Raw genomic sequence first — 69,019 nt, 5'->3', positions numbered from 1 at the left:
TTTTTTAAAACCATACATCTATGTCACTCATACTCCTGAGTGTATGATACACTGCACAATAAAAGAAAAGTAAAGAAATATATAAAAACAAACCATAGTATCAGTTTCACAGAGTTATGGGGATCTGATGAGTTAAAGGACACAACAAGTACTAGCTGTGATCACTAAGTGCTCATTGATGCCTGGCCTCATTAACAACTCCCAAATCGCAGATGTTCAAAACTAAGGCTCAGAGAATGCACAGATGGTTCAGTGGTAGAATGCTCACTTTCCATGTGGGAGACCTGGGTTTGATTCCCAGAACATGCACCCCCCCCACCAAAAAACAAAAAGCAAAAAACTAACGCTCAGAGAAGTAGAGGTACCTGCCTAAAGTCATACAGCCAGTTGATGGCCAAGTGGGGATTTAACCCCCTTGCCTCCCAGACTCTAAGATTTGAGATTTTAACCACCTCTCTCTGTGACTTTTTCTTTAGTACCCAATTCACAGAGCACAGTGACAGAGCCAGATTAGAAACATAGCAAAGCCTGAGCACTATCATAGTCTTTCAGCTTTTTAAAATCACATGAACATATTCATATAAATATTATACATATATAAAAGGGGCAGAGTGAAAAACTAGTCTTTCTCCCACTCTTAATTTCAGACTCTCAAATCCCTCCCTCCTTAGGCAACTGTATATCCTTGCAGGGTTATTTTATGAATAGAAATGCACCTATATTGTCTCCTTTATTTATTTTTTTTTCAGCTTTTTTCCCTCCCATTATGGATCAAATAGAGATCTGAAATAGCAATGCATTACAAAATTCTCATGCCCTGCAACAGCCAGTCACAACTTGGAGCATGGCTATTTTTGCCATATACCAGATGTGAAAAAATCTGATAGCTTTTTCCAAAGTGAATTTTGACACATGCATTCATTGACACACTAGCACAGAGTCCACATTGAAGAGAAAGTCTCATTGATGGGATGCTTCCTTAAGCACAATTGCAAGGGTAAATGATTAGTGTGTGTGTGTGGGGGGATGGATGACAATTCCCAACAGAATTAAATCACCGCAAACTATGGGTCTACTTATGACAGCATATAACCCTGTCAAAGCAGAATCAACACAAACCCCGGGTCACATAATGCTCAGCAATTTTGGATATGGAATTTAAATGTATACATACATTTTTTCACATATATATTTAATTTTTAAAATGTGTAACAACATATGTTACTGAAGTTTCAAGGATTCTCATCTTCAGCTTTCACCTGGAAAGCAGCTGGCTGTCAATGGCTGGTTGTGGCAGTGACGAAAGCAACTAGAAGCAGGTTTTAGTAAAAGTACTCAAAGGGCAAATGCAAAAAATAAGGGTGCAGAGACCATTCAAGGCAGGGGCGGGGAGGGACAGAACACTGAAAGAGTTGAGAATTTTTTTCTTTATTCTAGGCTTTTTCAGAGCCAAGACAGGTTCTTGAGAATATATCTCAAATACTGTAGTCCTTTCTTATCTGTGGCCAAAACAAAACAAGCAATCAAATATTTCCCCTTCTTTTTTTTTCCTTTTTTTGCATGGGTAGGCACCGGGAATTGAACCTGGGTCTCCGGCATGGCAGGAGAGAATTCTACCTGCTGAGCCGCCATGGCCCTCCCCTCCCTTTTTGTACTCTCAATAAGCTGCATACTAAAGCCAGAAGATACGGTGAGAAATTAAAATTGGGACGTGAAGTGAGGCCGTGTACTGTCAAGCCGCTGGGTTAGGATTTCACATCCAGTGTCCGTGGGAGCAGATCACTTCCCATCTCTCATCGCTGCAGTCCAGCCGTCTGGCCACGTTTCATCCTGCCATCCGCCTTCACAAGTCATTTGCTCAATTGTAAATACATGTCCTGCCTTCATCATTTGAACAGCTTTATTTTTGGCAGAGTGGGGTACATTAGGGGATTATGAAAAAGTTTGTAGCTTCGAACAACTGAAAACCCATTTGCTTGGACATGCTTCTGAATAATACTGTTTCCCAATTCTCTGTATCGAACACCAGGTTTCACTGCATCAATGCCTTGCATCAAGCACTCATATGTGGTCTGGACTAGGGCATGATAACCACTGCAATAAAGAGTGATGTCCACTTTAATAATATCACCTTCTTGCAGAGGCCGTCTGTCTGGAATTCCATGACAGATCATTTTATCCACTGAGGCACAAGACTTTGGGAATTTATAATAATTCAGTGGAGAGGAATAAAAATTTCTAACAATGTATGCTACATGCACAGCCTAATCTTTTTTCTTCAGTAGTGACACCTAGTTTAATTATTCCAGCAGCAATATCCAATACTTCTCTAGCAAGCCTACATACGAGTCACATTCTTTCTATATCTTCAGTTGAAAGTAATTTAATTTGAGAAGTACTTTTAAGAGCCTGTTCAGATTCAGACACTTCTAAAGGATGATTCACACAATCCAGTCTCTAAATATAACTTGGCACTGGCCTGGTTGGTATGGGTGGATAATGCGGACTGAGTTTACCAGTATATCAATAACCTGCCCATGGGTCAGTGTTAATATCACCTTCTACGGGCCAGGAACATACTTCTTGCTTCACCTTTTCATCTTTTGTTTTCTTATGTAGTAACTTGTGAGTAGCCCAACTTCCTTTAAAACATTCCTGTGAGCAGAAGTACGAGCCCTGGATGCCCAGGCTTGATGCAGGTGGGACACTGGAGCTTGGCCTCGCTCCTGCAGCCAGCTGTCTTGCACACATGCATGTCCACAGCTGCCATGCTGCCTGCTGTCTCCTGTGCATTCTTTACATAGATGAGAAAATCCTTGCACTGTTTTGCACATTGTTTTTTTTTTTTTTAACTTAACTATGTATTTCGAAGGATCATTCCCATCTCAGAGGAAATGACTGTCTCAAATTTAAAAGATTTCATGTTATTTCTTCCTTGAATAATAGAATGCACTAGTGAAACCATCTCACCTGGAGTTTTCTTTGTGAGAAGGTTCTTGATTATGAATTCCATTTTCTTAACAAATATAGTGCTGTTCATATTTTCTATTTCATCTTGTCATCAGCCTTCATAAATTGTGTTTTTCAAAGGACTGTCATTTCATCTAAATTGTCAAATCTGTTGGCACAAAGTGATTCAGAATATTCTCTTACTATCTTTCAAACACCTATAGATTCTGTAATGATACCCTCTCTTTCATTCTTGATATTGGTAATTTTTTTCCTTCATTCTTTTTTCTTCATCAGTCTAGCTAGGGATTTTATTAATTTTGTTAGATCTTTTCAAACCACCAACATTCTGCTTTGTTCATTCCCTTTGTACTTTGCTGATCTGACTCATATTTTGTTGTTGCTGCAAAAAGCTTTATTGTTTAGACTTGGTTCACAGCTTGTCAGAGGGGTGCGTGCAGGTAGTTTCTTAAAAAGATACCTCCTAGATCGGGTTGGGGTTAAGGTAATTCAGAACACAGGGTAAGGAAGACATTGCCGCTATTTTAGATCTTTACCTACTCTTTGAGACCAAAAGAAGAGTTTTATTAAGTCCAGAACTTATTTTTCTGTAGCACATACTCCAATCAACCTGTCCAGATAAATCATTTAAACAATGCAAACACAGGGAGCCCCAAATAAGAATGAGAGCTTTTAATCCTGTACAGCTTAATATAATGCCTGGATACATCCCAGAGTATATTAAGCAGATAATTGCAAAGGATTGGCAAAGTCCCTTGAGGGATGGGAGAAAAATTATAGAACTATTAAACTTTATCACTGGACAAACCCCAGATACTGGGCCAAACATTAGGGACACCCAAATCAATAAGCCAAGCCCTTGATCTTGAGGCTTGCTCTTGTGAAGCTTATGTATATAGTGGAGAAGCTTAGCTTACTATAGGTATGCCTAAGAGTTATTTCTGGAGGACCTCATTTGTTGCACAGATGTGGCCACTCTTTCTCTAAGCCCAACTCAGCAAGTGAAACCATTGCCCTCCCTGCTATGTGGGACATGACACCCACGGATGAAAGCCTCCCTAGCAGTGTGGGAGATGACTCCCAGGGATGAACCTGGACCCTGGCACTGCGGGATCAACAATGCCATACTGACCAAAAAGGGGAAAAGAAATGTAACAAATAAGGAATCAGTGGTTAAGAAAGTTCAGAGTTGACAGGCTACATTGGAGGTCACTCTTAAGCATGCTTATGTTAGACATAGCTACCTATCATAATTCGCCAACCCCCAACCGAGACCATTCCTGCCAATCCTAAAGAATTCCTAGGGCATTATATAAGATTCTACAAAGGTTCAATGCACTTGGGTAACTTTCCAAAACCAGATGGATCCCTGGACCAGATAAGTCCCGATACACAGAGGGGCCAGCCTTTCCAGAACATCAACTACTTCCATTCCTCTATCTCATATTGTTGACAGCCCCTTCCAACATGAAAACGTTAGAATGGGCATAGCCCAAATAGCACTTAAAAGTGGGAGAAAGATCAAAGGTGATGGTGGAGTTATACAGAGAAGGTTCAGTTTAACAAATGAGTATGAGCGCTAATATTTCTTTTAGCCTCCAGTACTTTAGAGCAGTTAGAAATAAAAACCTAAAATTGTGGAATTGTAACACATATCAAACTCTGAATCTGTTCTACAACTAATTGCTGCAATGCACTTTGAAATTTATTGCTTTTATGTATATATGTTATTTAAAGAGAAAGGGGATTATAACAGAGAAGATCAGATTTGACAAATGAGTATGACTGCTAAATCATTATATTGATATTTCTGTCAGTCTCCAGTGTCTTAGAGCAGCTAGAAGGAAAAAAAAAGGAAAATGGTGAAACTATAACCTATATCAAACTTTAAATCTGTTTTATAACTACTTGTCAAAATGTGCTTGGAAATATATTAATTTTTTGTATATATATTATATTTCACAATAAAAAAATGTTAAAAAAACCTCCTAGTTGGACAGAAGGGATCAGGAGAAGCCTGGATGCCAGGAGAAAACAGACCATCCTCCCCAAAAAGACCTCTGAGCTCTTCAGGCTTCTGGTCATTCTCAAGGGTGAGTCAGATATTCACCCAGCCTGGGCTGTGAGCCAGCCAGCCTGCGCAGGTTGGTGAGATGGTCACCCATCTTCTTGATGAGTTTCACCTGCTTCTCTAGGAAATGGTTCTCCAGGAAGTCACAGAGATAAGGGTCTGTGAGGGCAGAACCCAGGACATGTAGATCCAAAAGGGCTTGATTCAGGTTCTCCACCGGGGTCATGACATGGCATCCAGGGTTCTATTGCACTCATCTTAGAATGGTTTCTGCATACCCTGCATGGCCACAATGCTTATTTTGCATCTTCAAGAGACACTCAGAGCCCTTATGCTCCTCCTTCACCAACTCATGGAGGAAGTGGTCCACTCCCTCCAAGGCCATATCTTCATGGTCAAAACAGAAGCCCAAAGAGAGGTAGGTGTAGGAAGCCCACAGATGCAGGTTGACTAGGCAATTGACAGAGGCCAGGTCAGCCAAATAATTCTAACAGTTCTGGAAGCTCATGGCTAGTTGACAAGGAGGAGCTAACCACTTTTTTTTTTTTAAAGGCCTTAGCTGATCCTGGAAGCAGGGTGTTCTACTTTGCTAGCTGCCAGAATGCAATGTACAAGAAACAGAATGGCTTTTAAAAAGCAGAATTATTAAGTTGCAAGTTTATAGTTCTAAGGCCATGAGAATGTCCAAATTAAAGCAAGTCTATACAAATATCCAAATTAAGGCAGCAATAAGAGGTTACCTTCACTCAAGAAAGGCCGATGAAGTTCAGAGTTTCTCTCTCAATTGAGAAGGCACATGATGAACATGGTGACTTCTGCTAGCTTCCTCTCCAGGCCTCTTGCTTCATGAAACTCCCCACGGACATTCTCCTTTTTCATTTCCAAAGGTCGCTGGCTGGTGGACTCTATGTCTCTCTTCAAAATACTTTCTCTTTTAAAGGATTCCAGTAAACTAATCAAGTCCCACCTGGAATGGGTGGAGTCACATCTCCCTCTATTGAAAGGCTAATACCCACAATTGGGTGAGTCACTTCTCTGTGGAGGTAATCTAATCAAGTTCCCAACAAACAGTGCTGAATAGGGTTTAAAACAAACGGCTGCCTCCACCAGGTTGGATTAGGATTAAGGTGTGTCTTTTCTATGGTGCATAAATACTTTTAAACTGGCACATGGGGGATGGAGGAAAAGATGGTTCTGGAGGTTGCCAGCAGAGAGGAAGTTGAAGGATGGTCTGAAGCTGAAGGGGGGAGTGTGTTGACTTGGAGTTAGTTACCCCAGAAAAACATGTTTTTAATCTCAATCCATTCCTGTTGTGGCAATTGTTATTTATCTCTGTGTCTTATAGAGTGGAGCATGGACTTGTTGCTCCAGGGATTCTTATTGAATGAAGAGGATAGGCATCCCAGGAGGAAAGCACAGATAAATCAAAGAAAGGAGTTAGAAACAAATAGGGCTCATAGAGTAGAAAGTGTTCCCTGACCTAGCGGAGGCCACTGAACTTGGATTGGGAGAAAGTGACATTGAATATGAGAGGAGGGGAGGAGAAAGACCAGTGCTTGGCAGAACAGGAGGGAAAAAAAAAGAAAGGAAGAAAAAAGAAAAAGGGCTGCTCAACAGTGGCCATGGAAGGATTTTGAATAAAGTTCCCAGATGGTCCTTCTGTGGGTGATGACCCACCTGGTGGCAAGAGGGAAAGGACATTTAACAACGAGAGGCCCATCCTGGCAGCCCCCAGTAGGGTGGCCACATCCAACACTCAAATCTTACCCAGAACAGGAACAGGGCATCTCTGGTTCCCAAGAGGAGACTGCACTGTCCCTGCGAGAAAGACGGATGGACACTGTATGAGAAAAGGAACCATGCGAGAAAGACGGATGGACACTGTATGAGAAAAGGAACCATGCGAGAAAGACGGATGGACACTGTATGAGAAAAGCAACCAGATACTTGGGTGATTCTGATGGTTCCAGGAGATAATACATACAAAGCACTGAGAATAGGGACCAGCATGTGGAAACACCTCACAAATGTTGCCCTTAGTTATTAACGTTCTGATTATTCAATGGCTTCCCACTACCCACAGGATATTGTACGGACACTGTGAAGTGACCCTCCTGATTTAATCTGGCCCACTCGCTAGCCTCAATTCCTATCATTCCTTGCTTTGACTGCTATACTCCTGCAATATGTTAGGAAAACTCGCTTCCCACACTGTGCTCCTGTGGCCACTTCTGCTTCAATGCCTTGCACAGCTACTTAGTTTTTAATATTGGGACTCAGAGGACCCTTCTCCACACCCACTCCCACCACAGTTTTTATTTCCCCTGCGGACCTCTCGCCTGAGCTCTTGACCCCCATTCACAAAAAGGCTTATGTGAAATCTTTGGCTAAATTGGTTCTTCTCAAACCGGGCAGTACCGCCCCCTGGCGGAAGCTTTGGAAATTTGCGCAAACATTTTTGGTGAGCTGGTTCATTGGAGGGCGCTGCTGGGAATGCTGGCCATATAGCAATACGTCCCGTAGAAAATGTCCTGAAAGACATTTATATGGGTGAAAGCAAAGCTTATAATTAACCGAAATTATTAATATAATACATGGACATAACACAGACATTTTGGTATGGTTTAAAATATTCTGACGTTTTCTGAAATGAAACCGTGATGCCAACAGTGTGAAGAGTGTATTTTTTTTAAATATACTTTTATTAATAAGACAACATAAAACATACAAACATTCTTAACATACAAACAGTCCATACATAGTATACAATCAATGGGTAAAATATCATCACTTAGTTGGGTATTCATAACCATGATCATTTTTTTTGAACATTTGCATCACTCCAGAAAAAGAAATAAAAAACTCATACACTACAAATTCAGTGCATTCTAATGTATATCCATTTTGTTGAGAACTGACTGTATGGGAGTATGGTGTTCTCCCACTTACACAGTCATGTACTTTATATAACTTTATGTAACTGAATACTAAAGAAACAAAAGGCATGTACATGAAGGAATATGTACTTTAATGACACACAAAATGAACAGAGGCACACTTCAGCATCTGTCCACTGCAGGTGGTAACCCCGTGTATGCAGATGGAAAAATTCTTGGTTTTTATTATTGTTATAATTTTCCCTGATATGTCAAAAAATGGTATGGTGTGATTTTCATGACTGAGAATAAAGAAGCACATTCAGCCTTCTCAATACTTTGAAACCAAGTGAAATTCCATTAACCCTAACATTTATTTAGGTGAACTTCTGGTACTAATTAGATTATTACCTTTAAACTTTCTAATCTTTGTACTTATTGAAACTGATTTTTTTTTCATCTTTGTTTGACGGGAGATTATTTTTAATATTGATTATATTTCTACATAATTAAATACAATAACTTAAAAAAAAACTCATACATACCATACCCCTTACCCCTCCCTCTCATTGACCGCTAATATTTCCATCACCCAATTTATTTTAAAACCTTTGTTTCCCCCTTATTTATCGTTTATCCATATTTTTTACACATCTGTCCATACCCTAATTAAAAAGAGCATCAGACACAAGGTTTTCACAATCACATAGTCATATTGTAAACGCTATGTCATTATACAATCATCTTCAAGTAACAAGGCTACTGGACAGGTCAGGTACTTCCCTCCAGCCACTCCAATACACCACAAACTAAAAAGGGGATATCTATACAATGCATAAGAATAACCTCCAGGATAGCCTCTCAACTCTGTTTGAAATCTCTCAGTCACTGACACTTTACTTTGTCTCATTTCTCTCTTTTCCCTTTTGGTGAAGGTTTTCTCAATCCCTTGATGGCACGTCCCATCTCATCCCAGGATATCAGTCCCATTTTGCCAGGCAGGTTTACACCCCTGGGAGTCATGTCCCATGTAGAGGGGGAGGGCAGTGAGTTCACTTGCTGTGTCAGTTAGAGAGAGAGGCCACATCCGAGCAACAAAAGAGGTTCTCTGGGGGTGAGTCTTGGTCTTAATTTTAAGTAGGCTTAGCCTATCCTTTCAGGAATAAGTTTCATAGGAACAACCCCTAAGATCGAGGGCTCAGCCTATTGATTGGGTTGTTCCCACTGCTTGCGAGAATATCAGAAATTCTCCAAATGGGGAAGTTGAATATTTCCCACTTTCTTCCCATCCCCCCAAGGGAACTTTACAAAAACTCCTTTATTGACTGTCCAAATCTGTCTGGGACTTATCGGGACATCACATTAGCCTGGACAAACCAACAAAATCTAATGCCCTATTCAAGATTCCTTGCATTTATGGTGTTAACTAAACTGACCATACAAGTTAAATTAGGAAATGCACTACCCAAAATACTAATTTTGCACCAAATAAACATCTCTTCCTTTAGTCTCACATGGAAGCTGAAGTTTTAAAACATGGATGATATCATCCTTTACCCAGTCTTCTGCTATACCTTAGTCTTATCCAGGTCAGCTTCATTCATGTCTCTACTCAATGACTAAATACTTTTTCAACTTTTTAAACAGCTTCTGTATGGGATACTGCTGACTTTCATAGCTCCAGAACTCCAACTCTGAGTCTCAGATGTCACATAAATACCCGAAGTTTCGAATGTAGTTTTTTTTTTTTTTGGTTCAGAACATCACCAGAGCATGTTCACCGTATCAGAGAAATCACAACTACAACCACAAGGCTACCTATAAGATATAATGCAAGCTCTTAATGAAGTAAAGAAAAGTGCCCATATCATAAATATTCACTATGATAAAGTTTCAGAAAACTTTATCTAGTTACACCGTGTAACTAGCACCCAGCTCAAGAAACAATAATCAGTGCAAAAAGCCCTCCTCATGCTGCGCTCCAGTCACTAACCCCTCTCCTGCAAAGGTAACCACTCTTTTGACTTCTAATGATACAGATTAGTTTTGACTGTTTTTCATTTTAAGCAAATGAAATCATGCTGCATGTTCTCTCTTGGGTCTGGCATCTTTAATATCATGTTTATGAAATGCTTCCATGTAATGTGTCTGAGTAATTCATTCAATCTCATTGCCATTGTATACCGCTGGAGGACTATACCACAATTTAGTCATTCATTGTCTTTTTATGAGCACTTGGGTTGTTTCCAGTTTGGAGCATTTATGAACTTTCTAGTTCATACTTTTTGTTCATATATGTAAGCATTCTATTGGGTATATTCTTAGGAGCGTATTTATAGGGTCATAGAGTATGCATATGTTCAGATTCAGTAGACACAGCCAAACAGTTCTGCAAAATGGTTGTATCAGTTTACATCCCAACCCTCACCACCCCTCACCACCCCACTCCAGCACATGTTGGTGCTTGAGCAAAATTTGCTTTGTTTTGGTTTTCTTTTTTCTTCTGGACTTCAGAACCAGAATGAATTAACCATTATCCTTGGCTCATGATGCACTCTCATCCATGCAGAGTCTACTTTTAGGTGTTTTGTTAATATATATAATGTGACGTGCACCTGCAAAATTACCACTCAAAACTGAAGCTGAACTCTGACAGTGACCTATATCGAACCATATGGTCTCCCCATCCACCCACCAGAAGGATGCATCATCCTGAATCGTGTGCTCACTATTGACTTACATTCCTTTTGATATATTCTTAAGAGGATATATTTTATTTTAGATAATTTAATTTGATGAAAAGGGTAGCCTGGTGTACGGAACTTTTTTTCTGAAATTGTCTTTGTTTCTCTTTCATTTTTTTGTGTGTGCATATTTTTATTTTATTTACTTATCTACCCATGCACTGGATAATGAGGGTGTCAGTCACAAGGTTTTTACAATCACACGGTTACATGATAAAAGCTATATATTCATATGATCGTTATCAAAGAATAAGGCTATTGGATTACAATTCAACAATTTCAGGTATTTACTTTTTGTTATTTTAATACTTTAGAAACTAAAAAGAAATACCTATATAATGGGTCAGCAGTCATAATTATTTGTTAAATCCTGTTTCCTCAATTATACCTCCTCCCTTTCATTTGGTCATTCTCTTAATTTTCAAGGATATCTGGGCAATGACCATTTTAACTTCTTTATGCTGGAAAGGGGTATCAACCTCAGGCATAGAGGAATGAAACTGATTGTTCTTCTTGGAAAAACTGGTACAAGGCTTATCTGGATTTCAGGACTTATCGGGCATAAGAACAGCCTGGAGGCCTTAAGTTTCTAAAAAAATAAACTTGCTAACTCAAACTTTTATAGAGTCTTAGAGCTCTAGGGTTTTCAGGAATACTTTTGGTGGGGTTTTGGCATACTGCGGCAATTTGCAAAATTTGCATGAAGATTGCACAAAAGTAACCTCCAGAATGACCTCTCGACTCTATTTGAAATCTATTAGCCACTACAACTTTAGTTTGTTTCATTTATTTTTGCCCTTTTGGTCAAGAAGGCATTCTCAATTCAATGATGCCAGGGCCAGGCTCATCTCTGGGAGTCATGTCCCATTGCCGGGGAGACTTACATCCCTGGGAGTCATGTCCCATTGTGGTAGTTAGATTCAGTTGTCAACTTGGCCAGGTGAAGGTACCTAGTTCTGTTGCTGTGGACATGAGCCAATGGTACATGAACCTCACCTGTTGCTCATTACATCTGCAGTCGGCTAAGAGGCATGCCTGCTGCAATGAATGATGTTTGATTTAATTGGCTGGTGTTTAAATGAGAGAGTTCAACATAGCACAGCCCAAGCAGCTCAGCATACCTCATCTCAGCACTCGCAGCTCAGCCCAGGCCTTTGGAGATGCAGAAAGAAATCATCCCGAGGAAAGTTGTTGGAACCCAGAGGCCTGGAGAGAAGACCAGCAGAGATCACCCTGTGCCTTCCCACATGAGAAAGAACCTCAGTTGAAGGTTGGCTGACTTTCCTCTGAAGAACTAACGAAATAAATATTTTATTAAAAGCCAATCCATCTCTGGTGTGTCACATTCCAGCAGCTAGCGAACTATAAATATATATTATATATAGGAGGTATATATAACTCTTAGGTACTTGTTCACTCAATATCATATAGCTAGGATTCTTTTGGTTTATTCTTTTTGACTGCCTTGTGACTATAGCACAACATATCCATTCACTCTCCTGCTAATGAGCAAATGGTTTTTCAAAGTTTTTACTATTGTGAGCAGGGCTGCTATGAATATGTATAGGCATTTCTTAGACACAAACAAAAGTGGAATGTTGGATCACAGAATATATGAACTTTAGAAGAAAGTGTGAAATGGGCTTTCAAACCATTTGTACCACACTGATGTTTATGGTGGCAGTGTTCGTGATTTGCAATGGTTGGAGGTAGCCTAAGGGTACATTGACTTAAGAATAAAAGGGGAAACTGTGGTGTATCCATACAATGGACTGCTGACCAGCTGCAAGAAGGAATGAAGTTGTGAGGCATACAGTTAGGTGAATGAACCTTGAGGACATTATGTTGAATGAAATGTCAGAAACAAGAAGACAAATATCATGCCTCACTCATATGGACTAACTATAACACACAGAGTTGGAGAACTGAAGTCAAGAGTATGGCTTATCCGACTGGGGCCTATTGCAAAGGGTCCTAGATAGTAAGCTCTTACAGCAGTCACATCTTTTGGAATAGTAACTGTTATTTCTAAATTCTGAGATGCTGAGCTATTTGTGCACAACCTGGTCATTATCTGAAACTTTGGGTATTGGTGTGACACCTGAGACTCAGAGTTAGGACTATGAAACTATGAAAGTCAGCATTACCTCATTAAATAACTGCTAAAGTTGAAAAAGTGATCAGACTTCAACTAGAGATATGAATAGTTGATCTGGATAGAATTAAGGTAAATCAGAATACAGGGTAAAGGATGATATAATGTATATTTTAAAGCTTCAACTTCTGTGTGAGACTAAAGGAAGAGTGCTTATTTAGTGCAAAATTTTAATTTTTGGTTGCACATTAATTTAACTGATATGGTCAATTTATTTGAACATCATAATTTCATGGAATCTTGAATAGTGAATATAGGTTAGAGTGATGCCCTGATACATCCTAGGGTAATTTGGGCCAAGAATAAAAAAGTATTTGCAAAGTTCCCTTGAGGGACTTAGGAGAAAGGAGGAAATATAAAAAGAAGTCCCCATATGGGGAATTCCTGATAGTCTTGCAAGCAGTGAGGACAACCAATTCAATAGGCCAAGTCCTCAATCTTGGGGCTCACTTCTTTGAAACTTATTCCCGCACAGGAGAAGCTGAGCCTATTTATAATTATGCCTAAGAGTCACCCTCAGCGAACCTCTTTTGTTGCTCAGATGTGGCCTCTCTCTTTAAGCCAGCTTGGCAGGTAAACTTACTGCCCTCTCCCCTATGTGGGACATGACTCCCAGGGGTGTAAAAAAAGTAAATCTCTCTGGCAACATGAGACATGACTTCCAGGGATGAGCTGGGACCTGGCATCACAGGATTGAGGAAACCTTCAAAGTTTCTATGTACTTATTTATAAACAGTGTGATTTCATACTTTCCTAGTTTATTTAATGGGGGGAGTTGAATCCATTATTATCACTATTTATTTTGAGACTTAAATCGTCCCTGGAATAAAAGTCCAGTGGAAGCCTTTTAAGGGGAACTCTCTGTCCTTTTGATTTGCCTTCATCCTTCTTTGGAGTACTCTTCACTTTCTGGCATAAAAGATGTTCCATGCTCAACTTGTACTTTCCCTGCCCAAGCCCTGGAATCAGTCATTTCTCTGAAGAGTCCTGGTTTCTTATAGAGGTGAATCGTAGTTAATACCCAAGACCTTTGTCTTAGGGGCGCTCGTTGTTATTAAAATGTCACTGCTCCCAGGCCCTCTGGGTGGAAAAAAAACAAAAGCCCATATGTATGTAGATATATTCACATATACAATTATTTGCACATACATATTTTAAAACTACATTTATTTCATTATCTATTCATTTTGAAACTATGAGTTTGCACTGATAGCACCAATTCAAATCCATCACCAGCAGGTTTGTTATAATTTTTCCTTCCCAGATTTGTAACTCCCTTCTCTGATAGAAAACTAATTCACCATATCTTTAATATATTTATGTCTTTGATCATTCATTGGTATGTAACCAATCTACCTTTGTTGCTGCTACCCCTATCCCTAGAACCGGACTTCTCACCACACTAGGGCTTGAACAGCCAGCACCTGGCAGCCCACTGGGAACAATTCCCACTCTGCTGGAACTCTCATTCCTTGCATGGCAGTGGCTCTTCCTCACCCCTCTGGCTCTGAAAGCCCAGCGCCCATCGCTCCCCCCTACACATTCATGCAATTGCTGAGCTTACTCTAGCTTTGCAAAATACCTCTAGAACCGAAAGCTCTTACTTTTTAAAAAATGTATTGTAGTTACAGATATACAAACATAAAATTTCCCATTTCAGCCATTTCCAAGTATACAATTCAGTGGCATTAATTACATTTAAAATGTTGTGCTAGCATCACCACCATCCATTACCTAAACTTTTCCATCCCCCCGGACAGAAACGCTGTACTCATTAAGCATTTAACTTCCCATTCCCCTCTTCCACGTTACTCCTGGAAGCCTAAAATCTACTTTCTCTCTCTATAAGTTCTAATTCTAATTATTTCATATAAGCAAAATCATACAATATCTGTTCTTTTGTATCTGAATTATTTCACTTAGCATGTTTTCAAGGTTCATTCATGATGTAGCATGTGTCAGATCTTCATTCCATTTCATTGCTGAATAATATCCCATTGTACGGATATGTCATATTTTATTTATCCATCATCAGTTGATGAACATTGGGCTGCTTCCACATTTCGGTTATTCTGAATAATGTTGCCCTGAACATTCATGTACAAACATCTGTTTGAGTCCCTGTTTTCAGTTCTATAGCGTATATATCTATGTGGTAGATTAGAGCTAGATACCCCAGAAAAACATGTTCTTAACCTTAATCCATTCCTGTGGGTGTGATCCCATCATAAATAGGATTAACTTTTGATGAAGGTACTTCAGTTAAGATGTGGCTCATCTGAATCAGGATGGTCTTAATCCTATCATTGGAAACCTTATACAGAGGGCCACAGAGAGAAGCCACAAGGAGCTGCTAGAAGCCGGAAGTCAACGGAACCAGAAAGAGAAAAATGCACCATATGCTTTGCCAAATGACATAACAACAAATGGTGCTGCAATAACAGGATACTCAGATAGAAAAAGAATGAAATATGACCCCGTCATACAGCATACAAAAAAAAAGTTTACAAGACAAAGAAAGAAACAGAAAATGATGGCCTGCCAAAAGGAACAAGATAAAAATCCAGATGCCATCAATGAAGAACACAGTACTTGGGACGAACAAGACAAAGACTTAAAAACATGGTCTTCAAAATGCACAAAGAGATGTAGGGAACCACGAAGAACTAAAGGATATCAGGAAAATGATTTATTAATAATATGAGAATCTTGATGAAGAGATAAAAATTTTTAAAGGGGACCAAGCAGAAATACTAGAGTTGACTACCACAATAACCAAAATTAAAAATTCCCTAGCATGTTTCAACAGATGAGAGCTGGCAGATAAAGAATCCATGAACTTGAAGATAAGACAATTGAAATGATTCCTGTTGAAGAACAGGAGAAAAAAAGAAGGAAAAAAAAAGTGAACAGAGCCTCAGAGACCTGTGGGACACCACCAAGCATACCAAATATACTTATTACAGAAGCTCCAGAAGGAGAAAAGATAGAAAGGGACTGAAGGAATAGTCAAAGAAATAATGGTAGAAAACTTCCCAATTTTAATGAAAGACATGAATATGAACATTCAAGAAGCTCAACGAACCCCAAAGGTTGCTGGCCAACCAAAAGATTGCAACCCTGGGAGAAAGCAAACTTTCTAGCCTCTGAAACCATGAGTTAATAAATTCCTCTGTTAAGTCAACCCGCTGTATGGGTATTAGTTTTAGCAGCTAGGAAACTAAAACAACATAGAAGTGGGATTGCCAAATCATAACAGTAATTCTATACTAAACTTTCTGAGGAACTACCAAATTGTTTTCCAGAATGGCTGCAGCATTTCATATTCCACCAACTATGTATGAGGATTCCTATTTATCTGCGTCCCTTATCAACACTTATTATTCTCCACTATTTTAATAATAGCAATGCTAGTGAGTGTGGAGTGTCTTATTTTATTTTAGTCCCTACTTTTTGTAGTTATCTCATTGTTTTCATTCATAATTTTGATGACTTGTGTCTTTCTGTGTGGGCTAAGTTTGTTTATTTTGTAGTTTTTTCCAAGAACGTAGTGCTGACTTTTAAAAAAATTTCTCTTGTAAATTTTTCCTTCATTATTCACTTATTGCTCTCATTTTTCTTTTCTTCTACTTTTTTGGGTTTACTATATGGTTATTTCTGAATGATTTTGGTGATTTCCTTATTTTCTAATTTAAGGCTTTAACTTTCCCTTGAAATATGGCTTTTGATACATTCCATAAGTTTTTCCAGGTAATATTTTCATTTTCTTCCTGTTCTAAGTATTCTTAAGTTCTACTATGATTTATTTTTCTTAATCCATGAGCTATTTAGCCCAGCCTGGGACTGACCTTATTTCGTCCGCCTGAAATTTGGAATAGGGGCACTAAAGTCCAGAGTCAGGCGGCTATGAAGTGCTGGGCATCAAGGAACTAAAGAGTTAGGGTAGCCAATCCCTGAACAAGGAATAATTATGGACCAGAAGGTAAGTTAAGTATCTACAAAGAGTGAATGGAAGAAATCTGCTAAGGGATGTAGACAAAAGACCACATGACCAATGAAAGATAAAAGGAGCTAGATAGATTCTACAACCCATGAAACCCAGCTGCACTTCCTATTCTTAGCTTCTATTGCATTCCCACACACTTTTACAAAAAATGTTTTTTTCTTTCATTTCAACTTTTTTTTTTACATAATTTCAGACTTACATAAAAATTGTAAGCATGATACAAAGAATTCCAATATACATATCTTCATTCACATTCTCCAAGTATCAATATTTTACTCCATTTTTTCATCCTTTTTTCTCTCTCTGCATATATACATGTTTATTTTTTTCTCAGCTGTTTGAGAATAAAGACACAATATCCCTCTACCCTAAATATTTAAGTGCATGCTTCCTAGAATAAGGTATTCCTTACGTAACCATCATATAATGAATTTAACATTGATATGACACTATTCTCTAATCTACAAGTTTTATTCAGATTCAGCCAATATCTCCCTAATGTCCTTATAGAAATTATATGTATTGTACTCATTGTCGCGTCTTTAATCTCCTTTAATTTGAAACAGTTCCTCCACCTTCTTTTGTGTTGAATGACCTTGATATGTAAAGATTACAGGCCGGTTGTTTTGTAGAATATCCCTCAATTTGGATGTTTTCCTTGTGGTTAGAATCAGGTTGTGCGTTTCTGCCTCAAGACTATACCCTCCACTCCTTCCTGAGTTTCCAGCCAGAGGAATCTGGACTCAAGACTTCAACATCACCGTTACCAAATTCCCAACGTCTGGCCCATCTTACGGAATTTGGACTTACAGTCCACACAATCTGTAATCCTTATAATAAACATAACAGGCCAAAGTGATTGGTTCAATGATGGGCACAAGATTCAAACTGGGCTGATTAGAAATAGGCCCGGGACTTTCCAGAACTACTGGAAAAAGAGGCACTCTGGATATTGAGCTTATGGAAATCAGCTTAGAGTCGTACATAGTCATCTTCATTTCCCAGATGAAAAGTCTGCTTGAGCATAAAGCCATAGAGAAAAAAGGGGAGTCAAGGGATGCAGAGAGATAGACCACTGAGGGCTCAAGTTTAATATCTGAATCCAGACTGAAGCCCTGGAATCAGCAACTACAAGAGCCAATAAATTTATCTTTTCTGCTTAAGTCAATGTGAAAATAGAAAGTTGTAGATTTCTTCTTTGAAAAGGAAAAAAATATACAATCAGAAACATTCTACCTTTAAGAACAGAATAAGCTTTTAATTAAAGGGAATCATTTGGACTGTAAGATACTTCTGTATTTACGTGCTGTGGTACAAAAATTGTTTTAGTCTGTGCTGACTAAATAAAAAATAAATTGACACACATTTAAACTAAAGGATTTTGGTAGTATAATTAACTAAGGAGAAGCAGAGGTCTAAAGATCACTACATCTAACTATACTCTGTTCTCCATGAAAACAGGTAAATTTCTCAGTGTCTTTTCCTGCTGTTCAGTATTTTTAAAAAAATAAGGATTCTCTTGCTGGAATGCTTTTTTTTTTTTTTTTCACATGGGCAGGCATCAGGAACCAAACCCGGTCTCCAGCATGGCAGGCAAGAATTCACGGCTGAGCCACCATGGCCCTTGAGCCTGCTTTTTAATCATCTTTATTGAGGATTAATTTATATACAATAAAATGCACCCATTTTAAGTGTACAGGTCCAAGAGTTTTAACAAATCTATGCACCCTTGTAGTAACCACCTCATCATGACATGGAACATTTCCATCACCCCAGAAGGTTTCCTTGTTCCCCTTTGCAATCATCTTCTGATTCCCCTGGCCCCAGACAACCACTGATCTGCTCTCTGTCACCAGAAATTCACTTTATCTGTTCTAGAATTTCTTACAAATGAAATCATATAGTATGTATTCTTTTGTGTTTGATTTACTTTATTTTTGATAGTCTATGTTTACATGTGTCATAGTTTATACATCATTTGTTAGATAACTGTGGAAAGTAATATGATAGGGGTTGATAGAACATAATGGTTCATAAATTTGACTTATTGTTGGCTATTTCAGATGTAGCTGAACTTAAAACAAATGGAGTTCAAATGTCTTTACTAACTTCTGAAAATTTTATTCTAAAAAACATAAAGACCTCCAGAAGAGTTTTTTACTTTTGAGATGTCTAGTACAATTAACTGAGTCCCTTTGCAGAAGTTTGTAAAAAATCTGAAAAGACATAAGGATATCTCTGACAGTTTCTAAGACTAACACCAAGAGGAGCCTTTTCTATATTCCGATGGCAGCTTGAATCATCTTCTTTCTTTTACACTGATGCTTTCATGTCCCCTCCTGAAAAAGTCCAGTCCCTCTGTTTCTTTTGGAGCTCATTTTATTCAACAAGTTCAGCTCAGGCTGGAATGAAAAAGACCACAGACTTTTCTGTCCTGGGGGTGGGGGTAGGAAAATGGTGTTGAGAAGACCCTTACACCAGATGGCCCCTTAGCTCAAAGGGTAGAGGATTAGGTCCTGCTGAGTCTAAGTCTCCTGCCACCTGATCGTAGATTCTTCCTGGATCCTCATACTTGTCCTCAGGCCAGTGGGAGTCATAGGGACCCTGGTGGACAAAAGGTGGAGTTAGAACGATGAAGACTTTCATCATAGCTCTGGGGGATACATATCATGCTCTACTTCTCAGCTAAAAAAGTTTCAACCTTTCGTTATGGTAAATGTATAACCTCTACCAATAAGAGAGAGATTATAGTGAATGCTCATCATGAATTCCCATGTACCCGTCACCTAGCTTCAGCAATATCTATCCCTGGCCAATCTATTCCTCTGTCTTCTTCTGCTGCCCCAGCCAACTGGACTGCTTTAAAGTAAGTCCAAGATATTCCATTATTTCATTCATAAATACCTTAGTCTGTCCCTCAGAAAAAAAATTAATATCAGAAATGTGAACAAATGTTCAAAAGCCTGTGATATGGGTATGAATATCATTCTGTTAGTCCTATTAAATCCTACACAAAAATAAAAGAAAAAATAAAGATGATGTAGTCTGGTCTTTACTGGAGATGTATCTTGTCCTAGGTGGGGGAAAAATGGTTGTTTTACCTTGGCAAACTTTAGAGCAGATTGACACATGGGCCAAATCTGGCCTGCCACCTCTTTTTATACTGTCTGAAAGCTAAGAATGGCTTAGATTCTTTAATTGTTGGGGAAAAAATTGAAAGAAGAATAACATTTTGTGGCACATGAAAATTATGCAAATTCAAATTTCAGTGTCCAAAAATAAAGTTTTACTGCAACATAGCCATATTCATTAGTTTATGTATTGCATTTGGCTGCTCTCGCACTACAACAGCAGAGTTGAGTAGTTGTGAGAGAGACTGTATGTCCCTTAAAGCCCAAAATATTTATTATTTGGTTTTTTTCAGAAAAAGTTGTCAATTCCACCTGCATTTTAGAGGGCATAGATGGTCCAGCACCATGGACAGCGTTTCAGGAACACAATTTTTGTGCTGGTGGGGAGCTAAGATTGGAGGCCTGTGTCCTGCCTGGGACAATATCACAGAAAGGAAGCCTTAGTCCAGAGGTGCCAGAGCATTAGCTAGAGCCACACAGAAAGTCAAGGGTTCTGTCCCGTCTCCTTTTCTGTGGGATAGTGGGTGGGGATTGGTTCACGGTTGAAGGCCTTTCTCTGTTGCTTTTGCCTGCCCACTCTCCATCTTCACTTCCCTCTGGGATCTCTCACCCATTCTCAGTCCAGTTGTTTTGTCCCTGACGCCATGGGTGGACAATTCCAGGCCTGTACATTTAGCATATTCCATTCTTTACCTCAGTGGTTGGTTCAGTGACGAGTATATGATCCAATCTAGCCCTGGAACCTTGGAGCTACTGAAAAAGACGCATTTCCTTTCCTTGGGGGTTTATACACTAGTAGGTACATACGTGGACTTTATAAGTACATTGTTAGAGAAGAAATCCTAGATCCAGCCGGGCCTAAAGACAATTCTACCCCTTGACATTTTTTGTTTCAAGAACCAAGTTTTCTATTCATTCATTTCTTGCATTCAAAATACTTTTCAATGACATCGTTGTCTTGAGATTCTTTGCCATAGTTCTTAACAACCACGTAACTGCAACCAACCACTTTATGAGGGATTTCCTCCACGTTGATTTTACAGAGGCTTACCCATTCCCCTGGTTTCTTGACATCATTAACTTTAATTAGGTAGATTTTGTGTTCAGTACAAAGGGCTCCACCAACTTGACATACATTGGCTTATCACAGTCAGATGCAAGCACACAGAGATGTGCTTGGCCTCTGTCTTAGGTTTTGGCAGCTTCATTGATACCATGTGCTAGGCCATCACAGATGAGGGGGGGTCTTCAGCACTTCTTGTAAGTCAGTATTAATTTAATGTCCATTCCACCTTCAGGAGCAATACCTTCCTCAGCCACGATGGTAGGTTACAGGTGGAGACGAATCTTGAATGTGCCCGAGCCTCTGCCTCCGTGCAACCTGGTAGCAGCAGGGAAAAGAGCTACTCTTGACTTTCCAAATGAATGGGCCCAAAATATTCTTTCTATCACTCTGCTTAACCAGTGTAGTGGCGATGGTTAATTAGCCAATGAAATACATTTTTTTCTTCTTCCACAGTAATATAATTATAGCCAGGCATATAAATTCCAAGATAGACTACATTTCTCAGCCTCCTTTGCAGTTGGGTGTGACATATGACCATGTTCTCACCAATGGAATGTGAGCAGAAGTGATGTTTGCCATTTCTAGGCCAGGCCATAAGGCAGGGTTGTGCTGAAACCCCAGTGACCTGGCCCATCCATGCAGACTCGGAAAATGTACTAGGATACAAAAGAGGAACACCATGGAAAGAACCTGGGTTCTGGAATAACCACACGCAACAGGCCCACCTCTGACTGCTTTGGGAGAAAGAAATAGTCTGTCTTCCTTAAGCCACTGGATTGTGACTGGGCCTCTGTTACAGTAGCTAGCTTACCCTAACTAATCCAAGCAGTGTGGTATGGGTTTCTGGCATTGACACAAGTCTCCTCACCATTTCTATTTCGTCGTAGAGGGTTCCCCAGGCTCTAGACGGGGCATAGAGTCTTTCCACCTCATCATACAGGTGTTCCGGAAAGGTCACGTCCTCATCCTCAAAACCTGTGAAACCTGTAGTTGGAGTGGAAGGAAGGGATGATCCGCCTGGTCCAGATTTCAGGGGTCTTTATGGGTTGGGGGGAAGTTCTGATGAGGTCATGACTCACCTTGGGGATAGGGCACCTCCTCGAGCGTGGGAGGCAGCTGGGGGCTGAAGTCCTTAGTGGAGTGGTAGTATGGCTCTACATCAGATGTGCTGACCTGTCATCCAGTACACCACACCACACCCCCCCAAAAAAAACAAACTAAAGTTTTTTCCATCCTTTGACTCCATGGTTCCCGGATTAACCTGAAGCTAATGGTGCAGTCTGTGGGTGGAGCTGTAGGGATCACCCCCACTCACCAGCGAGCTTCCAGTGTCCCGGTCTCCAGTCCACTGGCTCTCCTCATATTCATTCCTGACTCGGTCTGCCGTCGACCTGCAAGGGTGGAGTTGTGGAGGGCAGGTAGGAGTTGACCTGCTGTTCTCTGCAACCCCAAATTCCTCCCTCACTGTCTTCCTTACAGAGCAACCCCCCAACCCCCTCCGCACACACACTTACCCTGTCTCTGTCTTCTCCGAAATGCCTGAGGAAGATAGGAGAGAAAGGGTCGGAAATCCCCCTCCAGCCTGTCTGGTACTGGGGAGACCTTTGACATGCATTACCACTAGGGCTCCCACCATCCCTAGATCCCCACACCTTGGCAGGAAAAGGGACTCTCCTTACCCTCAGCAAGACGTCTCAATCTGCGCCGCCAGAGGAATCCCCCAAGACAGGAGGCATTGGAAAGCAGCAGAAGACCCCCAACAGCAAACAACACAGGCAGCAAGGGCAGCCCTGTGGGTCCTGGTGAGAAGGGTGCACCTTAGGAAGCATAAAACCAGTGGCTCTGGCCCCAAGAGGGGGTCTCAAGGAAAGTCTGATGCTGACCAAGCAGGAAAGTAGGCTGGCAGGGGATGGTATCCCCACGTCTTCTTGTCACCTCAGGGCAAATGTCTTCTTTCTCGAATCAAGCTACTAGTAGTAGGTCCCGCCTCTGCCTGAGCCCTGTTTATATAGACTCAGGAGGAATCTTCAGCTTCTCATCTGTATACTCAAGACCTTCTGTGATCTGGCCACTGCCTGCATGTCCAGACTTGCCCATCAACCACAGACTCTATACTTGGACCCTCCAGCCCACAAATGAACCACTGGCTTTTCCCAGAATCACCACATCTCCAAGCCTTGGCCTGGTCAAATGAAATGTCCTTTCTTCTCAAGCAAACTTCTATTTACCCCCTAACCTCCTTTACCAAATGACTTCTTTGCACAAACGCCACCCCAAACAATATCAGGCTGAATCCTTGACTATATCCCTGGGGACAAGACTGGCTCCCGTGGAGTAGACATCTGCTCAGTATCTATTCCCTCCATTTTCTGCACTCATTTTCTTTGGGGGAAACAGCCCATCTCCCACTCTCAGTCTGTAAGATTCACATGAGATTCCAGTATGAGCTCATGGTCCAGCCTGGGCAGTAGGAGTCCCCCTTTCTACAGTGATTGTTCAGAGATAGGCACAGGACCCAGGGTGGGACTCCTGCCAGGACATCTAGGACTCCTCTGCTGGCTCCTAAAGAGTGGAATGCAAGCTGGAGGTGCTGGAGGTCTTCTTTACTCTCTCAGTGGAAGAACCTGACTGAGAAAGCAGCCATCAGAAATGAAAGCAAAGCCATGAGATGGCAAGAAGCATCCCTAGTGAAAATTCTGAGCACCTGAATCCAGCCACACGTGGAATTTCCTATTTCATGAGCCAAGCTACTCTTTTTATGGCCAATAAAAGCCAAGTTTCTGACATTCACAACCTTCTTCTCAGATTCTGAAGGGTACTGCTTGCAAAAAAATGGTCATAAATCCCTTCCCCATCTCCACACTCTCAAGTAGCATCTCCCACACTGACTCTGGGTTGAGCTGTGTGACCTACTTGGGCTGATGGGATGATAGCAAACATGACAGAAGCAGAAACTGGAAAGTGCTTATAAATCGGACCTTGCCCTCTCTTGCTGTTTTTGGGACTCCTGTGACTGCCTCGATGTGACCAAGCTAAGGAGTGGTACTGGGTGATGAGAGACTGTGTTAGTTAGATTCAGTTGTCAACTTGGCCAGGTGAGCATAACTAGTTCTGTTGCTGCAGACACAAGCCAATGGTACGTGAACCTCATCTGTTGCTAATTACATCTGCAGTTGGCTAGGAGGCGTGTATGCTGCAATGAGTGACGTTTGACTTAATTGGCAGGTGCTTAAATGAGAGAACGCAATGTAGCACAGCCTAGCAGCTCAGCATTCCTCATCTCAGCACTTGCAGCTCAGCCCAGGCCTTTGGAGATGGAGAAAGAAGTCACCCCGGGGAAAGTTGTTGGAACCCAAGGGCCTGGAGAGAAGAGCAGCAGAGACCATCCTGTGCCTTCCATGTAAGAAAGAACCTCAGTGGAAAGTTAGCTGCCTTTCCTCTGAAGAACCAGCAAAATAAATCCCCTTTTATTAAAAAGCCAATCCAGGGCAGGCCACTGTGGCTCAGCAGGTAAGAGTGCTTGCCTGCATTGCCCAAGGACCTGGGTTCGATTCCCGGTGCCTGCCCATGTTAAAAAAAAAAAAAAGCCAATCCATCTCTGGTGTGTTGCATTCTGGCAGCTAGCAAACTAGAACAGAGACCCAGGGCCCAATTATCGCCACCATCCCAAGCAAGAGTCCAGTGATTGCCGGACATGTGAGCAGGAGACCATATTAGGCCAACCAGTCCCAGTCGAGGCACCAGCTGACAGCCCGGACCAGAGCTCTTCAGCCAGGTTCTCAGACTCATGAGACCTAGTAATGTTTGTTGTGACAGCATCCAGGTTGGGGTGGTTTATTATGCAGCAAAAGCTGACAGATTCAGTCTTTTCACAAGGCATACAATCAGCTAATTCTTTCAGGATTTAACTAAGTTAGGAGGGGAGAAAATGTATCTTTAGAGGAAGAGTTAAAGATATGGGTGGGGCCAGAAATGGCAGAGCTGACTTAAAAACCAGGAGATGGAGACAGAGACCAGAAGGTTCTATTCTCAGGTGGGAGAGGGTGGACTGGGGATTGAGGACTCACCTGCAGGCTGTGCTGTGGGCCACTGGTAGCCAGGTTCTCCAGAAGGCTGGTCCAAATCTGAGGTGGGGTGGGAAGGTGAGCATGGAGAGGTTTTGGATTAACACCAAGAATATGGGATAAACCTTCAACTCAGCCTTATTTTGGGTTTTTCAGCCCACTTAGAAACTCATGGGAACTGGTTTATGGTTTCCTAAGTCCAAGAGAGAGCTAGGAATTACTGATGATAATGGCAATAGTATTAATGGTGATTCTAATGCCATAAATAATAATAAGTTAAGATTAATGAATGCTTTGTGGTATGCAAGGCCCTTTTAACTTGAGTTACCAATTTTCTGGGTTAACTAAATAGACGCTTGGCTTTTGGGATCCCTTAATTGAGGTATGAGTTCTAGAATAAGGGAAGTGAATGTAGGGCTAGGCTTTAGTACTGAAAGGGAACACTGGAATTGGGGGAAAAAATTAAAAAGAGAAAGGAGGACTGTAAGGATATGGAACAGCCCCTCTTTCATGGGGAGAAATGGCTGCTTTGTCAGGAAGGGGAAGACAGAAAGAGTGGGCCTTCATGGGGTAGAGTAAACAGGCTGTGTTCCCTGCCCCAGTCATATTTTTAAGCCAATATTTACACAGCACTTTCTTTGTAGTGAGCTATGCTGTAAAGGCTTTAGATATATTAACTCATTTTATCTCTCAACAGCTGAGATAGACTTTATTTTTAGAAACTGAGGCACAGAGATGCTAAGTAACTTCCCTAACATCACACAGCTAGGAAGTGGCAAAGCTGAGACTTGAATCAAGCTTGTCAGAACCTGGATCTGTGTGATTTGACACTCTCTGTCAATAGCACAATGTAGTTGTTAGTCATATTCAAGGAGTTTGTCCACTTCATCTATTTATTGACATACAGTTGTTAATAATAAATCCTAATTATCCTCATAATGTTTGTAGGATCAATAGCTATGTCCTCTCTTTTATTCTTGATATTGGCAATTTGTGTTCTCTTTTTCTTTTTTCTTGACCAGCTTTATCAATATTATTGATTTTTTCAAAGAACCAGCTTTTGATTTCACTGACTTTTCTCTATTATTTTATAGTTCATTGATTTCTGCTTTTACTTCATTGTTTCCTTACTTCTGTTTATTTTGGGTTTGATTTGCTCTTCTGGTTTCTTAAGATGGAAATGTTGAGCATTGGTTTAAGGTCTTTCCTTTTATATCTAATATAAGCACTTAATACTATAAATTTCTCTTGTGTCATTAATTTCAGTAGGACAACGTAGTTTAGTGCCTAAAATTGGTCTCTGGAGTTAATCTGTCTGAGTTACCATCTCATCTCTGTCTCGTCCTAGCTGTCTGTCCTTGGGTCTCTGTTTCTTTATCTGTTAAAAAGGGAATAATAGTAGAACTGACATCACTTTACCACCCCAAAAGTCTTCTGAGGAACTCTCCAACCTGCCCCGGACTGGCCTTTCTCACCTGGGGTGGTGATGGGGAGCTGAGTCCCTTTGCCAGCCAGTCCGCTGTCCCCCAGGGCATTGCTGGCCAGCAGCCATACTCTGTACCGTGTAGAAGGCTGCAGCCTAGTCAGTGTGAAGGTTGTGGCCTGGGGTGGTTGGACGTCCATGTAGTGGAAACCTGGAGTCCCCAGGGCCTCATACCTGCATGACAGGGATGGGCATCAGTTCAGGGAGTTATCCCAGTCCCATTGGCTGCCATCCCCTCATGCCTTCACTAGGACCCACCTAATACGGAACCTCTGTGGCAGCCCCCCATCAAAGCCAGGCTTCCACTCCAGCCCCACTGAGTAAGGAGTCAAGCTCACCACCTTTAATCCTGATGGGGGGTCGGGGCGGCCTTTGAGGAGAAGGATGGGGGAAATAGTCAGAGGATGCACAGGGATCTGGAAGATTCCTCCTAGACTTTCTCTAAATACAGTGTATATATATATACACACATATATATTTTTGTTTTTTTCCCTTGTTACAGGTTCTTTGTGCCTCCCCCACATCCATTCCCCTCATTCCTTCTGGTTACAACACCCTGACTCTCCTTTGGAGAACCACCCTCCCACATTCTCAGGCCTCATGCTTCGGCGGGAGGTGACTCTACTCCTACTAGGATGGACATGTGGAAATTAGAGTCTCGCCTTCCCTTGACCACATGATTGGTTCAGGGACGAGCTGGGACCCAAGCAAGGCCATGAAACTTAATTGTAGGACTTTCATACCACTCTAAGGAAAGAACAAAAAATTCTTATTTCCCCTGGGAATTCTAATAGACCTCAATGAGGAGCCTGAAAATAAAGCCAATATTTACAGAGAAAAGCAGAGGTGAGAAAGGCAGAGTTCTTGGTAACGGCTCAACCTAGATCCAGAGACTCCTGAAAATCTCCTTTATTCTTTTTTTTTTCCTTAAGATATTTTGATTTGGATGTTTGGCCCTTGGGACCAAAAGGATCCTAACTGACACACTGTTAAAATGTTCTTTTGCTTTGTTCTAGTAGGTTGCTATTTGGTTTTATTGTGGGTTTTCTGAAGATCCAGTTTCCCTAAGAGTTTTCCTGGAGGGCAAAACTTCATCGTTATTCAAAAACTCTGGCAGACTGGGGCCAACTAGGGACTTGGGGGTTATTCCAGGGAGCATCCCCCCAACACCTCCAAAGTCCCCTCCCACCATACTGATGCTGACGAGTTGAATGTTGGTGTGGTCTGCGCCAAGGGGGTTGGTGGCTGTGCAGGTGAAGAGGGCGTAATCCTGAGCTGCAGACACATTGGCAACGGTGAGGACGCTGCTGTGGACCCCACCCTGGTGGTACGTGTGCTCTGTGTACCTGGACAGCAAGTGAGACAGGGTCTCAAGGAAGGGAACTGGAATTGGGACACGAAGGTTGAGGTGTAGTGCTTGCTGGCCAGGCCTGGGCTCACCTGGGATCCTGAAGGTCCAGAGGGACCCCATTTTTGTTCCAAGTGAAGATTATATTGGGGACACCTCGAGCACGGCAGTGAAGGGTGGCAGAACTGGTGCTATCTCCAGCTGCAGCTACCTTAGTTAGAGGAGTGGGGTGTTCCACCTGAGGGGCGACTGGGAGGGGTTTGGGGTCAACATGAGATATGTAAGAGGATATGAATGCCATGGGTTCAGTGGTAAAGGCCTTGAAGTCAAGGATTTAGGGGTTACTCACATCTAACAACAAGACGAACCAGCCCTCGGGCTGGAGGTGCCACCCCATTGTCAACGATGCACTGGTAAGGACCAGCCTGGTCCAGCTTGGCAGAATGAATCCGCAGACACCCTGTGGATCCCTTTGACATCATCTCCATGTCCTCTAGGCCCCGGTCCTCTTCTTCTTCTCCCTGCAGAGCCAAGATTCAGGCGTTGGCTCCCACTTTCCAGCCTCAGCATCAAAAATCCCCAGAACTGGATCCAGTATGTCTCCTTTCTATAGCATCATTCTCCCAGCCACAATCACCCTCCATAGAACTAATGAAGGAAACAAAATTCACCCTGTCATCTCCTATCAACTTATCCAACCATTTATTAATAGATTAATTTATGTATCTACCATTCTAGTCAATTATTCATGCATCCATTATCCAACCTTTCATACTTGGAGCCAAACCATTCACCCATGGATCCATCCATGTAGCCAACCAACATCCATAGATCCACCCATGTAACCATCCATACACTCATTTAACCATTCCCCATCCATTCCCCCATTTCCCCATCCATTCATTCATAAATGTATACACCCATAAATACATGCATTTGTTCATCCATTTATCCAGATATCCATTTACCCACCTCTCTAGTGACCTAGCCACTCATACTTCTGTCCGTTAATCCATCATCTTTCTACAGATATCTTTCTACTAGTGGTACATCCATGATCCACACTCTGATCTAGTCCATCTAGCCACTCATTTCCCTCATAAATCATCTAACCATTTATCTACTTATCCATTCATTCACTTGTCCATCTGTCCATTTGTCTTTCCATCCACTCGTTCATGCATCCACCTGTTCATCTACCCATTTGCCTGTTGACTGATCTATTCATCCACCCATGCACTCACTGAGCTATCTGTTCACTCGTCCACCCACCCATTGTGATTCAATAGTTATTAGTTCCAGAAGCTTGCCCCAACAACAACATAGTTTTTACAGGGTTACACAGATGTGGCTTCCACTTCTCAAAAGCTCAAAGTCAAGAAACCATGTCCCCCAGCCTCAACCTCCATTCACCAAAGACTGGGTCCTTACCAGCCTCTCCCAGCTGAACATCCCTGGGAGGATGGGATTGGCATCAGCAGTGCAAACTATTTCCACAGAACCCCCAACATCCACCTCAGTGGGGTCCTGGAGGGCACGGATTGTAGGAGCATCTGGAGGGGAGGCAGGGGCTTGGAGAAGTCACTTGGGCCCAGATAGGCCTTGGTGGGAGACAGGCCCAGGTGTGAGGTGCCCAAAGAAGTTATGGGTGTGGATGCAGTATGCCCCTTATCCTGAGCACTTGGAGAATGATCTCAGGATTGGCTAGGCTGTCCCCAACTTTTACGGGCCTCCAGGATGCTTACAGTAGGTTGGGAAGGCTTTCAGAATTGGATGGGGGTGGGCCTTCCTTAATGGACTTGGTTTCCCAACTCCCAACTAAGTGGCCCCCTCCTGGGAAGATATTCCATGTTGGGTCTCCCTAATGGGCAGGGCCACTTGGCATGGCTCCACCAGGGAAAGTGTTTCCAGAGGGGTAAAGGTTCCAGAGTGGGTGGATATTATCCCTGGATGGGCAGAGCTTCCACAATAAAGAGATTCCACAAGGGGTAAGCAGCCCTGGGTGGGCATAATTTCCATGGTGGGCGGGGCTCACACAGCCCAAGAATCTCCTGGGGTGGTGAAGGGTGCTCACAGTGCACATCCAGATGCACCAGCGCCTCGGCAGTGCCCTCCGAGTTCTGGCAATGCAACTGATAAAGGCCGTCGTCAGCGCGAGTCACGTTCCACAACTGTAAAGCCCCGCTGGACAGGATGCGGTGCCGCGGGCCACCAGCTGCGGAAGGCCAGGGTGAGGCACTTACCAGGCCCTCCGTCCTCAGGACCTGCACCCCCTTCCATTTCCACTCCACCCACCTGGACTGAGGCGATAACCACGGAAGGTCCAGTTGAAGGCCTCGGGGGCAGGGTTGGCTGACACAGACACTGGCAGCAAAGCCTGGCCCTGCTCCACTGCAGTTATCGCGAGCACCTGCTCCCCAAGAAATTCGGGACGATCTGCGGAGGGGACGCCGCCCAGAGTCAAGATTGTTGTTATCTGAGTTAAGGATTCATTCAAGGTCAGTCATAGGTCAAGGGTTGAAGTCGGCGTCAGGATTAGGTTTATGTTTGGAGACAAAATTAAGTCCAAAATTGAGCTTAGGGCTAAAGTTCGGGATAGAGGTTAGGATCCAGTTTGGAGAAAGCACAGGGGTCAGGGTCAGGTTTAAGGATGGAGAGAGGAGTCGGGATGTGTCTTCATAATCAGGAGTCAGGGTAAAGGACAATGGCAAGAAGGAGGTCGGGCGGGTGGAATAGGAGTTGGTGCAGGCTAAGAGGTTAGGATGAAGGTCAAGAAAAGTTCAAGGTTCAGAATGGGGTCAAGGACAGGTCAAGGTGAGAACATATAGGTTCAGTCATCGGGAAAGGATTAACAGGGGTTCCAGGTGAGCACACATACACAGCACGTTGAGACGGTAGAAGGCGCTCACGGTTTCGCGCAGCAGGGCGCTATGGGCGCTGCAGGTCATACGGTGACCGTGGTCGCGGGATGACACTCGCAGGAAAACGCTCCTAGCAGCAGCGGAACCTTTGAACGGGGCGCTCCGGGGCTGTGCGGCCACACCTTCCAGCCTGTGCACGCAGCAGGGGTTGGTGGCGTCTGGGCAGTGCAGAACTGAGGCTAGAGCCCCGCTGTGACCAGGACCAGGGAAGGGGCCTCACCTCACCTCTCCCCTTCTTTGTCCCACGACAGGTTGACCTGTGGGTTGCTGCTAATGCTGACGCACGTCAAGTTTACCGCGTCCCCCGGGCGCAGCGCAGAGGCGTTGGCCAGGATAGTCAAGTTAGTTGGAGGAACTTCGAGAACGGGTCGGGGTCGGGGGGGAGAGGCTCAGAGATGAGGAGGAGGCCCCGCCTGCTTCTGCCCGCCCACATCCCTCCCTCGTCGCGTCCCCATGTCCCCTGCCCTGCCCCGCTCGGGTCCTGGTTCTATTGCACCCACTGTGACCCCAACCCGGCTTCGGCCGGTGCGCGCCCTCACAGTGAACCAGGAGCTGCGTGGACGCGCTGAGCTGGCCGGCTTTGCACGTGAACTTGGCCTGGTTGTCCGACGGACCGGTGACCAGCACCAGCTCGCGCGAGAAAGTGTTCCCTGACTTCTCCAGACTTCCCAGCTGCACCCGCCGTGGCTCCTGCGGCTGCCGCGGCTCGGTCACCATGCGCGAGTCCTAAGGGCCGGGACTGGGTGAGGGTCCGCCCCAGCCTTGCCTCTCCCCACCAGCCCTGAGACTCCTTTCTTGGATTGTCCCGCCGCAAGGCTAAACAGAGCCTTCATACCCAAGAGGAAAAGGAGACCCTGTAGCTGGGCACACGGCTGCGGTGAAGGAGCGGGAACTGGAATTGAGTCTCCTGCCTGCCCAGGGACTTCTGTGCACCCAAATCGCCACCCCGGCTCCAACCTCTCCTGTTCCCCAGAGGCATGCAATTGTTGGTATCTCCTGCCCGCCCTCAGCCCCGCTCCTCGGCTCCTCAAAATCCATTCCTGATACAAACATTTACCCCCCCACACACACACACAAATGCACTCCATCCCCCACTCCATCCCCCACTACCCCACCCCCACCCCATAAGCCAGGAAACTCCCTTGGCATTCCAAAGCCTGGCCCAGAATTTCATTTGTCCTAACTTAGTTCTTTTTTGTAGAAACCCCACTTTCCCCAAAGGTTTCCCTTGGTCTGTCCCTTAGTTCTATCTTCTTTCCATAGATTTCAGAGTCCTTTCCCAATAATCTCTTTTGTCTTAGTCTATTACTAGAATCCTTTGGATTGCCCATATTCCTGGCATGTTCCTAGAATGCTATCTAATTAAAATGGAATTCCAAAGCAGTGAAGGGGGAATTTTTGTCTGGTGGGTAGAGAGTGTTCGCAAATAAAAATTAAATGTACAAAAAGTGGAATTTCATGTTCATTCCTACAAGTCCTAGTATTCCCATCCCCCCCCCAGAATTCCCACTAGCTCCCTAAAGTTCCAATTTTCCCAGAATTCTGTCACAATTTCCTTTAATTTTAATGCAATTCTATTTTCTTACCCTCAAATTTCAAAATAACTCAATGTTAATGTTTTCAAAATTTTTCAGATTTACTAGTCTTTCCCCAGAATTTCTGGCCTTTGATTAGAATATCATTGGCATTTTCCCTTGACTTCCTCATCTTTCTCTAAAATTCCTGCCATTGTATCTGAATTCCAAGATTTTCATCAGAATTCCCTTTAAGTGGAATTCTTTGCCTTTTCTCTAGAGTTCCCAAACTTGATCCAGAATTCCTTCTTTTATCCTAGAATTCTCACTGTTTTCTCAGAATTTCCAGCATTTTTCCAGGATTCTATTGAATTCTCATGGCATTTTGTGTCCGTTCCACTTCCCTGCCAAACCTCAGAATTTCCAGTACTTTTCAATAACTCTAGATTTTTCCTCCTCTTCCTTCTCCCACCCATCCCCACCCCAGGTCCCTTGCTTGCACCAACCTTATACCAGGTCAGGGAGGGATCCGGGTTGCCCCCAATGGCCAAACACATCAGCCTCACCCTGGTCCCAGCTCGGAGGTGCTGCCCCTCTGGGGGTCCCTCTATCCAAAGCTTCTGGGCAGGATCTGGGGGTGGGCAGAGCAAGGAAAAATGGCTTTTCTCTGTGGCTGGGGCCTGAGGTCTGGAGGCATCCTGGGGCCCGGGGTAGAGCCTCACATTTCACGTTAAGGGTGAGCGACTTCCTGAAGGTCTCCTTGGTGAAGGCCTCACTGAAGGCCTCGCATGTGAGGGTCAGGCCGTTGTCCTCCCGCCGCACCAGGAACGTCAGGTTGGACATAGAGATGTGGCCGCCGTGCAGGCCCTGGCAGGGAACAGCTTCACACTTGGATACTGGCATAGCTGAGGTCCTTCAGGTCCTCTATCAGATCCCTCAGTCCATCCTCCCCCAGGACCGAGGCCTCCAGGCCCCCAGACTCCTCCTCCTCCCTCAGACCCAGTTGCCCACCCCACCCCACCCCCGCCTCACATCCATGACCGTCTCTTCTGTGGGCATCAGCTGCCGCCAGCCCAGCCACCATCGCAGCAGGACTCGTGGGCGACTGGACTTGGTGACACAGGAAAGTGTCATGTTCTTGTTCTCAGACTGGGAAGCAGATCCCAGGATGGTGATGGCACTGGGGGGAACTGTCGAGACAGATGGACGGGGGAAAGATAATAGGCTGCGCTGGATTCCACACAGCCCCGCCCGTACAGACAGATAGGCATGGGACTGGGGACAGCTAACAGGTCTTTGGCTTCAGACAGGGATGATCGGGGGCACAAACATGGGAGGAACAGTCTGGGGCACAGACTGACAGGTAGGCAGTTGGCACTGGGACTCACAGGTGACCTGCAGTGTGACCCCGTGTTCCTGGGTCCCCGTGGATACGCTATTGTGGGCCTCACAGCTGAGCCGTGCTCCATGGTCTTCTGGATGCACGGTCATCACCAGCACGCTGCGGGCCACTGCATGGACATGCTCCGTACCCCATGCTGTGGACACAGGCTGGCCATTCTGGGGACAGGGACAGGCATGGACCAGCTCAGAGCCAGCTCCTGGCCCCCACCTCCTGCCACCCTCAGCCCCACACCTGCCTCTGCCCTCACCTTAAGCCACTGCAGTGTGGCTGGTGGATTCCCCCCTCGGGCCACACATTGCAGCTCCAGGCTCTGCCCTGCCCGCACGTGTCCCTTGTCTAGGCCTGGCCACTCGATGACAGGAGGTCCTGGGGGAACTGGGTAGCAGCAGTCACTCAAAACAACCCATCCATCCTTTCAGACCCCATATCCCTCCTCTAAACTCCCATTCTCCACATCCCATATGTGCCCCCAGAACCCCAATTCCTGTTTCCCATCCCCAGAGTCCACAGGTAGCTCAGTTCCCCACTCACACAGAACATTCATGCTGACTGAGGCCCTGATGGGTGTGTCCAAAGCTGGGCTGGACCCCTCGCAGACCAGTAACTGCCCATTGTCCAAACTCTGAGGTGTCACCCTGGGGTGGGAAGTTGGGGTTCAGGGGTCAGAGTTATCATCTGAAATTTGGGGAATTAGGTTGCAGAGTTAGGGATCTCAAGTCCCCACACCTGATCTAAGTCTCCATGAGGACTTCCTCTCAGATCTGAAGTTTCCATAGGACGGATTTGGAGGGTCAGCAGTGAGAATTGTAGTCCCAAGGGTCCCCACCTAGCCAAACTCTTTGATTTGAAACCCTAAGACCAGAGTTCCCGTGAAGAAGTTTTGGAGGGTCAGGGTAAAGAATTGGGTCTCAGATGGCCACACCTGACACAAATTTCCATGCTTGAATCTCTGGGATATGGGGTTCTCATGGGGAAATTTGGGAGTCAGGATTGGGGGAGGTTGCCCTAGCTGCCACACCTGGCTACGGCCTCTGTGTTGAAGAGTTTCTCCTGGGACCCCGCATTCACGTTAGCAGAGATATCAGAAATTGTTTGTCCACCTTGGAATAACAAGAAGGCTAGAGGGGTGCTGGGTTCCCCACAAGATAGGTCCTGGGGAGCCCAGCCTGGAAGTCTTCAGGGTGGACATGATGGCTCTCCCGCCTTGTCCTGGAGGAAAAGCAGCTGGTGTGCCAGCTCCCTTCCCTCCACAGGCCCTGAATGCTGGAGTCCTCAGGGCTGGGTTCCAGGCCCCTCCCCACATCCTCCCTCCCTTGCTCATTTTCCCATTTCTTTGCTGATGATGCTCACATCTCTGTCCCCAGCCTTGGTCTCTCCCCTGAGTCCCAGGCAAGGGGCCCTGAGTGCTTCTCCCTGGATCCTCCCAACCACTGGGCCACACATGGCCTCAGCATCTCCCTAAGCCTGCCACTCCTCCTGGGTCCCCATCTCAGGGACGGTATACTTTCTGGGGGCCGAGGAGGGCAGTAGGCAAGAGCATAACCCCTTCCCACTCAGGGGCTTCCCACTGCCCCCTCCCCAAGTTCACCCACACTCACTCTGGAGGAAGGTGATATCAGGTGCCGGCTTTGCATCATCCGACACACATTTGACCACGTACTCCTGCCCAGCTACCCAGGTGACTGTGCTCCCTGCTTCAGGGGTCAGTTGAAGCACCTTGGGGGGTACTGGTGAGAAAGGGTCAGGGGTAAGCCACTATTGAGAAGGAACCGAGGATTTGGACTTTGAATCTCTTTGCTCCTGGGTGCTGTAGGAGGCGAGGGCTGGGAGTCCAGACTCCTAGGTGTGAAGGAGAAGGGGCTGGGGGGTGGGACTCCTGGGTCCTGGGGGAGGTGAAGGCTGTACACCAAGACCCCTGGGTCCTGGAAGTCTCTCACCCATACCCAGGACAGAGAGGACCACTCGAGGAGACAGGAGCTCGGGGCCCATCTCTGAGCGGCCAACTTGGCACTCATACTCTGCGTCGTCACTGAGGTCACAAGCTTCGATGTGCAGGTGGAACTCACCTGCAGGAGGTGGGGTGGGGAGGGAGTCCAAGGTCAGAGTCACAGCCTCTACTAGCAGCTCGAGTTCTCAGATTTGGCTCCCTTACCTCTCATCGGATCCCCCTCCAGGTGGTACCGCGGGAAGCTGGGGATCCTAGGGTCAGGGCCTAGGAGGAGCCCATCCTTGGCCCATTGCACTGTACTGCCAGGGGCGCTGACCCCACACAGCAGCCTGGCCGTGGCCCCCTCAATGACTGTCATGTTTTCCGGCAGAGCCCAGAAGCCTCTGGGGAGCGAGGTAGGGATGGCTGACCCGGCCAGGCCTGGGGATAGAGGGTAGACAGCAAGAAGGGCAAGGGGTCTGCTGGGAAGGGTGGGTGGGAAAAGAGGACTGCTTGGTGCCGGGTCCCACTCACCTGTGACCAGCAGCTCCGTGAGCAGCAGGGCAGCTCTGCCAGGGGCCCCTCTGCCTGTGGCTGCCGTGGGGCCCATCACCTCCTCCTGTGTATGCCTCTCTACTTCTCTGTGGCTTCCTCTTCTTTTTGTCTTTCCTTTTCTGTCTCTCTCCCTCTGTTTTTTCTCTCCCTGTGCCCCTTGTCTCTGACTCTGTTTTCTAGTTTCTCTTTCTCTCTTTCTGAGTCTCTCTCCCTAAGTCTCTTTCTCTCTCTCTCTATTTCTCCCCCACCTCTCTGTTTCAACAGTCAACCTCTCTGTTACTTTTTCTTCTCTCCCCCCCACCCCACTCCTGCTCTCCTCTCTCCACTCACAGCCTCTTGGGGAGAACCAGTGCTCAGGACCCAGCAGGCCCCATGTGCCCAAGAGAGCTACGTGGTCAGCGACGGAGCTGGGTCCAGTTTTCAAGCAACCGGAGCTTGTCCTTCCCACACTGCTGCCTCCCCCGGGTACCCTGACACTTCTCCAGCTCCAGACCTCTGCCCAGCAGGCTCCTCCCAGCCCTGCTGGAGCAGGAAATTCCCTGTCAGCACATGCCAGGCACATTCCTCGGTGCCTCCCCAGCCCCTGTGACCCCAAGGACCCAGCTTGGGTGTTGACAAGGGGGGAGGCAGGTCAGACCCAGAGAGCACAGGAGCAGAGGGCTAGGCCTGGCCTGGGGGTTGGGGAGTGGGGGTAGGACCAGCTCTTCCCTGCCCTGGTAGGTCACCTGGACATGTCCCTTCCCTCCATGAACAGACATCAGCCCCTCAGTGACATCAGGGATCTCTGCTGGGGAGTGTGCAGGGTGTGTGTAAAAGACTGTAACTGTGTGTGTGCATGAGAGGGTGTGTGTGTGTGTGTGTGTATGTATGAGAGTGTGTGAGGGTGTGTGTGTATGAGAGTGTGTGAGGGAGTGGGTATATGTGAGTATGTGTATGAGGGTATGTATGTGAGTTACATGTGTGTATGCGAGTGTGTGTGCACAGAGTGTGTGTATGTGTAAAAGTGTGTGAGCATGCATGTGAGAGTAGTGGTGGGTGCAAGAGCAGATTGTGATTTGTGAAGCGAGCGTGTGAGTGTGCAGGAGTGTCTAGGCTTGGAGGGTGCCGGGCAGCCAGGGTAGCAGGGCATCAAAGGCAGGGCACCAGTTCTAGGGTGGATGCAAGGAGGAGCCCCACAGGGAGCCCTTGGCAAGAGCCACTCAAACTCTCCTTCACGTGACTTCCTATCTCTCTGACTCTGTTTCTTGCCACGTTACCCCCATTTCTTCTTCCCTCCTCTGTTCCTCCGTCTCTCTACCTCCCTTTCTCTGTCTCTTTGAGACCCTCCCTCTCTGTCTCAGTGTCTTTGCTTTTCTCCCTCTCTCTCTCAGGAGATCAAAATTTCTTCCAGTCAGCCTTTAATTATTTTTCTCTCTCTTTCTCTGTTTCTCTGTATGCTTCTACATGTCTTGATTTTTCTTTGCCTCTGTCCTTACCTCTATTTCCTTTCAACCCTACCCCTAACTCTGTCTCTTCCATACACCAGGAGCTCAGCCACTATTTATTCAATCAGGCTTTAACTGTGCCTCTTGCTCTTATTTTCTGTCACTGAGTCCTCCTAATTCTATGGCCATATGCTGGTTAGCCTGCCCTCCCCACCCCAGGATGTGCACACACCCACATGGGCTAAGCTTCCTCTGCCTACTTATCTCCTGCGGGAATTGGAATACAGCCCCATACCCCACCCCTTCCCCACAGGGACCTCCTCAGGAACAAGACGGGCATCTGGCTAGAACCCCCACAGCTCCATCCTTGACGCCCCCTCTAATCTTTTTTCTTGCCTCACATTATTGATTCCTCATTCCTAATTCCACATTCCCTCTCCCAGCTGCTCCAACACCCCCCACACACACACACACACACACTTCCTTGGGAATGGGCTGGGTGCAGAACTGGCATATCTGTCATAGAAGCCCTCAACAGATGGTGTCCCTGGGGACCAGGGCATAGGACTGTCAGTTGCTGTATCCTTTAATTAGCACAAACCCACCACCATCCACCTTGGCTGTTTTCCTTCTCTGGATGCTCCCGGGACCTAGGGCTCTCCATCTTTCCATGCCTGTGGCCCCAGAGAGCCAGAAGGGGAAGTGATGTCAAGGGTCTGGAAAAACAGCCTCACTACCTGATTTCCTCCCCAAGGCTCAGGAGCCCTAATCTCAAGTCCATCCTACTTCAAAACCCAAGAGCTGGAGCCTCAGGACCCAGGAGTCCAGCCCCCTCCCCACCCCACCCCCAGAACTTTGGACAGATGTTCACTGTGTGCTGATTTTCAAATCCTCCTGGGCCTGTGTGGGGGCGGGTGAGAGACTGATGATTAAATTCACTGACTCTTAAGACTTAAGACCAGATTTTCTGACATTCTTTCCCCTCTCCCAGATGCACCACGCTGCAGACAGAAGATCTAGGAATTGAATCCCCAGCCACACATACCAGGGGGTTCGGGCCATACGCTTCTCATCAGAAGAAACACCAGTCCCTAAAAATCCTAGGAGTCCAACCTCTAGCCATTCAGGGACTCAAGGGTCTGAATCCAGGAACAACCAGGATCCTAAATGTTGAAACCCAGTTCCTACAGGCCCAGGAACGTCAGATCCAGGGTCCTGGACCCCCACCATCCCCCTCAGTCTGCTCTGGGATCCGCCCACCTGCCGGCCAGCTGCGCAGCGCTGGGGCCGGCAAGCAGCGTGGGAACGCCCCAGCTGGGCTGCATGGAGCCGTCAGGACAAGCTGCGCGGTTCCCAGCCTCCCTGCCTGCCCCCGCCGAGGCACCGCGGTCTCCCAGCGGTCGCCAGGCAACCGCGGCCGCGGGGCCCGGCCGAGTGGGGCGAGGGGCTGGGCCGGGACTGTCGGGTCCTGGGAAAGGAGGGGTTGGAACGTTGGATTCCTGGGTCTTAGGATATGATCTGGTTTGCCGCGGGACAAAGCAGGCTGAGACAGATTTGTGGGGAAGGTTTTGGGACGGGTGAAGCTGAGGCCCCCTGCTCTCAGGGGTCTCAGCTGCCCCCCAAGCACCCCAGTGCCCTCTTCCTGACCCGCAGGCCCAGAGGAGTCCCAGGGCCCGCCTCCCCAGGGCGCGGAAACTGGTGAGGCCCCAGGGGCTCCCATTTATAACTCCGTTTCCACTCAGCCGGGTCCCTCCAGGACCTGGGCTGAGCAAGTTTCTTCCACTCCCTCCCTTCCCTCCTCCTTCTCCGAGACCTCTTCCTTCCCCGCGGAGCGCAGGTGTTCATCGCCCTCTGGGTCCGTCCCCCCTTTCCACCAGGTGTTCCTGCTCCCAGATCCCAATTGGGCGCGAGCTGCCGCCCATCTCGGGGCCCCGCCCCGCGTGCCCCGAGTCTCGGCCGCGGGAGTTTCTCAATGGGAAAGAGGGCGGGTCTCACAGGGGGCGGGCCGGGGCGGGGCGAGCCACATCGACCCTCCTGGGGACTCTCAAAGACCCAGGACCAGGAACCCTGCCTCAGTTCAGAGCGTCCGAGGCTGTCAACGAGCCGAAGTGGGAACTCTAGGCCAGCAATAGGAGGGCCTCTGGCCTGGGACGAAGAGTCGGGTGGAAAGGCGGCTTGAAGGTTTGCTGCGGAGGAAGGAGTTAACTGGGAAGACAGTGCAAGTCTAGATCTTGGGCAGCACACACTCAGGATGCTGGTCCGCACCATTCTCACCCTCCTCTTCTGCCTCAGAGGGCATGCAGGTACCGCCTAGGGGAGGGGCGGGTGAATGTCAGGGAGAGTTGGGTGCTGGCGGAGGGGTCTGATGATCCAAACTCCTGGTCTGAGGGAGAAGAATTCTGGGGCCTGGACTTCCGGGTCTAAGGAAAGAGGGGGTTGGGGGCTGGACTCCTGGGTCCTGGGGGAAGAATGCTTGGGGCCCCTCCTCCTGGTTCCTGAAGGAGGGAGCTCTTGAATGTGCTAAGCTCAGCTCTGCTACCCTACTCCTCCTAGGTCCATCACCCCATTTCCTGCAACAGCCAGAGGACCTGGTGGTGGTGCTGGGGGAGGAGGCCCGGTTGCCCTGTGCCCTGGGAGCATACCGGGGGCTGGTTCAGTGGACTAAGGATGGACTGGCTCTAGGGGGTGAAAGGGACCTGCCAGGTGAGGCTGTTCTCTCTATTCAGGGAGGGGGTGCTGGGCTTGGGCTGTATCTGAAGTTTGTATTTGCGGTTTGGGAAACTGATGGGCCCAGATAAACTGATTTGGGATTCTGATTTTTGAGATTCTTATTTGGGGGTAACCTGTAGAGTTTAGGGAATTTTACTTTTGCTACAAATATTACAAAATGCAGAAAAGTGCATATAACATAAATGAAAGATTTGACAAACTGTAGACATCCATGCAACCTATCCTATTGCTAACTATCCTATTGCATCCTATTGCCAACTCCCCCCAAAGCCCTCCTTACTCCCTTCCGTTTCATAGCTCTTTCCCTCCTCACCCAGAGGTAACATCTAGACTATCTTTTATAGCAATCGTCTTCTTGATTTACTCTCTAATATTACCACTCCTGAATTTGCGATGACTCTAGATTGGGAGTTAGAGTCTCTCTGGGCCCAGTGCCCACCATAGGGCATCTGGGCCAATCTGCTGGTGTAGGATGTCTGGAGATGGGGGTCTGGGGCCAGGAACTCAGAACCGCAGTGTGACAGCCTCTTCCCTGACTCCAGGGTGGTCCCGGTACTGGATATCAGGGGATGTAACCAATGGCCAGCACAACCTCCACATTAGGCCTGTGGAGCAAGAGGATGAAGCACTGTATGAGTGTCAGGCCACACAGGCAGGCCTCCGCTCACGGCCTGCCCGATTGCATGTGCTGGGTAAGGATCCAGCCTGCTTGTACCCAGGGAGCCCAGGGAGGCTGCAGGTGCTATCTGGGAGGATCAGAGCCCAGGGACTCCAGGGGGGTGGTCAGTTAGACTTGGGAAGATCAAAGTCTCTGGATCCAAGATCTGGCTCTGACTCCTGATCCATCCTGCAGTGCCCCCAGAAGCCCCCCAGGTTCTGGGCGGCCCGACTGTTTCTCTAGTTGTTGGGGTTCCTGCGAACCTGACCTGTCAGAGCCTCGGGGATGCCCACCCCACTCCTGAGCTACTGTGGTTCCGAGATGGAGTCCAGTTGAATGGGGCCACCTTCCACAAGGTCAGATTCAAGTTCCTGTAGAACTCCTTGCCCACTCAGGGAAACTTGTGGTCCACTCTGACCTCAGGCTCAGCCAGAGGAGAGGGGAATATGGGAGGGCAGGTGTTCAAGGATTAGAACTCTTTAACCTTGATATGTGGTTAAGGGTAAGGATTCCAGGGCCAGATGGCCTGGATTCACATCCTGCCTCTGCCACTTGCTAGCTGATAGATCTTACATAAGTTACTTAGCCTCTCTGTGCCTCAGCTTCCTTCTCTGAACATTGAGGATGATAGTTGTATGCACTTCATAGGGTAATTGTGGGGATTACACAAAGTAATACCTATAAATGGTTAGAAGAATGCCTGATATATAGTAAGCATTCTAGAAGGGGTAGATGAAATAAATATTATTATCCATAAACTCCAGACCATGCTGAAGGATGGGACTGCTGGGCCATTGGAGAGCACCTTATCCCTGATTCCTTCTAGCCACGATGATGGAGCCACCCTGGTTTGCAGAGCCCGGAGCCGGGCCCTGCCTGCAGGGAGAGACACAGCTATCACACTGAGCCTGCAATGTGAGTGCAGCTGGATGCCAGGCCCTGGAGCAGAAGGGGGCTGGGGCGGGGCCTCCTACATCCCCTCCCTAGAAGGAGAGGACTGTGGTCTGGAGGAATAGGGGACTGGGGTGTCTGAGGGAGGAAGAGCTTGCACCTGGACTCCTAGGCCTGCAGTGGAGTTGTTCCAGGTCTTTACCCACGCTGACAGTTACCCTCCTTCACAGACCCCCCAGTGGTAACTTTGTCTGCAGAACCACAGACTGTACAGGAGGGAGAAAAGGTTATGTTCCTGTGCCGGGCCACGGCCCAGCCTCCTGTCACCGGCTACAGGTGAGGACGAAAACCACCTGTCCCCAGCAAGGGCTTGGGAAGGTTGGGACAGATGGCTGGGGAGGGCTGGGGCTAGGATCTGAGGATGTGTGGTGGTGGTGGGGCGGTAGGGACAACACTAACACACTAACAATTCCACTACCTCCTCAGGTGGGCCAAGGGAGGATCCCCGGTGCTCGGGGCCCGTGGGCCCAGGTTGGAGGTCGTGGCGGATGCCTCGTTCCTGACCGAGCCGGTGTCCTGCGAGGTCAGCAACGCCGTGGGTAGCGCCAACCGTAGCACGGCGCTGGATGTGCTGTGTGAGCCAAGGCTGGGCCGTGGGCGTGGCCAAAGCTGGGCGGGCTGCGAGGGGCGTGTAGCTGGGAGGGGCGTGTCTCGGTGGGCTTGGCCCGGCCTAGTAGGAGGTGGGGCCAGAAGAGGATAAAGGTGGGGTTTGACCGTGCCAGGTCTGGCCCCTAGTCGGGTAGGGACGGGGCGTGCCGGTGGGCATGGACTCCTGGGCGGGGTTGCTGGGGACACCTCGTCTTGAGGGCGCCGGATATCTGAGGCTCTGATCCCGGGTCATATTGCACCTGACCATGATTCCTCCTCTCGGTCCTCCAGTCGGGCCGATCCTGCAGCGAAAGCCCGAGCCCGCGTCCGTGGATGTCGGGAAAGACGCCTCTTTCAGCTGTGCCTGGCGCGGGAACCCGCCCCCACGGGTGACCTGGACGCGCCGCGGAAGCGCGCACGTGAGGCCAGATCCTAGAGGCTGGGGGCGGTGTCGGCGCTGGGCGGGCCTTCCTCACAGGGTGGCGTCCTGACACCCCTCCCTGTCCCAGGTACTGGGCTCGGGGCCCACACTGCGTCTGCGGTCGGTGGAGCCAGAGGATGCAGGCGACTATGTGTGCAGGGCTGAGCCGAGGCTCTCGGGCCTGGGGGGCAGCACCGCGGAGGCGAGGCTGACGGTGAACGGTGAGAAAGCCGGACTCCCTGGGCGTGGGCAGAGGGGGCGGGGCCTAATGGGAGTGGGTGTGGCCTCGAGAGGCACTTTATGGACAGTGGGGTCTGGGGAAGGGGTTCGGACTTTGTTGAGAGGAGCGACCTGGTTGGCTGGAGTTAGTGGAGAGGCGCAAGGTAGAGAGGCCCCGCTAGATTGAGAACAGGGTTGGGGGAGATGAGGCCTCTCCTCTGATTAGTCCCCAATATCCATCCCAGCTCCCCCAGTAGTGACCGCTCTGCACTCCGCGCCTGCCTTCCTGAGAGGCCCCGCCCGTCTCCAGTGTCTCATTTTCGCCTCCCCCGCCCCAGAAGCCGTGGTAAGGAAGTGTCTGCCCCGTACAATGACCCACCAGCCATAATACATCACCTCCGACCCCGACTCCCGAAACTGCTGTGACCACTTCTGACTTCCCCGAAAGCCTGCCCTCTTTTCCCCTGGACTCCTAGGCCTGTCTCTTCAGTGACCTCCCTCGTTTGTGCTCCTAGTTCTGGTCTTGGGACGACGGTTTTCTGGCGGCGGGGTCGCAGGGCCGGTTCCTGGTGGAGACCTTCCCAGCCCCCGAAGGTGGCGGGGGACAGGGCCCGGGCCTGATCTCTGTGCTACATATTGCGGGAACGCTGGAGTCCGACTTTAGCCAGGGCTTCAACTGCAGTGCCCGGAACCGACTGGGCGAGGGAGGCACCCGGGTCAGCTTGGGCCGTAGAGGTGAGACCGCTGGCCTGGAGACCCCACAAACTCAGGGATCCCTAAATTTAGGATTGCTAAAGATTGCTACAGATACACTGATCCTCAGATCTTGGGAGCCTCAGAACTATGGGTTCCTTGAATCTCAAGACCCCAAAACAATAAATTCCCTCAAATAAAGAATCCTAAACTGAGAAACCCCTTACATTTAGGGACCCTAAGAAGGGAACCTCCAAATATTGGGAATTGCAAAATAAAAGGCCCAATTAAACTCTAAGACTCCCTAAAGCCAGAAAGTTTAAACTCAGATACCCCCAAACTTGGGAACCCTAAATTCATGGGCTCTTATACCAAGTGACCCCCAAACTAGGGAGCCTTGGGGATCCCCAAACTTGTTGACTTTTTAAATCATGGATCCCAAACCCAAGCCCTGAGCTGCTTTCCCTCGGCTTCTCCTCAGTTCCTTGCCAAGCCCCCTCAGGACACTCCCTCTTTTCCCTGCAGACTTGCTGCCCACTGTGCGGATTGTGGCTGGGATAGCCGCTGCAGCCACCACTCTACTTATGGTCATCACTGGGGTGACCCTCTGCTGCTGGCGCCATGGCAAGGGTCAGTGTGGAAGCCCTGCTTCTGCTTCCTCCACCCCCCAATCCAAGCCCTGCCCACTGACCCTGCCAGGCTTTGGGATCTGGCACAGCCCACTTCTCTAGACCCACGCAGAGATCTGGTTCCTCTCTCAAGCAGGAAGCTTCCTAAGGTACCCTCAGGGACAAGCATCTCACCCTCCCAGGCTATGGTTCTCATTGGTTCACAGCCTTCTTACCTGGCAGGCGCCCATCCGCCTTCTTCCCCCTTATTGGTTTTCACAAACTATGACCCCACCCACACTTATGTCTGCCCCTCACTTTTCTGGGTCTTAGCCTCTTTCTCCAAGCAAAAGAATCTGGTCCGGATCCCCGGCAGTAGCGATGGCTCCAGTTCACGGGGCCAGGAGGAGGAGACAGGCAGCCGCGAAGACAAGGTTAGGACACCAGGCTCTCCAGACCAAAATAATGACCCAGTCCTCACTGTATTCCCAGACCCCACTGGGCCCCCAAACATATAGGAGTTCATTCCCAACAGTGACCCCAGCTCCAAAAGTCCCCCAAGTCCAAATATGTTCCTGACCCAATTATTCCCTAGACCCCAAATGTCCACAGGGTCCCCTTGATTTCCTGACTGCTGTCCCAGCTCCTAGATGCCCTTGGGCCCTCTTGCCTGGCCTCCACAGGCAGGTTGGGGGTCCCTGGGGCCGGAGGATTCTCTGACCACTCCCTCTCACTAACTTCCCCACCCCAGGGCCCTGTCGTGCATACGGACCACAGTGACCTGGGCCTGGATGAGGAGAGAGCTCTAGAGACCAAGGTGAGAGTTGGGAGAGGAGGGGCTCCCTTTGCTGTATCTCCAGCTTACTCTCTTCCTCTTTATCTGTTGTCCCCAGAATTGAGCCTTGTTCCCTCCCCATCTCTCTCCTCCTGTCTCCTGGGCCATCTCACCCATCTCCCCAGCCTCAGTTTGCATATCTGCCAACTGCCCACATAGCTCTCCCAGCTCTGGCCTCCCTCCTGAGCCCTAGAGCAGGGGTCACTCTATCTGCGCTTTCCCCTTCTCAGTCATATTTTAGATGTCCTTCGTGGCCCCTTCCCCCCCAGGTCCCACACTAATCTCACAACTCCCCAGATCTGCCCCTCTTCTGGGGTCCCATTTCAGGGAAACCTACTGACCCCAACCACCAGTCCAGAGCCCTTCTCTCTTTCCTCTGCACCTAGAACATGCTATTCTTTGGGACTGATACATTCCCACCTTCCCATACATACTTAATTCCTCCTTCTTTCCTATAGTCTCAACTCAGATACTTCTTGTTCCAAAAAGTCCAGTCTTCTCTCAGTACAGCCATGACCCACCTCTGCCTGGGTTTCCTTCTCCACAGCCATGAGCTCTCTGACCTGATAATTCTGCCCAAGCTTCCCCATCACAGCCTTGTCACTATGCTGAAGACCCCCATCCCAGCTCTAGTCACTCCACCCTGTGCTTCCACCACTGACCCCTCTGTACTCTGTCTGGTGCTTTGTCACTTCCCCCTGGGCCTGTAATCTCCATAAGAACATGGCCCAGGTCTATCCTCGTGACAGATGTCCCCAGCAGCAGCAGAGGGCACAACACAGAATCAAAGCTGCTAAGCAGATGAATGAATGATGTCTTGGTTAGTCTCGATCTCTGTCTCATTCCCTCTGCATATCCTTTCTGCCACCCCTCAGCAAGCTGTGTCTCTGTCTTTCTCTGTTTTTATCTCTCTCTGCCTGTCTCCTTCTGTCCCTTTGTCTCCTATCACTGTTTTTCTGTCTTACTTTGCTTTTCTGCCAGTCTGTGTCTCTCTGTCTCTGGGTTTCCACCTGCCCCTGTTTCTTTTGTATCCCTCTGGGTCTGACTCTAGCTCAGTGTTTCTCTCCATCAGTGACCCTCACCCCTCTATACCCATACATTCCTTACCAAATCCCATTTGTCCCCTCAGGACCCAACCAATGGCTACTACAAAGTCCGAGGGGTCAGTGTGAGCCTGAGCCTTGGCGAAGCCCCTGGAGGAGGCCTCTTCCTGCCACCCACCTCTCCCCTTGGGCCCCCAGGGACTCCCACCTTCTATGACTTCAGCCCCCACCTGGGCATGGCTCCCCACTGCAGACTTTATAGATCCCGGGCAGGTTATCTCACCACACCCCATCCTCGAGCTTTCACCAACTACATCAAACCCACATCCTTTGGGCCTCCGGACCTGGCTCCTGTAACTCCTCCCTTCCCATATGCTGCCTTCCCGACACCCAGCCACCCACGTCTCCAGACTCATGTGTGATACCTCTCTGACTGAAGAGTCTTCGGATCTTCAACTTGCCATAATGGATTGTCCAGACTTCTGAGGAAACAAAACAAGTTAATGACCTAACTCCTTAAAAATGGAACATTGGGGAGAAGAAAAGATCATGACAATTGTCTGGGTCATTGATGTTACAGTCAGCTCAGCCAAAAGGGATGCCCCAAGAGGAAGCAAGATGGTTATTATGCCCACATATTCCCCTGTGTAAGAGTTTCAAGATGGCAGATGGGTCCTTTACAGAGGAGTGGGGAAGAGGGTAATGGTAGATAAGGGCAGGAATAGAAGTTGACCCAGTCGCTGAAAGAAGAAAAGCTATTTCAATATGACCACCTGCCTTGAGAGGAAAAATAGCCTAGGGTAGACCAGGCTCCACCCCTATTCTAGCTCTCCATGAGGGGCTAATAGAAGTGCAGCCTGGATGGTCGTTCACTCCTCAGGAACCCAATATGGCTACCCTATTGGTTCCTTCCACCTTCCTTAAATGTCCAGGAAGAACTGGACCCAAAGAGTGGAAAGGGTGAGAACAATCATAGGAGGTGAGGAGTTGTGGGATGAAGAAGAATTTGGGGATGAGAGTATTTATGTTTAATAAAAAAAAGTCAAAAGAATGAAAGCCATTTAGGGACCTTCCCAACATTATTCCCCTCCATTGAGGAGAATGTCCATTGAACCTGCCATTACCCTAGCCTATGAGGTGAGCCACCCCCCAGCACCTTGCTACTATTTGCCCTGGGCTCTCTTAACTCTCTCGGTATACATCTATACAACCACACATGCAGATGTGCACACCCAGAGTCGCATACATAGAAAGAGGCAAGTGGGCACGTACCCACAGACAGACACATACATGCATGTGCACATACATGCCTACACGTGACGGGGCTGCTCCCGTGTGCCTGGGGAAAACTATACTATCATCTGAGGAGTCAAAGAAAGCAATGAGTCCTGAGGGGGATGGGGAGGCCTGTCTTTAGAGCAAGGATAGGGACACAGACCACTGCCCTGAGATGCTGGGGGCCTAGACTTGGGCCATCCTTAAAGAAAGGGACTGGGGGCTTGAGTTCATGGATCCTTGAGCTAGAAGGGAGTTAAAGGTGCAGACTCTTGGACACCAGGGTCCAGAAGGAGGGGCCGGAGGCTTGGCCTCTGGTTCTAATAAAGGGGCCTGGGGCCCAGACTCCTGGACCTGAGGGAGGAGTGGATGGGTCTCAACTGTTGTGTTCTTGATGGTAGACATTTTGGAGGCTTGTATTCCTAAGACTTCAAAAGAAGAATTCGTGGGGGAGAAGGAACGGGGGTGTTCTCAGATGCTGGCATCCCTGGAAGAGGGAGAAGCTGATTGGGGGTCTCTGGGTCTGAGGAAGACGAGAATTCCTGGGTCCTCAGGGAAGACTCAAAATCTGTGGAGCCCATGACCCCCACAGACTCCTGGTTGGGCCCTTGCCGGGGGCGGAATGCCTGGAATCTCGAGGGGCGGGGGCCGGCGCACGCTCCCACTCGGGGTTCCGAGCTGCTCCACGCTGCGCAGAGCTGCCACGCTATTGTCCTGGCCGGGAAGGCGGGGCCGGCGCGGGGCGGGGCTGGCGGCGCCGGCGCAGCTCAGCAGCGGCGGCGGGAGGAGGCGGTGGTGGCGGTGGCGCTGGGAGCTCCTGTCACCGCTGGGGCCCGGCCGGCCGGGCGGGAGTGCAGGGGACGCGAGGGCGCGAGGGCCGGGACATGGGGCCCGCCAGCCCCGCCGCTCGCGGTCTGAGCCGCCACTGGGACCCGCCGCCGCTGCCGCTGTGGCTGCCGCTATTGCTGCTGCTTCTGCGCGCGCAGCTCGCCGCCGGGAGCTTGGTCGGTGGGAGCCCCGGCGCGGCCGAGGTGAGGCCGGGCTGGGTCGGGGGATGGGGACAGGGGAGGGACGGAGCCTTTGGACCCCGAGGCGGAGACGTCACGGAGACTTTGGACCCCGAGGCGGAGACGTCCAGGGCAGAAAACGTAGTCTTTCCAGTCAGATGGCCAATCCCCAGGCGTCCCCCCTAGCAGCCCTAGGCATTCATGAACCCTGGACCCAGAAATGGGGGAGACCCCAGCTCCCCCATCATCTGACGTCCCAGGCTTCCTCCCTTCCTCCAGACATAGGAATTGGCTTTTCCAGACCCCTGAACGCAGGTGTCCAGCTCTTCTAAGATCCCCAGATTCTCCCACCTGAGCATAGGACCCACCAGGCATCAGGACACTGGATTCAATATCCAGCACCCGGCATCCTCTGGACCCAAATGAGGGCCCCAGGATCTAGGAGTGCAGGCCTCTAGGCCCCTATCCCGATGTAATATGTAGCTCCGGGTTCTCAAGGACTTAATGACCAGGCCGCCGGGCACTGAAGGCGGGCCTTGGCGGTCTTTGCACCTAAGAATGGATGCCTGAGCCAGGATGGAGGGAGGAGGGGCCAGAACGCCTGGGTTCTGGCCTCCTCCCCCGCGATCCAGGTTTAACCCTTTCCGGCTCCTGCGCGGCTGCGGCGGGGTGGGAATCGAGCCTGTCTCCGCGGCAACAGGGCCGCGAGAATCCCGGGGGACCCGGGTCGCCATAGCAACGGGAGAGCTGGGGCGCCCCCGCCCTGAGGGAGCTGTTTCCTGGGGAACGGTGCCTCCAAGAAGGCGGGTGCGCGGTGCCTGGGGGAGGGTCTGGTGCTGGGGGTCTAAATATGTGGGCCCTGGGGCATGAGGGGCTGAAGGACCATATGCCAGCGTCCCACGGGTCTTTAATGACCTCTCTGCCCGTACCCCCAGGCCCCGGGGTCGGCCCAGGTGGCCGGGCTATGCGGGCGCCTAACCCTTCACCGGGACCTGCGCACCGGCCGCTGGGAGCCAGACCCACAGCTCTCGCGACGCTGTCTCAGGGACCCGCAGCGCGTGCTGGACTACTGCAGACAGGTGGGCGGGACCTGCTGGAGGGACGTGGTCAGCGGGGAAGCGGGGCCAAGATGGGGCGGGGTCACCCATAAAAAGCTAGATGTGCAAAAGGCGTGGTCCTGGGCGAAACAGGATCTTAGCAGGCATGGGAAGCTAGGGGATGTGGCCTAATAGAGAGGTGAAGCTAGGACAGGGCAGAACCTGCTTTGAGAAACTAGTTCAAGAAAAAAGTGAAATCCATGCAGAGACGGCCCAACTAAGGGAGTTGGGGGATTACCCAGTGAAGAGGCAGTACATTGCAATCCTGGTGGGCCCACGCCTTATGGGTGGGCGTGACAAGGAAGAAGCAGGCCTAAAACAAAAAGAGACCTTATGGGCCCCCAAAATGGGAAAGGAGTGAATGACAAGGAGAGAGTGGGTAGGAAGCATGGCTTTGAAAATGCAGGCCTAATTCGAAGAGAAGGGATACTTATGGATAGACCAAACAGAGAAAGAGGTGGTACTTAAAGAAGGGGACTGTTGGGAGGTGGACCTGATAGGGGAGTGACCAGAGGAGAGGTGGGGCTTAGAGGGTGGTGCTTGCCTGCAGGTCTGGCGGGACTGAGATAATGAAGGCGACTTCCAATGAGAAAAGCAGGGCCAAGGCAGGCTGTCCTTCTGAACACGGAGCCTTGAAAAGGGACATGGGCAGAAGTGTGGCCAGCAGGGGCAGAGCAGTGTGTTGATCATCCCCCACTGGTATCCCCAGATGTACCCAGAGCTGCAGATTGCACGAGTGGAGCAGGCAGCGCAGGCCATCCCTATGGAACGCTGGTGCGGAGGTGCCCGGGGTGGCCGTTGTGCCCATTCCCCCCAGGTCGTGCCCTTCCGTTGCCTGCGTGAGTTACTGGCTGGGGGCTGGGGGGAACCAAGGCGGGGTCTCCCAGGGGCAATGTTCTGTGCCCACATTAGGGGTCTGGGTGTTTGGGTTTGGAGTGAGGCAGAGAAGCCTCTGAGGATAATATATGGACTCTGGGGAGGATGGGTTGGAGGCTGCCAAAGGGTCCCATCCTGGGGCCTCTCATTCCACAGCTGGAGAATTCGTGAGCGAAGCTCTGCTGGTGCCTGAAGGCTGCCGGTTCTTGCACCAGGAGCGCATGGACCAGTGTGAGAGCTCTACCAGGAGGCATCAGGAGGCACAGGAGGTCAGGACCTAGCCCACCCAACCCTGCCAGACTCCTAACACTGGACTCCGCTAGAACCAAGACTCTTGATCCACACACACACACCTGCCCCCTTTTTCCTGAAGACACAAGAGTGGGGTTCCCAGCTCTTTCTTCCCTCAGAACCCCGAAGTCCAGGAATGCAAGTCCCAGCCACCTCCTGTGCCAGAACCAGGAACCCAGACTCTTGACTTCTCTGCCAGAACCAGGAGGTCCCCTCCTCACCCAGGAACCAGGAGACTGGGCCCCTAGCTCCCTCTTCCCACCAGAATTTAGGAATTCCATCCCCCAGCCTCTTCCTCTAGAACCATGAACCCAGACTCAGCCCCACAGCCCCTAGGACCCAGGGGTCCAGTCCCTCACTCCCACCCCATCATCCTGGCATCTGAGCCCACTCTTCCCGCAGGCCTGCAGCTCCCAGGGCCTCATCCTGCGCGGCTCCGGTATGCTTTTGCCCTGTGGTGCGGACCGGTTCCGGGGTGTGGAGTATGTGTGCTGTCCCCCTCCTCCTACCGCCAGCCCCTCACCCAACCCAGCAGTTGGGTGAGTAGGGGAGATCTCCCCCACCCCTCCCGAGTTTCCTAGGGCAGGGGATCGGAGTCTTGAGGGCGGGTCATGTGTTCTTATTGCCTCAGGTCTTCTCTTCCCTCAGGGACCCCTCAGCCCGGGCCTGGCCCCTGAGGAGCAGAACAGAAGGGGGCGAGGACGAGGAGGAAGAATCTTTCCTACAGCCAGTAGATGATTACTTCGTGGAGCCCCCACGGGCTGAGGAGGAAGAAGAGGAGGAGAGAGCACCACTCCCAAGCTCCCACACTCCTGCAGTGGTCAGCAAAGGTGAGCAGTCTCTGGACCTTTGGTTTCCTCCACCCTGGAGTAAAGTTGGTTTGGGCGAGTTTTACTGTAGGGATAGGTTTGTGTGTGTGTGTGTGTGGGGGGGGGTACCTGTAGGGGAACAGCCTGTTTGGGGAAACTGGAAGGATGAGAATAATGGAGAAAGTAGAGATGGGAGGGCAGGCCTATGAAGAATGCAAAGGGAGAGGGAAAGGTTTGGGGGACCTGGAGGTAGAGAGATCATTTGGGGGTCCTTTAGGTCATTTGGGGAAAGCTTGGAGGATGATGTAATGAATTCCTAAGAACCGGCCAGGTCCAGAACTACATCTCCCATGATGCCAGGCAACAGCTATGGCTATAATGGGTGCATGATGATCTCCAGTGAAATATAGTTCTCCAGGTAAGAAAAGTAATCCAGAGGTGGGCTGCAGGCTGACCCCCTGAGTCTTGGCCCTACAGTGACTCCCACCCTGAGACCCACAGATGGTGTGGACGTGTACTTCGGCATGCCTGGAGAAATCAGCGAGCATGAGGGATTTCTGCGGGCCAAGATGGACCTAGAGGAGCGAAGGATGCGCCAGATTAATGAGGTGATGATGCTGGGGGCCTCAGGACCCCCACAGAGCTCCCTAAATCCCATAAAGGGGATCCGCAAAGATCCCCTGAAACCACCTTCAAAGGCTCCCCAGGCCTCCCTTAACCCCTGTCCTCAACAGCATCCCTACCAGGGATCCCTGACCCACCTAGAATCCCACTGGGAGGCTGTCAGATTCTGTGGAAACTGGCCCATGGTACTCTTCCACTTTAAACTCCTGGGCAGCTTCCCCTTGGGAACCCTTGAGTCAGGGGGACTGAGGGAGTCTGGAGCCTCAGGAGGGATTGGGGGATTCACCAGAGGGAGCAGGGTTCTAGGATCCTGAAGCTCTCCTCCCCTCCAGGTGATGCGTGAATGGGCCATGGCGGACAACCAATCTAAGAACCTGCCTAAAGCCGACAGGCAGGCCCTAAATGAGGTAGGCACAGCCTGGCACTGGCCATGTCTCACTTCATCCTGCTCCAGCCCTCTTTATCTAGCTCACCTCTTGGCTCTACCCCTACATTTGGCTCCCACCCTCTTGGCCTGCATCTGACCTGACATAACCATCCCTGTAGATTGATCAGGTTTTGCCCTGCCTGAGCCTTACCTCCCATGGCTGGCCCTGGAGTCCTTCTCTCCTGAGCCCGGGCTCCCTACAGATACAGTCAGGCACTTCTCTGCCTCTATAATGCTCTTACGTTGTTGTTAGGTCCCGCCCCTAACTCTGGCTCCTGTTGTTCTAGCCTCACTTGTACATTAATCCTACCTCAGTAGGCCCAACCTCATAACTCTCCATTCCACCTCTCTCACCCACACCTTGGTGCAGTCCTACCTTACATAGACCCACTCACGTTAGCCGCCATTCTCTAACTCTCAATTCACCCCTCTGAATCTCATTTGGGCACAGCATGTCTCCAGTTTCGCCCTGCCCAGGCCTGGACTCATACCTTCTCTAAGTGACTTGGCCCCTTGCACCTTAGCATTGGCCAATTCCACTCAGACTGTTCCCATCCAATACAGTTTATATCCTCAGACTAGCTCCCAGTTAGGACCAGGCCTGCCCCCATGCCACCTGGACCCATAGCTCCATCCCTTCCAGTTTGCCTCCTTTGACCTAGACCAACCCCGAGGTTGGCCTCGCCCAGGCCTAGACCACCGTACCCCACCTCACTTGGCCCGGTAGCTCTGCCCTTTCCACACTCCCTTTTAAACTAGGTCTTCACCCATCTTTGCCTGTCCTGACCTTATGCCCACTACCCTCACCAGCACTTCCAGTCCATTCTGCAGACCTTGGAGGAGCAGGTGTCTGGCGAGCGGCAACGCCTGGTGGAAACCCATGCTACCCGTGTCATCGCCCTTATCAACGACCAGCGCCGGGCTGCCCTGGAGAGCTTTCTTGCTGCACTGCAAGGGGACCCACCTCAGGTGTGGGGGCTGGGAGGGCAGAGGGCAGAGGGTGAGAAGGGCTGAGGCAGGCCTGGGCAGCCTTCATCCCTTCCGCAGGCAGAGCGTGTCCTGCTGGCCCTGCGGCGCTACTTGCGGGCAGAGCAGAAGGAGCAAAGACACACACTGCGGCACTACCAGCACGTGGCTGCTGTGGATCCCGAGAAGGCCCAGCAGATGCGCTTCCAGGTGCCCTGATTCTTCCAGCTCCCGAATGCCCTGCTATCCCTCAGACCCAGTCCCTGGCACCCTGTCCCTCATACCTTTCTTCTGTCCTTTAGACCTGTTCTGTCCTTTGGATCCCCTTCCTATTCCTAAATTCCAACTTCCTATCACCAGAACTCCCTTTCTGTGCCCCAGGACCCTTTCAGCCCCTCTGCTCCACTCCCTGTCCATTGGATCCTTTCTTCCTGCCCCTCACACCCCACTTACTCCCACTTCCTGTCTCCTATAACCATATTCCCTGCATCCCATATCACCTGGTCTTCTGTGCCTACGTTTCCTAACGTCTCCTTTTCCTTCTACTTTCCTTTCTTTCCAAGCCTCTCATTTCCTGTTTTCTGTACATCTTTTCCTTTTCTTTGTATCTTGCTTATTCTTCAATTTTTTTTCTTCTTGTGGCCAATTTCTGACCTTTGCACCCTCCTTCCTGTCCATTGTGCATGCTTTTTTCCCTTGGACTCCACTTAACTTCCTTCTTCCTCCCTGAATCAGTTTCCCCATCTGCCCTGCACTTCCCAGCCCATCCTTTATACCTACACCTCCCGCAGGTGCAGACACACCTTCAGGTGATCCAGGAGCGAATGAATCAGAGCTTGGGCCTGCTGGACCAGAACCCCCGCCTGGCTCAGGAGCTGCGGCCCCAGATCCGTGAGTGTCTAGGACTCCTGACCCCCATCCCGGATATATCTCAAGTAGACCCGACCCCCTACATTTGACCTACTCTGTTTCATTTATCTGTTACTGTTTAACACACATACCCCACATACAAATTTAGTGGCCAAAAGCCATTTGACAATTCTGCAGTCTAATGTGGGTTCCACTGGGTGCTTCTGCTGGTCTTGTCAGTAGCCAACCATGGAGTTGCATTCAGCTGGCCGACAAGCTGGGGGCCAGGAACCTGGCATGGATGGGCCTCTCTCCCTCTCCAAGTAGGGTCAGGGCCTCTCTTCTCCACAGAACCTCTCTACATGGTCTTTCCAACAGGGTAGCTGGACTTTTTACAGGGCAGCTATAGCTCCCTAAAGCACATACATGGGAACTGCCAAGTATTCTTAAGTCTTAGACTTAGAATCTATTGGTCAAAGCAAGTTGCAAACCCAGTCCAGATTCAAGAGGTGCGGCCTACACACGAGCATGGATACAAAGCAGTGTGGCCTCCCACAGTTGCAGGTCTATTGCGACTTCCCACTGGATATCCTCACCTAACCCTGGTGCTCCTGCTTCGTGAGGAATCCATGCTCTTGAACTTCACCCTACATCCTTCCTGCAAGGGATGCCTCCATCCAGCTTCCCAGTTCCTCAGATTCCACTTTTGGCTACCCAACCCCCAACCCCACTGTGACTGACTCTGCTTTCTGCAAATTCTCCCATGCCCTCCACTGTTAGGGTGCTCTTCGTTCACATTTATGTTTTGTGGAGCCCCCATGCTTGTCACTTCAGTTACCTTTTTGCATGTTTCCCTCAGAGGAGCTCCTCCACTCGGAACACCTGGGTCCTAATGACTTGGAAGCCCCTGCCCCTGGGGGAAGCAGTGAGGACAAGGGTGGGCTGCAGCCTTCAGATTCCAAGGATGGTGAGTGAGTCCAGATATAGATAACCCCCTACTTGGGTGATAAGCTCCCCAGCCTCATTTCTAAAGTCCTGGCATGTCTTACCCAGCACGGGTTGGATGTTCCTTCTTTATGGCCTTTGAGCTTCCTTGGTCTTTAGAAGGGGGCTTTGGGGATCCCTCACCATTTCTTTGATGACACCCTCCTCTCTTCACTGTTTCTGCTTTGCCCCTTCTGGTTGCCAGCAGATGCCCCCATGACCCTTCCCAAAGGTAAGTGCCCTACAAAGTAGACCCAGCCACTGAATCTCTCTGAATCCCTGAACCTAGAATGGAAAGGTTCCATACCCTGGGAACTCCAGACCTTGGTGGACTCCCGTGCCTCTCTGCCCTTCTCCTCATGTGCTGGGGGGCACCCCTCTGGGTCCTCAGGAATGACACAGGACTTGGGTTGGGGCAGGGTCCACAGAACAAGATGCTGCAACTGCCGGGAGAGAGAAGCTGTCCCCCCTGGAGCAGTATGAGCGAAAGGCAAGTTAATCAGGACTGGGTCCTGGGAAGAAGTAGTTGGGAACCTGGATTCCTGAGGTTGAGCCTGGACTCCGGGGTCCTGAGAGGGAATGGTACAAGAAGCACAGGCTCCTGGGGCTAAAGAGGGACTGGGGACTTGGACTCTGGAGTCCTAGGGGAGGAGAGAGCTGGGGGATACATTCTTGGGGCCGTGAAGAAGAGGGGACTACTAAGCCCCACCTCCTGGTCCCTGAAACCTCTGCTTCCCCAGGTGAATCTGTCTGGTCCGAGGGGTTTTCCTTTCCACTCATCGGAGATTCAGAGAGATGAGCTGGTAAGAGACGGAATATCTTGGGTATCCAGGGGGAGCAGTCAGAGGTCAGTGGCCAGGCCATGACTTCCAAGACTCCACACCCTGTAGGAATATCAAAGATGAATTCTGCCCCATTTTCTCTCCCTGCAGGCACCGGCTGGGACAGGCGTGTCCCGTGAGGCCGTGTCCGGACTTCTGATCATGGCAGCAGGAGGGGGCTCCCTGGTCATCCTTTCCATGCTGCTTTTGCGCAGGAAGAAGCCCTACGGGGCTATTAGCCATGGGGTGGTGGAGGTGAGAGATGCCCAGATGTGGGGAGGGAGGATTCCAGGGCCTGAGCATAGATGGACTTTGATATCCATGTTGCCTAGTCTTCATACTCTACCACTCCTGCCTTGCCCTTGTCACAGGTGGACCCCATGCTGACTCTGGAGGAGCAGCAACTCCGTGAACTACAGCGTCATGGCTACGAGAACCCCACCTACCGCTTCCTCGAGGAACGACCCTGAATCGGCTCCTGTACCCCTTCGACTAAGCCCAGCCCTTCCCTTTCCCTGGAGCCCCAGAACCCCAAAACCTCAACTCCCAGCCTGGGGGGCGTGCCTAGTTCATTTCATAGCCTTGGGTGGGGGCTGGAGATTCCCATTGTCATTTTCCAACTCCAAATTCCATCCCTAAGAAATCCCTGTGCATCCCTAGCCAACCCCCAACCCCCGCCTTGGGACCTCCTCACCTTAATTTATTTTGTAAGTTAATTTATGTTCTTTAAGGTGACCTCCACCTTGGTCCCAGTGTCTTCTGTTCCCTGAAATTCACCCTCACACATTTCCCCCACTAAACATCCCAATAAAGTCTTCTTCCCCACCAGGTCATTCTGTGTCTCTGTGGGAGAAATTAGGGTGTAATCACAGCTCTGGGTGGCCTCAACCCTAATCCATCCCTGCCCAGGCCTCCTTCACCTCTTGAAACTGGGTGAGGGATCTTTAGATCTGGGTATCCTATGGAAAGGGCCCAGACTGGAGGGCAGGAAGGAAAGCACTTATCCAGGAGCTTTCCATGGTGCTGAACGGCCGTGACTTTAGGCCTCTATCTGCTGGTTCCCAGGGTGGAGCCCAGAGAGGCTGTGCTCTGGCAAGTTTCCCTCCCTGCCCTCTATGCCGCCCTCACATGCGGTCACACCCCAGCCTTCCAGCCAACATGAAACTGGGAATCTCGGACCGTCCTTCTCATTCCCCAAGTCCTCAACTTTTAGGGAGGTGGTGAAATGTCTCTGGGGCATAGAAATACCAGTCATATGTCCTGAAGAGGGGGATGTGATGTCTGCAAGCAGCTGTTTGAACTTATACCCTCACACATGCCCCATTTTGTGATGTGTTGGCCTTAACCCCCTACAAATGCTGTTACCTGTCCCAAAAGAGTTGTTATGAGGATTTGTGGATATGTTAGAACTGTGCCCAGGTCTTAGCAAGTCTTTGATAAATAAATTTTAAACAATATTGTCAGTTACCAAGTATTTGTCGTATAAGTTAAAAAAAAAAGAAAAAAAACGATATGGAAGCAAACACCTACCGGGCACTCACCTTGTGACAGGCAGTGCTCCAAGTGCTTTGCATGCATTGAAACATCTAATCATCCACTTCCACCCCAGGAAGTAGGTACTATGACTATCCCTATTTATAGTTTAGGAAATGGAGGCAGAGGTTACATCACATGCACAAGGTCACCATTTAGAAAGACTCACCCTGGAAGCCTGTCTCCAGCATCCATACTCTTGGCCACTTTGCTAGCCTGCTGTTTAATAACTCCAGGCTGCCCCAAATAGTGTTCAGGTTGTGCACTGCAAAATTCCAGGTGCCACGGTTCACCTACTAGATATTGTAGACTTATATTTTTTAACACAACTTCCCAGCAGATGGCAGTAGTGTGCCATGGTCTAACGTCATCAGTATGACAGACTTTCTAACAGAAAGCTTGTGAAAGGAACACCTATTTGTAAATCTCCCAAACGGACACACAATGTTTCTTCATAATATATACATGTAATACATGTTATGTATATTAAATATATATCTGGTAGGTGTGAGGAAGAAGATGCTTTCGTGATGCAAGTTGTATACAATGCCGCAGGCTCATTAGAGAACATAGTTTGCACTATCATTTTGGTACTGGTTATAACTTATGACACTAACAGAAATCCATCACTAGTACCACAGGCAGGGGGAAAAGCTGCCTTTTTATATTTTCACAACAAAGGATGATTAACAGACTAGCAATGGGTAAGGAGCTCCAACCAGGTGGGACAGGAAATGAAAGGCCATTTTGCTCAATATGCACAGGTTGTAATTCCTTAATAGGGTTTCATATTAATAAAACTATGGAGGATAATTTATAAAAACACTATTATTGAAATCCCACCAGGAAAAATAACTTTGCTATCGCTCATTTGGTGCCCTTCCTAAGCCATACTTCTTTTCCCATTAGCTAACTTTGATAATCCGTTTAATAATACAACTTTTTTAGAAACTTCTATCATGTTAGTACATTAGTACAGTGTGTGTGTGTTGATACATATCAGGGTATACATCTTATATTTCAACAGAATCTAAGATACAATCAATGATAAGAATACTATTATCTTATGTAACACAAAGGAAAAACATGAAAATTAAACTATGCCACACAATTGACTGTAAGTCCACTAAGCTTTTCTCAGAAACCATAAAATACACCATATGCCTATATATTCACTATGGGCCAGCTGCCACAATGTGAGTACATCTGGAAGTATACACAAATTCTATATCTGGTGAAACTATCCTTTAAGAATAAAGAAGAAATTAAGACAGTCCTTCCCAGACAAACAAAAGCTAAAGGAATTCATTACTGGCAGACCCACTGTACATGAAATGCAAAAGGGGTTCCTTCCAGTTTAAACGAAAGGACACTAGACAGTAACTCAAAACATGAAGAAATAAAGAACACTGAAAAAGGTAAGTACATAGGTAAATATAATAAGCCAATATTATTGTATTTTTAGTTTATAAATCCTTTTTTCTACATAATCTCTAAAGCAAATGCACAAAACAATGAATATAAATATATGCTGATGGGCACGTGATTCATAAAGATGTATTCTATGACAATTACAATACAAAAGGGGGAGGGATGGAGATGTATAGGAGCAGGGTATTTGTATACTATTGAAACTAAGTTGGTATTATTCAAACAAAGTTGTTATAAATGTAAGATGTTAATGTAATCCCCAAAGTAATCACTAAGAAAATAACTTTAAAAAACCAGAAAAGTAAAGAAGAAAATCAAAATAGTAGATTTCAAATAAAAGTCAGCTAAATAAAACAAGATGGGCAATGATGGAGGAATTAAGGAACAAGAAAACAGAAAACAGATAAACAGCAGAAGTAAATCCTTAGCAATAATTACTTTAAATGTAAATGATCAAACTATTCAATTAAAAGAGGCAAAGATTGCCAGAATGGATTTTAAACAAATGACCCATCTATATGCTGCCTATAAGAGACTCAATTTTGACACAAAGTTACAAAAGACATTGAAAGCAAAAGGATGTAAAAAGAAATTCCAAGCAAATAATAGCTGAGAGAGAGTTGGGTGTGTGTGTGCTATAGTATTGTCAAGCAAAATAGATTTCACATCATAAAAAGTTACACGAGACCAAGAAGAACATTATATGTTGATAAAGGTTTTGATATAGCAATTATAAAGATATACACACCTAATAACAGAGCCCCAAATTATATGAAGTAAAAATTAACAGAATTCAAGGGAGATATACTTTTACACAAAAGTTGGAGACTTCAATATCCCATTTTCAATAATAGAACAGAGCCTGCCTCCATGAGCATGTGGCCGGGGTTGTTCACTGGCTGCTCGGGACTCGTTGCATGCCTCGCTGACAGAGTCCTTTAGCTGACCAGAGGATGTGGAGATCTCAGGTCAAGAAGTAAAATGAAATATATTCTAGTCACTGGTGGTGTTATATATGGAATTGGAAAAGGAATCATCGCCAGCAGTGTGGGTACAATCCTGAACTCATGTGGGTTACATGTAACTTTCATTAAAATCAACCCATACATAACATTGATGCAAAAACATTCTCTCTTTATAAGCAAGATGAAGTTTTTGTGCTGGATGATGGTGGGGAAGTAGACCTTGACTTGGTAACTACAAGTTGATATACCAGTATGTCATTAATAAGGAATGCAAAGGAGATTACTTGAGGAAAACTGCCCAAGTTGTCCCTCACATCACAGATGCAATCCAGGAATGGATAATGAGACAGGCATTAATATCTGTAGATGAAAACGGCCTGGAACCTCAAGTGTGTATTATTGAGCTTGGTGAAACAGTGGGAGATATCGAAAGCATGCCATTTATTGAGGCTTTCCATCAGTTCCAGTTCAAAGTCAAAAGAGAGAACTTTTGTAATAATAATGTCAGTCTAGTTCCTCAGTCAAGTTCAACAGGGGAACAGAAGACTAAATCAACCCAGAATAGTGTTTGGGAACTTAGAAGGCTTGAGTTTTCCCTGAGTCTGGTGTGTGCAGGTGCTCCAATTCTCTGGACACATCAGTGAAAGAAAAAATATCAATGTTCTGCCATGTTGAACCAGAACAAGTGATTTGTGTACATGAAGTCTTGTCCATCTACCACCGTCCCCTTGTTGTTAAAAGAGCAAGGGGTTGTAGAATATTTTCTTCAAAAATATTCTACATGGCAGCCATGAAAAATGCTGATGAGGTGGAAAGAGATGGCTGACAGATATGATCATTTGCTGGAAACCTGCTCTATTGCCTTCGTGGGCAAATATACCAAGTTCTCAGACTCGTATGCTTCCGTCATTAAAGCCCTGGAGCATTCTGCACTGGCCATCAACCACAAGTTGGAAGTCCAGTACATAGATTCTACAGAGTTGGAGCTGAGCACCTTACAAGAAGAGCCTGTTTGGTACTACGAAGCTTGGAAGAAGCTCTGCAGTGCTCATGGAGTGCTGGCTCCAGAAGGGTTTGGTGTTCGAAGAACAGAAGAGAAAACCCAAGCAATTGCTTGGGTTTGGGAAAAGAAAAAGCCTTTTTTTGTGTGTGTGCTTAGGAATGTAGTTGGCAGTGGTTGAATTTTCAAGAAATGTGCTGGGATGGCAAGATGCCAATTCTACAGAATTTGACCCTAAGACAAGTCATCCCATAGTCAGACAGGCCAGAACACAATCCTGGGCAGATGGGTGGAACCATGAGACTGGGCAAGAGGAGGACCTTGTTCTAGACCAAGAACTCAGTCATAAGAAAACTCTACAGAGATTTGGACTACTTGGAAGAGAGGTGCCACCACAGATTTGAGATGAATCCAGTCTTGACAAAGTGTCTGGAGGAGCAAGGCTTGAAGTTTGTTGGTCAAGATGTTGAAGGACAGAGAATGGAAATTGCGGAGTTGGAAGATCATCCTTTTTCTGCTGGGGTTCAGTACCATCCCAAGTTCCTGTCCAGACCTATCAAGCCTTCCCCACCCTACCTTGGCTTTCTTCTGGCTTCTGTGGGGAGGCTCCCACATCACCTCCAGAAAGGCTGATGGCTCTTGCCCAGGGACACTACAGTGACAGAAGTAGAAGCAACTCCCCTGATTCTGAAATCACTGATTGAAGTTTCCATCAATAAATCATCACTGATTCTGGTAATGGATCCTTCAAGAGAGCTTTTGCACTCATAAGAGTTTACAACTTTGATTTTACACTCAGCTTTTGGCACTTCCTTTAAATTATGTTTTTATTAAAAATATTTTATAATGAGAGAAAGGTATTTGGAAAACTTTCTTACTTGCACGTCCCATCATGTATATTATTTTTTGTACATGGAGTATTGCCTATTGTTTGACCTTATATTTTGCAGTTCTTGAGTTTCTAAGAAGAGAAGAGAAGGTCTGGAAGGGAGCTGATGATAGACGGGGCTGCAAGGGCCATAGCATCACCATGCTTTAAAAACGATCGTCGTTATACTCAAGGAGATATGAAGTAAAAGATATCAGGAAAATGATGAACGAACAAATATGAAAATCTCAATAGAGAGAATTTTTTTAAAAGGAAATCAAACAGAAATACTGGAGTTGAAGACCATAATAACCAAAATGAAAAATTTCCTGAAGAGTTTCAACTGCAGATAAGAAACTGGCAAAAGAAAGAATCAGTGAACTCAAAAGATAAGATAATTGATATGATTCATGCTAAGGGGCAGAAAGAAAAAAGAATGAAAAAAAGTGAACAGAGACTAAGAGATATGTGGGACATCACCAAGCATAACAACATATACATTATGAGAGTCCCAGAAGGTAAAGAAAGAAAGAAAAGGGTAGAAGGAATATTCAAAGAAATAATCATAGAGAACTTCCAAAATTTAACAAAAGACATGAACATATACATTTGAGAATCCCAATGAGCGCTAAATGGGATAAATTTGAAAGAAAACCACGCCCAGGCCCATAGTAGTCAAACTGACAAATGCCACGGACCAGGAGAGAGTTCTGAACGCTGTAAAAAGATATACAAATAATGGAATACCAATGCAAAAAGGAAACAAATTACTGATACATGCTACAACATGAATGAATCTTGAAAACATGCTAAATGAAATAAGCAGACACAAAGGACAAATAATGTATGACTTCACTTATATGAAACATCTAGAATAGGCAAATTTATAGATGTAGGCAGGTTACCAGGGGCTGGAAGGAGAGAGAGATGGAAAGTTATTCCTTAATGAGTCCAGAGTCTGGGAAGATTAAAAATTTTGGAAACATACAGCAGTGATAGCTGTTCAACACTGTGAATGTAATTAACGTCACTGAATTGTAAACTTAAAAAAGGTTAAAATGGCAAATTTTGTTATGTATATTTTCCAATCAAAATGGTTTTTAAAAGAGCACATACACAGTGGTACAGGATATCAGATGTGAGACTTACAAGGATGGCCCCTGATAAACCCCATCTCCCAGGATTCAGGCCCTGGTGGAGTATCCCTGACACTGATTTTGGGCTTGCCCACAAGATTGACTTTGCCCCATGGGGTATCAGCAAGCATGCTGCAAGCAGGGGCTTGTACCTTGGGAAACTGGGTGACTTAAAGCTGTATGTACCCCAGAAAAAACAAGTTCTTAAGTCCAGTCCATTCCTATGGTGCGAACCTATTGCAAGTTGGGCTTTTGGATATTACTTCAGTAAGGTGTGCACAGACAAGCCCAATCAGAATAGGTTTTAATTCTATTACTGAAGTCCTTTATAAATGGAATGAATTCAGACATAAGAGAGAGAAAGCCACAGAAAGCAAGAAGCTGAAAAGGAACCCAGAAAAGGAAGAGACCAGGAGATGCTGCCACGTGCCTTGCCATGTGACAGAGAAAAAAAGGCTCACCGGCAGCCAGCCCAGGACGCCACAGTCTTCAGGGAGAAAGCACTGCCTTGATGATGCCTCAATTTGGACATTTTCCCAGCCTCAAAACTGTGAGCAAATAAATTCCCATTGTTTAAGTCAAACCACTCCATGGTGTTTACTTGAGCAGCCCAGGAAAATAAAACAGAAATATTCCATCTCAGTTGAGATGCCAAACATGTGAGTGAAGTAGATTTGTATTTAAAGCTCAGGTGGTCTCCAGCTGACTGTATCAGCATAAGTGACGAAAGCAAGTCAGCAAAACTGCCCAGCTGAACCCAGCCCAGAATGCAGAATCATAAGCAAGTAAGTGGTGACAATTTTTCAAATCATTAATTTTGGGCCACAGACACTTTAATGTGCTAATATATATTTGGGTCTTTGTCCATGAGAATTGCTGAGCAGTAGGGGGAGGGGGGCCTTGGGGGGGCGTCAGAAGGCTTTCTGGGGCAAGGGTTCTTCGGATTAGATTGGGAATGAAGGACAGAGTAGAGACTATGAGGAGGTTTTGGAAAGGAGGCATTGCAGAGGCACCTTGTCTTCGTTTGGGTTTCCTTAGGAGCAGACACTGAGGCAAGTTTTTGAGGACAAGGGGATTATTTGGAAAAGGCAGAGAACACTGATAGGTAGGGAAGTGGGGAAGTGAGATGGAGAAGAGAAGCAGCCAATAAAGGGTATGTTATCCAGTGAGGACCGTGGGCAACTGGAGCTTAATTTTGCTGGGGATCTATGGGAGCTAGAGAGAACATGTCCATCCAAATTATCTCACCTGAGAGGCAAGGGACCTGGAATATTTATACGCCATCTCCAATTAGTCACTGATAGAGGGCTGCTGCAGTGGGAAGCAGATATGAACTCCGTGACACTTATAGCCTGTCACTCTCACACTGAGGGCAGAGCAGGTACCAGTGGTCTGAGAATCCCCACAGGCCACTATGAGTTGAAGGGGTCAGGGCAAGGGGATATGGACTTGGCAAACAATCTATTATATGCCCCACTCAGCATATACATCCAAACATGTCCCTCAGCCAGGTATGACAGCCACTCCCCTGTACCAATGTACCCAGAGATCAGATGAGGACAACTCTAGTACAAATTGAGTTTAATAGAGAGTTTCAAGAAAGCTCAGATTAGGGAGGAAGTCACTGGAAATGCTGAGGCCTGGGACAGAGGTCCACTTGAGCTCTGAATCAGAAAGGGGATGCTAATGAGAGAGAGTCCTATCTATGTCTTGAGCTTAGCACCTGAAAGGTGCGAGTCGTGGGGAGGGTAGGGGGCCATTTTAGGAGCCCTGCTGGGGTGGTACTGGGAGCAGTTTTGAAGTGCCCCAAACATCATGAAGAAGGACTACATCTAGGGTTTCAGGTGTGAAGAGATGAACTGGGGGGAGGAGACCCTGAAAGATCCACGTGGGAAAATGGTTAGGGTCTACGTGTTTCACAGAAACAATCAAGAGGCCTCGATTTCACGGAAATCATCAAAGGGGCTCCTTGTAGGTGAGGGAGGGGTATCACAGTACCCCAAATGTTGGGGACTATTCAACCCCCAGCAGCCATTCTGGGGTTTTAATGTAAGACCCCAAATGGCGGGACATTCTGCATACATTATCACGGATTTGCAATATTAGCATACGCTGGCTGTCCCACAGGACGGTGGGGACTGGAAAAATCAGTCCAGGTTCTGGAATTGAGTCCTAAGAGGACAGAGCTGGTGGTGCCACACGGCTTCTCTTCAACAGCTGCCGGAGCTGTGGACAAGGCAAGGCAGGGTGAGAAATCTGGGAGGTCATGCAGGGGAGAGGGGGAATTTGTACCCTGTAGAGCTGGGGTTAAGAGAGGAAAAGCTGAGTAGGCTTGAAGGTCAGGAGTCCAGAGTTAAGATTTGGGTTTGGGAGTACAGGTCTGGGTTCAAACAATAAGAAACGGGTCAAGAGCCAGAAGAGAAAAATGTTATTTGGGGGTTCCCACTTTGAGGTTAGCATCGAGCAGCAGGAATCAAAGGGTAGAGGCAGAGTCACAGGTCACACCTGGACGTGAGAAGTCCCACTTTCAGATCAGCATCCAGGGTTAAGGACAGGGAGTCAGAAGTTATACTTGGGAGTCAAAGATCACATCCTGAGGTCAGGATTCAGGGTTAGGAATAGAGGTCATAACTGGAGGGCAGGGTTGGGGTAGAGGTAAGGGATCAAACTCTGGGATCAGAGGTCACAGTTTGAAGTTGGGTTGGAAAACAGTTGAGATCCTCTTCTGAGATTAGAAGTCGCCCTCTAAAATTAGGAGTGAGTGGGGTTGAACGGACACCCTGTTAGGTCAGAGGCCACTAGGTCATCAGTGTGGGTTCAGTACTCACCCCCTCGGGGCCTGGCCCTGGCCGTAGCAGGTGGACAGGCTGCTCGTTCTCCAGGTTGCGCAGGGTTGGATCTGCCCCAGCTGCCAGCAGGCGCCTCACAATGGCCTCCTGGGGTGGCCCAGGGGGCAGGGCAGCTGCCATGTGGAGGGCTGTATTCCCGTGGGCCTGGGGACAGTGGGGACAAGTGGGCTGAAAAGGATGCAGACTTGGCTGGCCCCAGATCCACCACATCATCACACTCCATGCCCCACACATTCCCCCCACATCCGCATCCCACATTCCTCCTTCACAACCATATCCTATTCTGTGCCATTCACGTCCTGTAGACTCCCTCTTCCACAAGCCCATTCCACACACCCTCAAAGCTACAACTGCATCCTATGCATTGCCCGTCAATATCCCACATTATCCTGCCCCCACCCCCGCATGTCCACAATCCACAGGACCCCCACAATCCACAAGACCCTAGCTGCCCTTTCTCACACCATCTACACGTCCCAGCCCAGGCTCCCACCTTCATGTTGACAAAGGCCCGCAGGTCTCCCTGTGGAAGCTCCAGCAGTAGCTGCACCAGGGTGGGGTTGGCGGCCTGCACAGCCAAGTGGAGAACTGTCTTATTGCTCTTGATCTCCTGTGGAAAGGGACAGCCAAGGTCAGGCCAGTTCTCATACCTGGGCCAATTCCCGTGGAATCCAGCAGCCTTTAGAGACCTGGCCTTCCTTTGCAAGCCCCACCCAAGAGTGCTGATACAGTTGTGTGTGCTGTACACTGCATAAGGCCACCATGTTTGAGGGGACGCCATTCACATCATACATATCACAGAACTACACGTGTATTATGACAATTTTCCTGCCCAAGTGACTTTGAGAAAACAGCTCCTTTTACAATCCCCTAAAGGAGCTCTCTGGGCTCGCAGCTGCCCTGGCCACCCCACATCCTCTCATACACAGTAAAATGCACCCATGTTCCAATGGAATGTACTTTGTGTACAAGGACAGGAGTTGCACAGGCTAATAGTTTATACCCATTGCAATACTGAGCTGTTCTCTTCATATTTTGAAGTAAATAAAGACATTTTCTGCAATGAACATCATTGTGTGCCTTCAAAGAGTTTGTAGTGAAAATAAATACCCAAAATATTATGAGCTTACACAGGGTAAAACAACCTAGTATGCTCAAGAAATAAATTATGAAGAGAAAACCAAGAAATGGAGGGGGAAGATGAATATGACTGAAAAAAACGTATTATAATATGTAGACTTTATTTAGATTCTGATTTTTTAAACGCAAAAAATAAAGGTCTTTTGATTCCTGGACCATGCACCCAAAATTTAAATAAATAAATAAATAAATATCCGGTTTAAATGGTTTTGTACTTTTCTCTCTCTCCCTCTTTTTTTTTTTTTGCATGGGTAGGCAGTGGGAATCGAACCCGGGTCTGTGGCATGGCAGGTGAGAACTCTGCCTGCTGAGCTACTGTGGACCACTCAGTTATGTATTTTTAAATTGCCAAGAAAAATAAACCACTTTTGAAAAAAACATTTGAATAAAAATAAAGGTCTGTCACTTTAGAACTAAACAGAAATTTGAACATAGCCAGGATATTTGATATTATATTAACTTTTTAAAAGGTAGGAGGATAATGGTACTGAGGGTAAGAGAACTTTTATCTTCAGAGAAACAAATATTTATGGATAAAATTATATGCTAGGATTTGCTCTGCTATAACATAGGAAAGTAAAGGAGTACAAGGGTTAGGACAGGCCATTGGTTCCTGGTCACTGACATTGAAGTACATGGAGTTTATTATACTATTTTCTATAATTACAATTCTTTAACTGAAAAAAAAATTTAATTAATGAATGTTCAATTCTCCCAACCAGCCTATGAAGAAGCTGTCATCATGAGGAAGCAGGATAATTTACTTCTCCCACAATAATAAAAAAATATTATTAAAAGCCAGGTTCTGGCATCAGACCACCTGGGTTCTAATCCTCTGAACACTAATAAGCTAGAAGATTTTTGACTCCCTGTGCCTCAGTTTCCTTATGAGTAAAACAGAAAGTAACAACAGTGTGTGCACCAAAGGCGTGTTTGTGAGGATTCAAGGAGCTAATCCATGAAACTCACTGCTAATCAATGTAAGCTAAGATCAGTGATGTCATTACTACCATTATTTCCAATTGACAGCTAGGACACAGAAAAGTGAAATCACGTGCCCAGGATCATAGAACTGGGCAGAAGCAAAGTCAGCATATGTTCAGAGCCCCTGGATATGCTGACTTCCTCCCTTCCCCACAGCCTCCTAGGAGACAGCTGCCCACTCCCCAGCTCACCTGGCTGGTGTGATCAGCACCCATGTGTAGCAACATATGGACGCAAGTCAGCCTGTCCCGAGCCTGGGCACTCAGCGCCCGGGGACACAGGTCAGGTGGGCGCATGGCAACGTTGAGGGCCAGGATGGCTGTGTGGAGCGCGGTCAGGCCTGCGGATGGAGACAGTCAAGGCCCTGGACCCAGAGCATCCACCCCATCCAGCTCTGCCTGCCGCCCAGCTTACCCTCAAAGTCTCTGGCTTCCAGGTCAATCTGGACTCCTGAATTAAACACAGCCTGGGATGGGGAGAAGGCAGAATGATGAGGAAGGACCTCCTTGTCCTGGAAGTCAGGATCTGGGCAACCACCCCACCCCAGATACCCCACCTCTGGATGAACATACCGAGAGGACTCCTGGGAGCCCATAAGTAGCGGCCACATGTAAAACAGACCGTCCCTGATGGTCCGTGGCATTGGGTTCTGCTCCCAGGTTCAGCAGATCTTCCACAATC

The 69,019-nt window shown here is 47.7% G+C and overlaps 4 protein-coding genes and 3 pseudogenes across 6 annotated transcripts in view; 3 read left to right on the top strand and 4 right to left on the bottom strand.

Annotated features, from left to right (window-relative positions):
- Nucleotides 1-1,698: 1,698 nt before the first annotated feature.
- On the bottom strand, nucleotides 1,699-2,770 carry LOC143660231 (methionine aminopeptidase 1 pseudogene; annotated as a pseudogene).
- A 15,698-nt stretch (nucleotides 2,771-18,468) lies between these two features.
- Nucleotides 18,469-36,453, bottom strand: NPHS1 (NPHS1 adhesion molecule, nephrin). Its single transcript, XM_077133623.1, has 29 exons — nucleotides 36,216-36,453; nucleotides 35,907-36,122; nucleotides 35,692-35,820; nucleotides 35,353-35,481; nucleotides 34,773-34,854; nucleotides 34,286-34,389; nucleotides 34,002-34,129; nucleotides 33,738-33,909; nucleotides 33,382-33,539; nucleotides 33,072-33,216; nucleotides 32,856-32,980; nucleotides 31,375-31,561; nucleotides 31,061-31,190; nucleotides 30,793-30,965; nucleotides 30,210-30,350; nucleotides 29,989-30,129; nucleotides 29,346-29,467; nucleotides 28,264-28,435; nucleotides 28,007-28,163; nucleotides 27,761-27,912; nucleotides 26,825-26,936; nucleotides 26,559-26,740; nucleotides 25,087-25,143; nucleotides 22,699-22,818; nucleotides 22,534-22,558; nucleotides 22,335-22,410; nucleotides 22,099-22,192; nucleotides 21,888-22,003; nucleotides 18,469-19,426 (listed from the first exon to the last, which is right to left on the bottom strand). Exons 1-29 carry the CDS (start codon nucleotides 36,289-36,291, stop codon nucleotides 19,295-19,297), a joined length of 3,753 nt encoding a protein of 1,250 aa, XP_076989738.1. The 5' UTR covers nucleotides 36,292-36,453; the 3' UTR covers nucleotides 18,469-19,294.
- LOC143659968 (small ribosomal subunit protein eS12 pseudogene) lies at nucleotides 20,870-21,282 on the bottom strand (annotated as a pseudogene).
- A 3,232-nt stretch (nucleotides 36,454-39,685) lies between the features above and the next one.
- On the top strand, nucleotides 39,686-47,462 carry KIRREL2 (kirre like nephrin family adhesion molecule 2). The gene is made up of 15 exons (XM_077132073.1): nucleotides 39,686-39,963; nucleotides 40,214-40,363; nucleotides 40,933-41,082; nucleotides 41,244-41,404; nucleotides 41,813-41,963; nucleotides 42,170-42,275; nucleotides 42,426-42,574; nucleotides 42,879-43,006; nucleotides 43,097-43,229; nucleotides 43,473-43,573; nucleotides 43,743-43,962; nucleotides 44,446-44,550; nucleotides 44,862-44,962; nucleotides 45,280-45,345; nucleotides 46,493-47,462. Exons 1-15 carry the CDS (start codon nucleotides 39,912-39,914, stop codon nucleotides 46,826-46,828), a joined length of 2,109 nt encoding a protein of 702 aa, XP_076988188.1. The 5' UTR covers nucleotides 39,686-39,911; the 3' UTR covers nucleotides 46,829-47,462.
- A 1,007-nt stretch (nucleotides 47,463-48,469) lies between these two features.
- On the top strand, nucleotides 48,470-57,260 carry APLP1 (amyloid beta precursor like protein 1). 3 transcript variants are annotated; one of them, XM_077132071.1, is made up of 17 exons: nucleotides 48,470-48,712; nucleotides 49,624-49,767; nucleotides 50,495-50,624; nucleotides 50,818-50,930; nucleotides 51,355-51,491; nucleotides 51,601-51,782; nucleotides 52,239-52,369; nucleotides 52,718-52,792; nucleotides 53,623-53,781; nucleotides 53,860-53,988; nucleotides 54,570-54,669; nucleotides 55,487-55,594; nucleotides 55,820-55,843; nucleotides 56,031-56,101; nucleotides 56,352-56,414; nucleotides 56,544-56,687; nucleotides 56,804-57,260. In XM_077132071.1, exons 1-17 carry the CDS (start codon nucleotides 48,566-48,568, stop codon nucleotides 56,900-56,902), a joined length of 1,956 nt encoding a protein of 651 aa, XP_076988186.1. In that variant the 5' UTR covers nucleotides 48,470-48,565; the 3' UTR covers nucleotides 56,903-57,260. The 3 variants fall into 3 exon arrangements, with proteins under 3 accessions (XP_076988186.1, XP_076988185.1, XP_076988187.1); XM_077132070.1 differs by having other exon boundaries at nucleotides 55,817-55,843; XM_077132072.1 differs by lacking the exon at nucleotides 55,820-55,843.
- Nucleotides 57,261-60,377: 3,117 nt separating this feature from the next.
- LOC143660229 (CTP synthase 1 pseudogene) lies at nucleotides 60,378-61,994 on the top strand (annotated as a pseudogene).
- A 2,431-nt stretch (nucleotides 61,995-64,425) lies between these two features.
- The window catches only part of NFKBID (NFKB inhibitor delta), a 7,179-nt gene continuing 2,585 nt past the window's right edge, over nucleotides 64,426-69,019 (bottom strand). Inside the window, exons 7-12 of the mRNA XM_077132067.1 lie at nucleotides 68,911-69,019; nucleotides 68,753-68,804; nucleotides 68,530-68,678; nucleotides 66,708-66,824; nucleotides 66,194-66,358; nucleotides 64,426-65,591 (exon numbers count right to left, since the gene is read on the bottom strand). The exon at nucleotides 68,911-69,019 is cut by the window's right edge and continues 38 nt beyond it. Coding sequence (XP_076988182.1) covers nucleotides 65,538-65,591; nucleotides 66,194-66,358; nucleotides 66,708-66,824; nucleotides 68,530-68,678; nucleotides 68,753-68,804; nucleotides 68,911-69,019 — 646 coding nt within the window. The 3' untranslated portion in view covers nucleotides 64,426-65,537. The remainder of the gene's footprint in view (nucleotides 65,592-66,193; nucleotides 66,359-66,707; nucleotides 66,825-68,529; nucleotides 68,679-68,752; nucleotides 68,805-68,910) is intronic.

This window comes from Tamandua tetradactyla, chromosome 16, assembly GCF_023851605.1.
Source record: "Tamandua tetradactyla isolate mTamTet1 chromosome 16, mTamTet1.pri, whole genome shotgun sequence".
In the NCBI taxonomy this organism is placed as follows: domain Eukaryota; kingdom Metazoa; phylum Chordata; class Mammalia; order Pilosa; family Myrmecophagidae; genus Tamandua; species Tamandua tetradactyla.
The sequence above is the reverse complement of the archived record's forward strand: the minus strand, read 5'-3'. Positions and strand labels throughout refer to the sequence as shown.

Coding starts and splice junctions, on each gene's coding strand:
- NPHS1 (XM_077133623.1), bottom strand. CDS start 36,291: ATGGGCCCCACGGCAGCCACAGGCAGAGGGGCCCCTGGCAGAGCTGCC. Junction 30,130..30,209: donor TGGTTATCGCCTCAGTCCAG/GTGGGTGGAGTG, acceptor GGCCTTCCGCAG/CTGGTGGCCCGCGGCACCGC. Junction 27,913..28,006: donor CTGGACCTTCAGGATCCCAG/GTGAGCCCAGGC, acceptor CTTGCTGTCCAG/GTACACAGAGCACACGTACC.
- KIRREL2 (XM_077132073.1), top strand. CDS start 39,912: ATGCTGGTCCGCACCATTCTCACCCTCCTCTTCTGCCTCAGAGGGCAT. Junction 43,574..43,742: donor CCCCCGCCCCAGAAGCCGTG/GTAAGGAAGTGT, acceptor TTGTGCTCCTAG/TTCTGGTCTTGGGACGACGG. Junction 44,551..44,861: donor CTGCTGGCGCCATGGCAAGG/GTCAGTGTGGAA, acceptor TCTGGGTCTTAG/CCTCTTTCTCCAAGCAAAAG.
- APLP1 (XM_077132070.1), top strand. CDS start 48,566: ATGGGGCCCGCCAGCCCCGCCGCTCGCGGTCTGAGCCGCCACTGGGAC. Junction 52,793..53,622: donor ACAGGCAGGCCCTAAATGAG/GTAGGCACAGCC, acceptor TACCCTCACCAG/CACTTCCAGTCCATTCTGCA. Junction 53,989..54,569: donor CCCAGCAGATGCGCTTCCAG/GTGCCCTGATTC, acceptor CACCTCCCGCAG/GTGCAGACACACCTTCAGGT.